General features: G+C 36.0%; 1 long non-coding RNA gene and 1 other non-coding gene across 2 annotated transcripts; one reads left to right on the top strand and one right to left on the bottom strand.

The window, feature by feature from the left end:
• The first annotated feature begins 27,814 nt into the window (after positions 1–27,814).
• LOC143865157 (small nucleolar RNA R71) lies at positions 27,815–27,921 on the top strand. Its single transcript, XR_013241591.1, has one exon. It is a non-coding gene; the product is annotated as a small nucleolar RNA R71 (small nucleolar RNA).
• A 1,430-nt stretch (positions 27,922–29,351) lies between these two features.
• LOC143865154 (uncharacterized) lies at positions 29,352–61,280 on the bottom strand. The gene is made up of 2 exons (XR_013241590.1): positions 60,739–61,280; positions 29,352–29,907 (listed from the first exon to the last, which is right to left on the bottom strand). It is a non-coding gene; the product is annotated as an uncharacterized LOC143865154 (long non-coding RNA).
• Positions 61,281–72,089: the final 10,809 nt, after the last annotated feature.

Below are 72,089 nucleotides of genomic sequence, written 5' to 3'. Positions count from 1 at the left end.
TTTTGAAAAAATACGGGACTATAAGGCCTTACACCATATAAAATCTCCACTATATAAACCACTCTTTACCCATCGTGCATATCTTATTTTCTGAGGGAGACGCTTTCGTTTCAACGTCACAGAACCTCCAAAGGTAAGACATCCTCAAATTCTAGGGTTTTGAGTTCGATTTCTCTTCTGAAAATTAGGGTTTCTACCGATCTTGTGTTGAATAGTGAGAATCTACGGTTTGGTTTGAAACTTTTTCTTGTTAAAATTTTAATTTCTGCATTGTTTTAGCCTATAGTTCGAGACCCTTCTTTCCAAGTTTTTTGTGTTATTTTTCTGTTCCTGCACTCAAATTGACTTCAACTTATAGTCTTGATGTTGTTTTCTGAGATTTTAATTATATTTCTTCTTATGATTTTGTTGTTTCTGCATATAACTATGAGAATCTAGGGTTTGGTTTTGAACTTTTTCTTGTTAAAATTTTAATTTCTGCATTGTTTTAGCCTATAGTTCGAGATCCTTCCTTCCAAGTTTTTTTTGTTATTTTTCTTGACCAGGACTGAAATTTATTTCTACTTGTAGTCTTGATGTTATTTCAACTTGCATTGTTTCTTCCTAAAGAATGAGGAAAGAAGAGGGAAGTGGGTACTACCATATCCAAGTAGGTCCCTCTACGGATTGGCTTGGGCTAACGCTTTCATTGCCAACTAGCCTAAGCATGAATTAAGCATCAAAAGTACGCATTTGCATTCTACATGGTAGCTGAAAATTTGTATTTAAAATTACACTATCAAAATGGCAAAACTAATAAAAGTGATACACATCAAAGTTGTAGGGGACACATCAGGAAACATTTGATTAGTTATGTACTTCGGCCAGTTCTTGCCAAATATGGCCGGAAAACGGCCATCTTTGGGCTTATTTCAGAATTCATTTATGCAGTTTTACTTTTTGAAAGTTTTGATTTGGTTTTGCAAAACAGGGGATCAAAAATACATTTTCAAGAAAAGGTGTTCAAGTACAAGTTTTAGTGAATCGATCAAATAAACTTTTCTCTGTTGATAATTTCACTTAGATCTATCCGGAAGTAGTCGGAAAACGGCCATTTCCGATCAAATTCAAATCTGAAAATGTACTGCTTTTGGATGACATCTTAAAAGTCACATAACTTTTTCATTTTTCATCGTTACGAGGTCCGTAAGATACCAAATCGAAGATCTCAAAAAATTCTACAACTTCCCTGTGTATCACTTTCACTCGATCTGACCAGATTTTAGTAAAAAATTAAAATTAAAATCCGGACAGCAAGTAATTCAACACAATTTCATGACATTTCACATCAAAATTTCATTCAAACACAAGATCTATATGAATTTAACACAAATATATGATAATACATGCTGATTAGGCTTAGATCTAACCATGTTAGTTTTAGTTTTGAAGATCTTTATGGAATTTTCACAAAAACACACCTAGATTCACCATTTTGTACCGAATTTTGAGCTGAAATCTTAAAACGGCCATAACTTCTTCGTTTCCTGGTCAATTTTGGGCATTTATATGCCAAATCGAAGATCTCAACGAGTACTACACCTTCCCATATGAAATTCTCACTAATTCTAACTGAAAAGTTACTAAAAATGGTAAAAGCGAGGCTGGACAGCACTTTATTTTGCCCTTTTTACATCAAAATTCAATAAGAACTCAAAATGTGAGGTGAATTGCTTTAGATCTTAAATTGAGACATGTTTTTAAACATATTTTGGTAGATTTTAGCCATATGTTGCTAGATCTAACCATTTTTAAGCATTTTCCACTTAAATTTCTCATTTTAGGCTAAATTTTCAAAGAAAACTCAAAATCTACTAACCTTGTGCTCTTCTCTTGGATCTCTTCTTAAAAGCTTATTTCTCTCTCTATATCTCCTTATTTCTCTCTTTTGATCTCCTTTCTTTCTCTATAACTCCTTTCTCTCTCTAGGTCTCATTTCTTTCTCTAGATCTTCTTATTTCTCTCTCTAGATCTCCTTCTTTCTCTCTCTACATCTCCTTCTCTCTCTAGAATCTTCTCTCTCTCTAGAAAGCTTTCTCTCTCTAGAAAGCTCCATCTCTCACTCTCTCTAAAATTAGATTAAGAAACCTAATCTTTTTCAAATGAGAGCCCAAATGCTCTATTTATAGAGTTTTTCCTTAATTTTTGTCCCCCATTAGTTTATAAGACAACCACTTTTAAATTTTTTTGCTTTGGTTTAAGTAGCAAAACGGTGGCAATTTGGAAAAATTTTAATGAAAAATTAACTAAAAGAAACTTTTCGCCCCTTAAGTTACCTTGGACAACCCTCCTATTCATGTATGTCTTCTATTTTAACTAAATGAGGGGTATTTTCAAATAAAACTCTTCATTAACGACATTACAGGGATAATGCACCCTCCTTTCCGCTCTAGTGTAAAAACTGGCTGGCTTACAGGATATTTCACTCCCCATTTGCACTACAATTCTAATTCGGCTCGTCTTATTAGGCAAATCTCATCTGATTTAGAAGAAATTTTGCAGGGAGCTAGCTGGGACCATGGTAGACATCCTTCAGTAAGTTGAGATCTCCACTAGATAAAGAGTTCGGTCAAAAATGGGGTGTCTACAGTACCCAACATGCACCAATCTCGCATGCCATAAATCCGCAGTCTCGTTCTTTCGGGTTCTCTGTCCATATGCTTCCTGAGCCGACATCACGTAAACAGTATACTCTTTTCCCCTCCATAAGAGGAGTGCCCGATACAGATATAAAGTTCCTCTTCATGTCTGGAACATGGTAGACATCCTTCAATAAGTTGAGCTCTCCACTAGATAGGGAAACATTACCTGTGTGGGTAATAAGCAATTTCATATCATTCGCTGTTACCGCCATCCGACTGTCTTTGTATTCTGTCTTTATCATAAACTTTTGCTCATCACCAGTCATGTGATTCGAACATCCCGAATTAACTATCCAATTAGAGCTGGCAATTCCACCCGTTAAAATAGGGATCCGCCCAGCCCCAAACGGGGCGAGGATTCCCTAACTTGGAGCGGGGACGGGACTTGGACGAGAACTTGAAAAATTCCCCGAAGCGAGGATGGGGATGGAGATGGACCCGGCCCGCCCCGTTTTAATATTCAAGCCATTATTAATGTCCTCTTATTTTTGTATTGTTTTAGTGTTTTTTAAGGTAAAAGTAAATATTTTTTTATGCTAGTAATATTGGCACTACCATATTTTGGTAAGTGCACAAACACAACTTGTCTTTTTTTTTTTTTGGGTGTTCAAAAGCTTTTTTAAGGTGAGGATGTTTGTGTGAGGCGGGGATGGGGCAGGGATGGGGATTATGTATTCCCCGCGGAGTGGGGACGGGGATTCGCCAACATCCCCGAAGCGGGGATGTGGAATGGTCCTTCCCTCGCGGGCGGAGACGGGGAATGCAACATCTAGCCCCGCCTGGCCCCGCCCCGTTGCCAGCCCTATATCCAATCTCTGGAATAGTCTATTCTGCGACCTTTGTTTGTGTCCACCGAACTAGCGACATCTACGAGTTCTGTAGTCGTAAGAGCAACTTCACACACTTCAGTTTGCACTTCTGCGATGGAGAGAAGAGAACACGTACCACTCCTCGTCGCTATCAACCTTTTGGAGATCTTCAGTTGTTACAGAATTACCTTCTTCATTCTTCTTTGGTGCACGGCAATCTCTGGCAAAGTGGCCCGGCTTACTATAACTGTAGCACTTCCATCTTTGTACCTTGTTCCAAGGCTGTTTCTCAGAACCACGACTGCTTGAGTTTCCCCTTCGATCAGAATTTTCTTCCCTTTGAGTTGATATGGCCTTTGGCTTACCTTTCTGATTCTTCAAATTCTGAAACTTTCTTCCTCGCCCAACAAAGAGAACCTCCTCGTTCTCCTTTATCATAGATCCAACCATCTGCTTAGCTAGGCTCTCTTGGTTTGCCAAGAGACTCTCCAATTCCACTAGGAAAGTTGATGCTCTAAAACCAACCACAACCAGACTCCTATTTTAGCTATAATTTTAAACAACCAAATAAGATTGCAACGTAACTCTAAAGCAAATAAGGAATCCTATGTTGACTAGTACATAAGTCCTAAAAGTGTGTGCTCTAATACCACTTGTAGAAAACTAAGGATCGAAGGCAACTAGGTTTTGATCTACTTATTAATCAGAAAGAATTTAAGCAAGAAGCAATACCCACAAAAATACCAAAGGACAAATCACAGATCAGAAGAGAGATATGGAGAGAGAGAGAGAGAGCAAGAGAGAAAGTTTACTATGAATATATTATTTCAAAAATCGAAACCATACACCACTTCTTCACTCACTATTCACGTTTTTGCAATTTTCTCCTCTCTGACGTGCAACCTATTCACCTCCAACTCAAACTTACATTAACTCTTCTCTGTGCTTTTATAAACAAATAAAAGACATCCTATTCAAACTCTAACTATAGAAACAATTCTAAACGGACTTGGACTATATTGAAACTAAGCCATTAGAATCTAAATCTAAATTTCAAAAAAAAAAGAAAAAAAGAGTCCTAATCTAATAACAACTCCAACCACAATCAGAAATACTTGATTAAACTACAACTCTTATTCAACTAAACCTCCTAATTTAATTAGTATTCACCAATGTGGGCCCGCACCATGCCACGCCAAGCCGCCCACGTCGGGCCGCGCCTTCCAGTCTCCTTGCCCTCCTTTACAATATGTAGAGAGTCGGTGATGACTGTCAACACCCTTCAGTCTCTCATTCCTCTTTGAAATAATGTAGATTTGTCTCAGATCCAAATCTAAACATTAAAAATTGAGGCCGATCTATCTACAAGCCCACATCCAAATCCGAGATTTATATGGCGTGAGCCCTTATAGTCGAGTATTTTTTCAAAAAGTACTGGAAGGCTTACACCATAGGATGATCGAAACCGTGCATTTGATGGGCCAGTCAGTAAATACGTTTGGCAAAAACATTCATTTGCATAGGATGATCCTAGCCCTCTGTTCTATAGAGGACTGCATATTATAGAAATCTCTATAGATCAGACGGTTGGGATCGTCCTATAAAAATGATTTTTCGGGCACAACCTATTCAGGGATGTCAATGGGTTCAGACAGTCCGATGGACTATCCGAATCTGAAGTTTAATGGACTGGAGCTAGACACACTCTTAGGATCCATGGACATAATTTGGATTCTGATCATAGGATCCTAAAATATTACTAATCGCATCCAGACAACTAATATAGTCCCTTATTTTTCAAAAAGTTAGGATGATCCAAACCATCCATAAGATGGTGTAAACCCTTATAGTCCCTTCTTTTTCAAACAGTACTGTCCAGACATTATAGGATGATCCAAACCGTCCATAAGATGGAACACAACGTGAATAAGTTGTTCAGGTGTTCCTCGGAAATCAATTCCAGAGGATGATCCTAGCCCTCCGATCTTTAGTGGTTTCCATAATATGCAGTTCCTCTATCGATCGGAGGTTGGGATCATCCTATGGAAATGATTTTTGGATTTTCAACTATTTACACCGTGTTCCATCTTATGAACGGTTTGGATCATCCTAATCCGTACAATATATTTTGAAAAAATACCGGACAATACGACCTTACAACATATAATTTCTCCACTAAATAAACCACTCTTTACCCATCGTGCGTATCTTATTTTCCGAGGGAGGCGGTTTCGTTTCAAAGTCCCAAAACCTCCAAAGGTAAGACATCCTCAAATTCTAAGGTTTTAAGTTTGATTTCTCTTCTGAAAATTCGGGTCTTTACCAATCTTGGTTTGAAACTTTTTCTTGTTAAAATTTTAATTTCTGCATTGTTTTAGCATACAGTTCGAAATCCTTCATTCCAAGTTTTTTTTGTTATTTTTCTGTTCCAGCACTGAAATTTATTTCAACTTCTAGCCTTGATGTTGTTTTTTGAGATTTTAATTATATTTCCTCCTGTGATTTTGTTATTTCTGCATTGAACTATGAGAATCTAGGATTTTTTCCGATCATGAGTGGAGTAATGAGAATCTAGGGTTTGGTTTGGAACTTTTTCTTTTTAAAATTTTAATTTCTGCATTGTTTTAGCCTATAGTTCGAGATCATTTCTTCCAAGTTTTTTTTGTTATTTTTCTGTTCCTGCACTGAAATTTATTTCAACTTGTAGTCTTGATGTAGTTTTCTGAGATTTTAATTATATTTCTTCCTGTGATTTTGTTGTTTCTGTATGGAACTATGAGAATCGTGGGTTTTTACCGATCTTGTGTTGAATAATGAGAATCTAGGATTTGGTTTGGGACTTTTTTTTGTTAAAATTTTAATTTCTACATTATTTTAGCCTATAGTTCGAGATCCTTCCTTTTATGTTTTTTTTGGTTATTTTTCTGTACCTGCACTGAAATTTATTTCAACTTGTATTCTTGATGTTGTTTTCTGAGATTTTAATTATATTTCTTCCTGTGATTTTATTGTTTCTGTATGGAACTATGAGAATCTAGGGGGTTTACTGATCTGGTGTCGAATAATGAGAATCTAGGGTTTTGTTTGAAAATTTTTCTTGTTAAAATTTTAATTTCTGCACTGTTTTAGCCTATAGTTCGAGATCTTTCTTTCCATGTTTTTTTTGTTATTTTTCTGCACCTGTACTGAAATTTTTTTCAACTTGTAGTCTTGATGTTGTTTTCTGAGATTTTAATTATATTTCTTCTGTGATTTTATTGTTTCTGTATGGAACTATGAGAATCTAGGGTTTTTACTGATCTTGTGTTTAATGTTGAGAATCTATAGTTTGGTTTGGAACTTTTTCTTGTTAAAAATTTAATTAATACATTGTTTTAGCCTATAGTTCGAAATTCTCCCTTCTAAATTTTTTTATTATTTTTCTGTTCCTGCGCTGAAATTTATTTCAACTTGTAGTCTTGATGTTGTTTTCTGAGATTTTAATTATATTTCTTCCTGTGATTTTGTTGTTTCTGTATGGAAATATGAGAATATAAGGTTTTTACCGATCTTGTGTTGAATAATAAGAATTTAGGGCTTGGTTTGGAACTTTTTCTTATTAAAATTTTAATTTCTGCATTGTTTTTGCCCATAGTTCGAGATCCTTCATTCCATGTATTTTTTGTTATTTTTCTGTTCCTGCACTGAAATTGATTTCAACTTGTAGTCTTGATGTTGTTTTCTGTGATTTTAATTATATTTCTTCTTGTGATTTTTTTGTTTCTGTATGGAAATACTAGAATCTACCATTTTTACCGATCTTGTCTTGAATAACAAGAATCTATGGTTTGGTTCCGAGTTTTTCTTGTTAAAATTTTAATTTCTGTATTGTTTTAGCCAATAGTTTGAGATCCTTCCTTCGAAGTTTTTTTGTTATTTTTCTGTACCTGCATTGAAATTTATTTCAACTTGTAGTCTTGATGTTGTTTTCTGAGATGCTAATTATATTTCTCCCTGTGATTTTGTTGTTTCTATATGGAACTATGAGAATCTAGGGTTTTTGCAGATCTTGTGTTCAATGTTGAGAATCTAGGGTTTGGTTTGGAACTTTTTCTTGTTAAAATTTTAATTTCTACGTTGTTTTAGCCTATAGTTCAAGATCTTTCCTTGCAAGTTTTTTTTGTTATTTTTTTGTTCATGCACTGAAATTAATTTCAACTTGTAGTCTTGATGTTGTTTTCTGAGTTTTTAATTATATTTCTTCCTGTGATTTTGTTGTTTCTGTATGAAACTATGAGAATCTAGGGTTTTTACCGATCTTGTGTTGAATAATGAGAATCTAGGGTTTGGTTTGGAACTGTTTCTTGTTAAAATTTTAATTTCTGCATTGTTTTAGCTTATAGTTCGAGATCCTTCCTTCCAAGGTTTTTTTATTATTTTTCTGTTCGTGCACTGCAATTTATTTCAATTTGTAGACTTGATGTTGATTTCTGAGATTTTAATTATATTTCTTCCTGTGATTTTGTTGTTTCTGTATGACACTATGAGTATCTAGGGTTTTTACCGATCTTGTGTTGAATAATGAGAATCTAGGGTTTGGTTTTGAACTTTTACTTGTTAAAATTTTAATTTCTGCATTGTTCTAGCCTATAGTTCGAGATCCTTACTTCTATGTTTTTTTGTTATTTTTCTGTTGCTGCACTGAAATTTATTTCAACTTATAGTCTTGATGTTGTTTTCTGAGATTTTAATTATATATCTTCTAGTGATTTTGTTGTTTCTGTATGGAACTGTGAGAATTTAGGATTTTTACCGATCTTGTGTTGAATAATGAGAATTTAGGGTTTGGTTTTGAACTTTTTCTTGTTAAAATTTTAATTTTGCTTTGTTTTAGCCTATAGTTCGAGATTTTTCCTTCCAAGTTTTTTTTGTTATTTTTCTGTTCCTGAACTGAAATTTATTTCAACTTGTAGTTTTGATGTTGTTTTCTGAGATTTTAATTTTATTTCTTCCAGTGATTTTGTTGTTTCTGTATGGAACTATGAGAATCTATGTCTTTTACCGATCTTGTGTTGAATAAATAGATTCTAGGGTTTGGTTTGGAACTTTTTCTAGTTATGTACTTCGGCCAGTTCTCGCAAGATGTCCCCAGAAAACGGCCATCTTTGGGCTGATTTCAGAATTCATTTGTGCAGTTTTACTTTTCAAAAGTTTTGATTTGGTTTTGCAAAACAGGGGATCAAAAATACATTTTCAAGAAAAAGTGTTCAACTACAAAATTTTAGTGAATCGATCAAATAAACTTTTCTCTGTTGATAATTTTGCCTAGATCTCGCCGGAAGTGGCCGGAAAACGGCTATTTCCGATCAAATTCAAATCTGAAAATGTAGTGCTTTTGCGTGACATCTTAAAAGTTGTATAACTTTTTCATTTTTCATCGTTACGAGGCCCGTAAGGTTCACTTTCGCTAGATCTCAGAAAACTCTACAACTTTCGCGTCTATCACTTTCGCTAGATCTGACCATATTTTAGTAAAAAATTAAAAATAAAATCCGGACATCAAGTAATTCAACACGATTTCATGACATTTCACATCAAAATTTTATTCAAAAAAAAGATCTATGTGAATTTAACACAAATATATGATAATGCATGTTGATTAGGCTTAGATCGAACCATGTTAGTTTCAGTTTTGAAGATCTTTATGGAATTTTCACAAAAGCACACCTAGATTCACCATTTTGCACCGAATTTTGAGCTGAAATCTTAAAACGGCAATAACTTCTTCGTTTCTTGGCCAATTTTGGGCATTTATACGCCAAATCAAAGATCTCAACGAGTACTACACCTTCACATTTGAAATTTCGACTAAGTCCAACTGAAAATTGATGAAAAATGATAAAAATGAGGCTTGACAGCACTTTATTTTGCCATTTTTACATCAAAATTCAACTAGAACTCAAAATTTGAGGTGAATTACTTTAGATCTTAAATTTAGACATGTTTTTAAACATATTTTGGTAGATTTTAGCCCTAGGTTGCTAGATCTAACCATTTTAAGCATTTTCCACTTACATTTCTCATTTTAGGCTAAATTTTCAAAGAAAACTCGAAATCTACTAACCTTGTGCTCTTCTCTTGGATCTATCCTTGAAAGCTTATTTCTCTTTCTATATCTCCCTCTTTCTCTCTGTTGATCTCCTTTCTTTCTCTCTCTATGTCTCATTTCGTTCTCTAGATCGTTTTCTTTCTCTCTCCAGATCTCCTTCTTTCTCTCTCTAGATCTCCTTCTCTCTCTAGAAAGCTCTCTCTCTAGAATCTTCTCTCTCTCTAGAAATCTTTCTCTCTTTAGAATCTTCTTTCTCTCTAGAAAGCTCCATCTCTCCCTCTCTCTAAAATTACATTAAGAACCCTAATCATTTTCAAATGAGAGCCCAAATGCTCTATTTATAAAGTTTTTCCTTAATTTTTTATGTCAATTAGTTTATAGGACAACCTCTTTTCAAAAATTTTGCTTTGGTTTTGGTTGCAAAAGGGTGGCAATTTGAAAAAAGTAACTAAAAGAAATTTTCGTTCCGTAAGTTACCTTGGACAACCCCCCTATTCAGGTATATCTTCTAATTTAACTAAATGAGGGGTATTTTCAAATAAAACTCTTCATGGGCGACATTACAGGGATAATGCACCCTCCTTTCTGCTCTAGTGTAAAAACTGGCTGGCTTACAAGATATTTCACTCCCCATTTGCACTACAATTCTAATTCGGCTCGTCTTATTAGGCAAATCTCATCCGATTTTGACAAACTTTTGCAAGGAGCTAGCTGGGACCATAAGCTATCCTAGGGTTAAATTTGGGACCCTAGATCACTTATTTGATGGGATTTTGCTCAAACAAAAGGATAAATAGTTCGGTCAAAATGGGGTGTCTACAGTACCCAACATGCGCCAATCTCGCATGCCATAAATCTGCAGAGTAGTTCTTTCGGGTTCTCTGTCCATATGCTTCCTGAGCCGACATCATGAAAACAGAGTTTACTCTTTTCCCCTCCATAAGAGGAGTGCCCGATACAGATATCAAGTTCCTCTTCATGTCTGGAACATGGTAGACATCCTTCAATAAGTTGAGCTCTCCACAATTTCATATCATTCACTGTTACCACCATCCGACTGCCTTTGTATTCGGTCTTTACCATAAAATTTTGCTCATCACCAGTCATGTGATTCGAACATCCCGAATCAACTATCCAATTAGGACTGGCAATTTCACCCGTTAAAACAAGGATCCGCCCCGCCCCGAACGGGGCGGGGATTCCCCAACTTGGAGCGGTGACGGGACGGGGACGGGGACGGGGACGGGGCCTTGAAAAATTCCTCGAAGCGGGGATGGGGATGGAGATGGACCCGCCCCGCCCCATTTTAATATGCAAGCCATTATTAATATCCTCTTATTTTAGTATTGTTTTAGTGTTTTTTAAGTTAACAGTAAATATTTTTTTATGCTAGTGATATTGGCACTACCATATTTTGGTAAGTGCACTAACACTGCTTGTCTTTTTCTTTGTTTGGGTGTTAAAAAGCTATTTTGAGGTGAGGATGTTTGTGTGAGGCGGGGATAGGGATTAGGTATTCCCCGAGGAGCGGGGAAGGGGATTCGCCGCCATCCCCGAAGCGGGGACATGGAATGGTCCTTCCGGCGGGCGCGGGGACGGGGAATGCAACATCTGGCCCCGCCCCGCCCCATTGCCAGCCATATATTCAATCTCTAGAATAGTCTATTCTGCCACCTTTGTTTGTGTCCATCGAACTAGCGACATCTACGACTTCTGTAGTCGTAAGAGCAACTTCACACACTTCAGTTTGCTCTTCTGCGATGGAGAAAAGAGAACACGTACCACTCCTCGTCGCTATCTGTGGGACCCGATCCCGCGAGAGAGGTGGGGCGCGAGCCGCCACGCACTCTCTTGGTCTCTCGTACCTATGGGATTGGCGTGTGCTCTTTTAGTATTGATTTTAATTCATCTTTTATGTGAACTTGGGATCACTAAGGCAATCCGAATTCCACACAAATGAGACTGACAGAGTCGCCACCTAGATGTGGGATCTAGGACCCATAATCAACCAGAAATCTAGACTCGCTACCTGGTTACAAGAATGGAAGGTATGGGGAGTTATCCACCACATGCACCATTCCTGTCCGATAATCGGTCTTCAATTCCAAAAGTTAACTCTCTTAAATTTATTTTAAATGGCTCATTCAACTCTTTGTTAATGTGCGAACTAAGTGACATGCATCCTAAAATCTAATTTCAATATGAATTCTAAATGTGTATCTTGATTTCTTAATTCGTTTGAATTCAATCTAAGTGCAAGTTCTCCTAAGATTCTAATTTCATGGAAAATCCTAAGTGATTTAATTAAGAATTTACAAGAAAATTAATATACAAAACCCCACAATTTGTTGTGGAGCCGACTCACGGTTGGTATGCCATCAGACATCCAAGCTGCCTACGTACCCAAGCCTCACTGGGATCAGAGTCGACGTAGTTCGGTGCACCTAAGCTAAGCTACTTATGCCTAACTCAACTAAGACACCGACCTAGACGGGATTGACTGTTTCAACAGTTTTAAGAGAAGTTATTTAATTCAAGTTGAGGATTTTATTATCCTAGGATTTCATCTAAGATGCTATATGATTTTTATCTAAATGCAAGTTGTTCCTTAGACTAATGCAGGTTAGCCTACATCCTAGTTTACTAGGCTTGTCCTAGGAAAATTTTGGGTGACTAGTGTAACTAAACCTATGGCACGGTTGCTATCCATAGCAAACGTTCGTGATGAGGCTGGACTCCTAACTCTAGGACTCCCTAAAACCTAGGACACGACCTGACACCAGTGTTCCTAAATTGGGCTCTAATGGTTCTTACGACGGAAACCATAATCCAATGGTTCCGAAAGACTGGAGACAAATCGATTCAAGTTCTTGAAGTTAATTAATTTCAGATTTCAAGGATTTTCGATTTCTAGATATTTAAGGAATACCAAAGGTTCTATGGTTCACCAATTTCGGCCTAGAATAGCATCCACGGAAGGGAATCGTGCGCTCTTTCCTTGTGCAATTTAATACTTAGGTTATAGCACCTTATTGCCTGTCATATCTCAGGATTTCCGTGGACAGTAACCTCGGAGCCAATAACATGCTATAGCTTAAATATTCAAATTGTCAAAGATCGGTTGGAATTGGGATACGATTATGGATGCACTGGCCATTTTACCAGAAAAATCTAAGGATCCTAAGATTTCTGTTTCAATGGATTAAGAAATTAATATGTGACAAAAATTCAAGGTTCTTTAGAAATATTATGATGATTTTTAATTAATTTCGAATTTTCAATGGATTTTATCAATTTTAAACCATATGAGTGATTTTACAAGTGAAATTATTGCAAACGAATTAGAAATGAATTGAAAATTCTACAGCAATAAGATATGATGGGATGTAGCTTACTGGGAGATTTTTGCAGATTTTACATTAAGCTCATATTTAATTTTGATTTAACAATTAAGTGACAAGATTGTAAAAATAACACAGAAACTACTAGAAATAGAAATCTAAATTCATTGAAATTTCTACAGTAGTAAGATGTAAGTAAACAGAGCATGTTGTGAGAGTTTCATGAATGTTTGAGACCATTTACTATCAATTTCTGATTTTTCAATTTTAAGACCAGATTATGAACTTACACTACAACCCTTAGAAAAAAATTCTAAATCACTTGAAAATTTTACAATAGCCAGAAATCTGGAAACTAAGACTACTTTCAAAATTTAGAGAATTTTAATCGTGATCTGTTGTCAGCAAAAAGTCTCACAAAATATGATAAGTTTCAAAGAAAGCATCAAATAATATACCAAAAAGAATCCAAAAATTCTTAAAAATTCATGGTAGAATGTATCAGTACCATATTATTTTCCCACAAAATTTCATTAATTGTGGAATCTATTTAGTATATATTTTATTTTTCTTCGTCAAAAAGATGTTTTTGAAGAATTTTCTATTTTTAAAACACGATTTTCGAGAAAATTACAACTCTTGAAAACGTCCTTTAATCTTGTTCTGATGTGATGAACATAGGAAAATTTAAAATTCCAAAAAATAAGTCATCCTAAGATAGCTATTTTTTTCGAATTTTGTAATTTCTCAGCCATTATTTTAAATAAAATTCCACTCTTCACTCAAATTTTTGAAATCCTTTGATTCAATGTCCGATCCGATCCGATGGTTATCTTAGTCTATTTAAACAGATCATTGTATTAAATTTCGAGATGAATTGGAATTGAAACACTCATGTAGATCATAATTTTAAGCACACACATTTAATATTGAATTAAATTCATTTAAATGCTTAAAATCATGCAAAAATATAAAAAAAATATCAAATAATCCTGGAAAAATCTGAGAATAGTGCACCTACCTGCGATGGAGATCCTCGCCGAATCCGAGAGCTTGATAATCCGAGGATGTCCACTGACGAGTACTCCAATGTCTTTTCTTTCTTTTTCTTTCCTTTTTTCTTTCTTTTTCTCACTTGAGATCACGGGTGGCATTATCATCTTGAGCTGGAGCTGACCATGGTTAATGTCTGTTCCCAATCATTCTCTACTAGTTCGTATCTCCGTCTATGGTTTGATGTTCATTTGCTTAAGAGGCTCTGTTACTCTGAAATCAACACCTGCCTTGTCAAAAGTTTTCCTCACATGCTCACACATCACCATTAAGTCCTGGAGTGCATCCTTCAATACATCCTTAGCAGAATCACCACTAGTCTGAACTCCTATGTTAACTCGGTTATCTGATGGATGAGGAATGCTGTAACCTCAGAATACTACTCTTGGGTCTTTATTCAAGATGAATCTGACGGAATTTGCAAGGGTGTGATCCTCATCAGCAAAGGAAAATGTTGACGAGCTTGGGATTTGTGAGGGAACCGTGTTCCATTGAAGAAAATATTCCTTCAACGAGAATGCTGGTGAAGCTCCTTCTTAGAGAGAGAGAGAGAGGAAGAAGAAAAACAGAGTATCGGTGAAAAACCAATACTCTGTTTTTTTTCTTTTGTTTTTTCTTTTTTTTTTAAAAGAGGCTGCTGTTGAGCCACCGTAACAGCCGAGAGAGAGGGAGTGAAGACACAGATGGTGGGGAGATGGAGTAAGCAGAGAGGGGTTGGAAGATGAAAAACAGAGGGATAGAGAGGGAGAGCAAGGAGACAGAGGGATAGAGAGAGAGAGAGAGAGGGCGTCGGCGACATGCAGGGCATGCACCAGATACCCAGGCTACTAAGCAGTGTCCGACTAATCTTTAATTTGCATATGTCATAGACATTCATGCATATGAGTTCAAACTTTACCTTTGATTGCGTGCAATGCTTTGATTTATTAAGCTTTCTAATTGACCCATGTATGGAGTTTTCAGTCAGTTGCTCTCAAGCCAGTTGGCTTTAAGGAACTAGGCATAAAAAACCCTTCAGACTTAATAGCTCAAGTCAAAAAGGCTACAAATCAAAACTATAATCAAGAAGCAATCTTTCTAAAAATCATTCTTTCTTTCTTCTGTTTCAACCTTTCTTTCCTTTTTATCCATACCATATAAAAAGCAAGTTTCTATTTCTATTTCTTATTCAAATCCTTTTAAAAAGAAAGATTCCAAAAGAAAACAAAACTAAGAAAGGAAAGTATTCTTTCTAATTTTTCAAATTTCAAAATTAAAATATCCACTAACTTTCTTTCTTAAAATAGGAAAACAACTTTCTTTTTAAGAATACCAAGTTCTTTCTAATTTGAAAAATTACCAAAAACAAAAGGAAAAGAAAATTTCTAACTTTAACAATAGAAAAGATTAGAAAAGAAAGTTTCCAAAAGCTACCCCCCCATACTTGATTTATGCATTGTCCTCAATGCGTTAAAAATAGAAAGAAAAATATGAGGACTAAAAATAGAAAGGAGGGTACATACCGTATTTGTTTAAGCATGATTCGAATAGGAAGGTTCATGGAGCTCCATGACCTCTTCCATATCCGGCTTTGACAACTCAATAAACGGCTTTAATCTTTGACCATTAACTTTAAAAATCTCACCACTGCGTGGATTAAGAACCTCGACCGCACCATGGGAGAAAATTTTATTAACCACATATGGTCCATCCCAACGAGATCTTAACTTACCTGGAAAGATATGCAATCTTGAATTGTAGAGAAGCACTTTTTTGCCCTCTTGAAATGATTTTCTCAAAATATGTTTGTCATGAAAAGCTTTTGTCTTCTCTTTATAGATCTTTGCATTCTCGTACGCTTCATTGCGCAACTCCTCCAATTCAGAAAGTTGTAATCGCCTTTGAACACCTGCAGAAGACAAATCAAAGTTTAGTTTCTTAATAGCCCAAAAAGCTTTATGTTCCAATTCAACCGGGAGGTGACAAGCTTTGCCACACACAAGGCGGTAAGGAGACTGACCAAGATCAGTCTTGAATGCCGTCCTATGAGCCCACAAGGCATCCACTAGCCTAAGGGACCAATCTTTGCGGTTTGGATGCACTGTCTTCTCTAAAATTTGCTTAATTTGCCTATTTGAAACCTCCACTTGGCCGCTCGTTTGAGGATGATAAGGGGTAGCCAACTTATGAGTAATACCATATTTCTTCATAAGGGCTTCAAAAGGTCTATTACAAAAGTGTTTACCCCTATCACTAATGATCGCACGAGGAGTACCGAAGCGCGATAGGATGTTTTCTTTTAAAAACTTGACCACTACCTTGTGGTCATTGGTTTTGCAAGCAATTGCTTCAATCCACTTTGAAACCTAATCTACTGCAAGAAAAATATACAAATTCCCAAATGAATTTGGAAACGGGCCCATAAAATCGATACCCCACACATCGAAGATTTCTACCACTAAGATCGGGTTGAGGGACATCATATTTCGCTTAGTAACTCTTCCTAAGGATTGACATGACCTACAAGCTTTACAAAAATCAAAAGAATCCCGAAAAAGACTAGGCCAATAGAAACCACATTGTAAAACTTTGTGTGCGGTTTTCTTTGCACTAAAATGGCCACCACAGGCTTGATCATGGCAAAAAGATAGAATCGATTGGTGCTCATGATTAGGCACACATCGTCGGACAATCTGATCCGAACAAGTTTTGAATAAATAGGGATCATCCCAAAAGAAATACTTTACCTGTGAGTGAAACCGGTATTTGTCTTGGTTGGACCAATGATCCGGTGTAGCACCTGTAACCAAGTAATTCACAATATCCGCATACCATGGCTCACTAGAAATAGCAAACAATTGCTCATCAGGGAAGTTTTCATTAATTGGACCTTCGTCATTCTTTGCATTAGGAAGTCTAGACAAGTGATCGGCAACCAAGTTTTCCGTACCCTTTTTATCTCTAATCTCCAAATCAAACTCTTGAAGAAGTAAAACCCACCTAATGAGGCGAGCTTTACCATCCTTCTTTCCAACAAGATACTTGATTGCCGAATGGTCGGTATAAATTATGACATGCGATCCAATCAAGTAGGACCTAAATTTTTCTAATGCAAACACAACCGCTAGAAATTCTTTTTCCGTAGTGGTGTAGTTGAGTTGTGCATCATTGAGAGTCCTACTTGCATAATAGATGACATGCGGTAATTTATTGAATCTTTGGCCCAAAACGGCTCCTATGGCAAAGTCAGAAGCATCACACATAATTTCAAACGGTTCGGCCCAATTTGGTGCCTGAATGATGGGAGCCGTAGTTAACTCCTTTTTTAAACACTCAAAAGAATCGAAGCATTCTTTGGAAAACTCAAAATTTTGATCTTTTGCTAACAAGTTGGTTAGAGGCCTAGCATTTTTAGAAAAATCTTTTATAAAACGCCGGTAAAAGCCCGCATGGCCTAAAAATGATCGAATATCCTTCACACTTTTGGGCGGTGGAAGATGGACAATGAGATCCACCTTGGCTCTATCAACCTTAATTCCCTCTTTAGAAATCACATGTCCTAGAACGATGCCCTCTTTTACCATAAAATGACACTTTTCCCAATTGAGGACAAGGTTATTTTCTCTACTCCTTTCTAAGACCAATTTTAAGTGATGTAAATATTCTGCATAGGTGGAGCCATGAATAGAAAAATCATCCATAAAAACCTCTAAGAAGGTCTCCACCATGTCAGAAAAGATACTCATCATGCATCTTTGGAAAGTTGCCGGTGCATTGCATAACCCAAAAGGCATGCGTCTATAAGCAAACGTTCCAAAGGGGCATGTGAATGTCGTTTTCTCTTGATCTTCAGGAGCTATGGGAATTTGGTTATAACCGGAATATCCATCAAGAAAGCAATAATACTCACGACCCGCTAACCTTTCTAACATTTGATCAATAAAAGGCAAAGGAAAGTGATCCTTCCAAGTAGCGGCATTAAGCTTTCCGTAGTCAATACAAACCCGCCACCTCGTTTGAATATGAGTAGGAATGAGTTCATTGGTGGCGGATTGTATAACTGTGACTCCCGACTTCTTAAGCACTACTTGAGCGGGACTCACCCATTGACTATCCGATATGGGATATATGATCCCGTTATCTAACCATTTTAAAATTTCTTTTTTGATAGCTTCCTTCATCACAGGATTAGCCCTTCTTTGAGGTTCCCTTGAAGGTTTGAAACCCTCAATGAGGTTGATGTGGTGTTGCACAATCGAAGGGCTAATTTCTTTGATGTCGGCCATTGTCCACCCTATGGCTTCCTTGTTATCTTTTAACAATTTAATGAGTTCCTCCTCTTGAGTGGAGGTTAGATCCGCAGCAATTATTACAGGCAAAGTACAATTATCACCAAGAAAAGCATAACGTAAAGAAGAAGGGAGTGGCTTCAAGTCTAGCTGTGGGGCCTCTTCAATGGAAGGCTTTGGAAGCGATGTGGCTAATGGTCCCATGGGCTCTACGTCTTGAATAGCAAAAGTTTTGGAAAAGAAATCATATCCTTCATCATCTCCTAGTGCATCCAAGCATTCTTGAAAACCTGCATCAAAATTGATGTCAAAATTAGTCATAACATCTTCAGGAAAGGCATGCAACATATTAATATCTTCATGAAAATTGGGTTGCTTACCTAAGCGAAACACATTGAAATCTACTGAAGTATTACCAAAGGAGAGTTTCATTAGGCCATTTCTACAGTTAATGAGAGCATTGCTAGTAGCAAGGAAAGGCCTCCCAAGAATGATAGGGATTTGATCCTTGATATTAGCAACAGGTTCCGTATCTAATACGATAAAATCGACGGGAAAAAGAAAATCTCCTACTTTAATTAAAACATCCTCAACCATCCCTTTAGGTGTTGTAAGCCCAAGGGTTCCCCATGGGTTCAGTCAATCACCTTGTTTTGATGATTAACAAATACAAATTGATTAGTCGTTTATGGACTGATCAGTTGCCTTGAGTGTTGTGTCTTAGACAGGAACTTGACATGCTTGACATGTCATATCGCCATTACACAATGCAACACAACACATGCTTGAGGATCAACATGCAAAGGAGCTTGAACACATTGGTGGCATCATCCTTGGAAGATGTTAAAGCAAGGAGCTCAAGTGAAGATCCCACAAGCAATCCAAGAACCACATTGAAGATCAAATGAAGATTGGCTCAAGAGTTCATTCAAGAGAGTGTTCAAAAGGGTAGTATGTATCACCTTTCTCTCTTGTGTTTTCTCTTGATCAAGGCACATCTTAAAACCCCTAAAATATGTTTTTCAAAGAGACTAACACACCCTTTAAGGACTTAAATGGATAAGTGAATGGCCATGGTGGTGTACCAACATGTTGGGACCCATATGGCATTCAACACAAGAAAGAACAAAACAAAGTTCCGAAGCAACAACCTGGACCAGCAACTAAATCCTATCAAAACTTATTTAAAACATTTTCAAATATTTTTGAAAATATTTTTAACAGATAGCTCTCATTTTTCTCATATCCGTAGAGTATAAGAACATCGAAATCTGACGAGAAATGAGGGAGATATGATTTTTTCAAATGAAACACTGTTTGCTGGAAATCCAGGCTCGGAACGCCGAGAATTATTCTCGGAGCTCCGAGCTCGGAACTCCGAGACCATTCTCGGAGCTCCGAGAAATGGTCCAGGTTCTAAAAATAAAGGCTCTGTTTGGATTCTCGGAACTCCGAGAATTTTGCTCGGAACTCCGAGAATTTGCTCGGAACTCCGAGAACACTATGAATTCAAAAAAATATAGCCGTTGTTGTCCAACGGCTAGTTGAATTTTTGACCCAGTTTTGACTGTTTTGCCCCCCAAACGGTCACATGGAGTTGGGACACCATATATACCCATCTAATGGGTCTAAAACATGAGAGGAACATTGTCCAACTTCAACAAACCATAGAAAATCATTTGTGAACTATTTTTGGTTAAATTCTCTCACCAACCAAACTCTTTGTGCCTTGATTTGAGAAAATCTTTTGAGATTGGTTTAGGCTTAAACTTGTTTATTCTTGAGAGCATCTTTGGAGCTTCAACTTGCATTGTAGCCTACATAGAGGCAAAGCTTTTATCTTCTTCTTTATTCTATCGGTGGCAAGGGCATCCGTGTTTAATTCCCTTGGGAGAAAGCGCTTAGAACTCGGCGGAGAAGGAGAGTCATTGTAAAGGTGGAAGGGCATCCTTATCTAATTCCCTTGGAGTGTAAAAGCCTCGGAGCTGGGCGTCGTGGAGGTCTCAATAGTGGAAATCCTCAAGTGCGACCTTGAGTAGAGTGGAGTAGGCCGTTTGCCGAACCACTATAAATCTTTGTGTCACTTGTGTTGGTATTTCTCTATCTTTCTCTCCCTCTCACTTTCTTATTTATTTGTGCTTGCATTCTTACATATTTGAAATTGAGTGAGTAGTTAGCATTTTGGTTTTGATTGAATATTGATACCTTGCTAACTAGGCTATAAATCACCTAATTAAGTTTGCTAATCAACAAGGGTTTTTGAACTTATATTAATTTGTAATATTGTTTAAGTTCAACTATTTCAAACTTAATTAAACAAGGGATAAGTCTTGGGTGAAATTTTAGTAAAAGTTTTCAAAAGGTAAAAGTTTTATAAACATCCTATTCACCCCCCCTCTAGGTTGCCAAACCAAGTCACTACTTGGATTTCAATTGGTATCAGAGCTTGGGCTCTTGATTAAGACCCTAACCGGTTAAGAGTTGAACGATCTAGTTTTTTTGGCAACTTAAAAGATGGGATCTAGACTACCTATTTTGGATGGTTCGGATTATGGATCATGGTTGATCCATATGAAGACATACTTAAAAGGTCTAGATAAAGATATGGTAAAGATAATTGAAAATGGATTTATTTTAAATGCTAAATCTAAAGGATTAAATGAATATAATAAAAAATTATCTTTATTAAATACGAAAGCCCTAATTGCAACATGTTGTGCATTACCACCACACATTTATGAGAAGGTATCCTCATGTACTAATGCTAAAGAGATTTTAAACAAACTTGAAAAATCTTGTCAAAGTGAAATCCTATGCTTAAGTGGAATAATTGAGAAATCTAATGAAAATGCTTTGGAAAATATTGATTTCACATTTGAAGAACTACATTGTGCTTTTCAAGATTTGAATAAGAAACTTGAGGATCAACTAACTAAGAATTCAAACTTGAAAAATAATTTAGCTAGTATTCACAAGGAGTTTAGGTCACTAGAAATAGACCATGCACATCTTAGTGAAGAGAATGAAATGTTTGAAAATAATTTTATCGAACTAAGTGAAACCATTAAATCACTAAGAGAAGAAAATGAACTCCTTAAAGAAGAAGAAGATAAAATCAAGAATTCCTCATCTCTTGAAACAAATAACTTCAAAATGGAAATCAATGATTTGAAAATCAAGAATGAGAAACTTCAGTTGGAAAATTACAAACTACAAGAAAGTGTAAAACATAATTGCCATCATGACCATTCTTGTAGATCATCATGTTCATCCCGTCCATCTACCTACTCATATATGTCTTGTGATTTTTGTGGTAGATTTGGACATTACAAATCTAAATGTATGTTTAGATTTATAAAAAGCAGTAAGTTTGTTTGGGTTAAAAAGGACTTATCACCTAGAGCAAACTTGCTTGGAACCAAGATGGTTTGGGTTCCAAAATCCCCTACTTGAATCACATCATATGATTAGTAGATTTAGGGGTAATGAGCTTAAAATGAAATATCTTTTGATAGATTTGTTTGTGTAGATACCATGTACTTATTCTTGTTTGATTCTCATGTATCTATACGTTCTACTCTAAGTGCACACACTATGATTTAGATCTTATTGCACTTAGTATTCATCCACATTCATGCCACTATAGAATTTAATGTGAAAACCATAATTTGATCCTAATAGAATATACAACCACATCACTTGCCCATGTGTTCAAATTAAATCTACAAGTATATCCTTAGCATTTGAACCCATATTGGTAGTTGCTAGTAATTACATTAAATGATCACATCTTTCTAGCAAAACCAAAGGAAACCCATAGGTTTAAGACTTGAACCTAAATGGTTTTAAAATCCTTGGTCTTTTCCCAAAATTCATAAAAGGATATAATTTGTAAGGAAGTTGAAAATATGCCTAGATTCAATGTATCACTTGAAATGAAAATATCATAGGAATCTAGAATCATATTTGGGCATTTACTCACTTGAGTAAAATTAAAATTCATTAAGGTGGTTGTATACATTAGATTGTGATGGGAATATGTGCCTCCCACACATTTTTGGTTTTCAAGAGGGCTTATGCACCTTGTGCCTAATGCCTTGTCATTTTACATGTGGTTGTGGATGTAGATGTAATGTTTGGACCATGCACATTATGTGTTATGCCCTTTGTGTCCAAACATGGTAGATTATCCATGGAAACCTTGATGATCATATCTTTCTCATAAGGTATACTCTCACCTTCGTGAATCATGGATGTCTCTCTAAGACATGGTATTTTATTGACCATTCTCACTATGTCTTAGTCCTATAGAATTGAACTCAAATTGGTATATATATATATATATTCTATAGTTATCACCCCTTGTTTGATAATATCTACACGTATGAGATGTTAAACCATTAATCTTAAAAGTCACTCAATTGGTGCCCTTAGCCTTCTTAGATTCTAAGAGGGAGATGGTACATTCACCTTAATTAAAATATCTAATAAATTGGCCTTGTGCCAACATCTCAAACATGAATAGGTATACATTTATATGTGATCTCCCTAGCTAGTTATGTATGTTACATACTTAAGGAAGTAAAGCGTGAATTTGAAAATATGATATCACATTTAGGGGGAGCATGAGCCAAAGATTGAAAATCTTTTGTGCTATGCATGTTTATCATGATGAGCTAAACTATGTCTATCATTTTATCATGATAAACCGACACTTGGAGAGTAAGTGTCATTGTAGCCCAAGGGTTGAGTTTAACTTGGTATCTTTTAGAAAATATATCCAAAAACCTTTGGAGTCTATGCAAGGACATCCCTTTGGATTCATGCATTGCATGATTCATTTTCAAAGGGGGAGCTTAAAGGTCAAGATTTGTCCTAAGTAGCTTATCATATGATACTCAATGTATATATCATTTGGATTATGATAAGTACACCCATTAGGAGCCATGATTGCTCCATATGTGGTTAGTTCGGGCTTGTCTTATGCTCCTAAATTGGTATCATCTAGCATGTGACTGTTTTAAGACAAAAAGCCCATAGCCTAGGACTTAAAGTCATATCTTTTAGGCTTTTAGACTTATCTTGGATGATCTAGATTGGTATCATCTATTCCAAGAATAAGTTTTGATGGCCAAGCATTCAATTGTCATATCTTTGGCCTATTGTGTAATGTCATACCTTGTTTTTATATAAGGCAAATGACAAATACAAAGGGGAGAGATTACCTTTGCTATATTCATGTTTAAAATGACTATAATGACTTGCTTATATAGTTCATTTTTTCATTCCCCCACCTATACGTGCTTATATGTTCATACTTTAACAAAAAAAAAAAAAACAAAAAAAAAAGGCTTAAATGTTCATCTTTTTGAATTTTGTGCTCAATCTTGAATATCTTTCTTGTTTCCCATTCATAGGAGAAAATTATACTTTGTAATCTTAATCTCTATGAATTTGATTGCTTATCATGTGTACTTTCACTTGAAAATTTGTATTTTCATGATAAGTTTCACTGTCATGCCATATATCCTAATAGTTAGCCATATTAGGATCAAATGTCCATTTCTATGCATGACAATTTAAGAATATATTTTTAACTTGAAATATATATATTCTTGCTTATCATGATGAGTCTATACTTACACATCACCTCATGATAAGATTCTAACAAGAATTTTAAAAACAAAAGGGGGCTTATTATGCTAAGTCTAAAACTTGCTTAATTTCTTTCATGATAAGTAAAATATAAGCTTTAACTTTCTAATCTATTACTATATTATGGGTCATAGGGTAGATTTATATTGGAATTATATATATACTAAGATATACCCTAAAAAGTTGTGCTAAATTTGGAATGTCTCTTTGTTTTTCCAACATAGGCTTGATTTGTTTTGTGTCATTCATTTCCTATGTTGATTATCTCTTATCATGCCATATATACATTAATTTAATTGGTAAATCATGACAAGAAACTAGGGGGAGCATCATATTCTCATTGTATATCTTGATGCTTTATGTATTGTGCTTAAGTGCTTAATTCTTCCTTTTTGCTTATGCCAAAAGGGGGAGAATTTGTATAATTGATTAGATCTATTATCATATGCATTCTTGTATTATACCTTGTTGAATATATCTCATGCATATGTTGAGGGGGAGTAGTCATGATTAAATTGTCCATCTAATCCTCATAAGAGGTTCCTCCCACCTATCTAATCAATTTGGTTTGTCATCATCAAAAAGGGGGAGATTGTAAGCCCAAGGGTTCCCCATGGGTTCAGTCAATCACCTTGTTTTGATGATTAACAAATACAAATTGATTAGTCGTTTATGGACTGATCAGTTGCCTTGAGTGTTGTGTCTTAGACAGGAACTTGACATGCTTGACATGTCATATCGCCATTACACAATGCAACACAACACATGCTTGAGGATCAACATGCAAAGGAGCTTGAACACATTGGTGGCATCATCCTTGGAAGATGTTAAAGCAAGGAGCTCAAGTGAAGATCCCACAAGCAATCCAAGAACCACATTGAAGATCAAATGAAGATTGGCTCAAGAGTTCATTCAAGAGAGTGTTCAAAAGGGTAGTATGTATCACCTTTCTCTCTTGTGTTTTCTCTTGATCAAGGCACATCTTAAAACCCCTAAAATATGTTTTTCAAAGAGACTAACACACCCTTTAAGGACTTAAATGGATAAGTGAATGGCCATGGTGGTGTACCAACATGTTGGGACCCATATGGCATTCAACACAAGAAAGAACAAAACAAAGTTCCGAAGCAACAACCTGGACCAGCAACTAAATCCTATCAAAACTTATTTAAAACATTTTCAAATATTTTTGAAAATATTTTTAACAGATAGCTCTCATTTTTCTCATATCCGTAGAGTATAAGAACATCGAAATCTGACGAGAAATGAGGGAGATATGATTTTTTCAAATGAAACACTGTTTGCTGGAAATCCAGGCTCGGAACGCCGAGAATTATTCTCGGAGCTCCGAGCTCGGAACTCCGAGACCATTCTCGGAGCTCCGAGAAATGGTCCAGGTTCTAAAAATAAAGGCTCTGTTTGGATTCTCGGAACTCCGAGAATTTTGCTCGGAACTCCGAGAATTTGCTCGGAACTCCGAGAACACTATGAATTCAAAAAAATATAGCCGTTGTTGTCCAACGGCTAGTTGAATTTTTGACCCAGTTTTGACTGTTTTGCCCCCCAAACGGTCACATGGAGTTGGGACACCATATATACCCATCTAATGGGTCTAAAACATGAGAGGAACATTGTCCAACTTCAACAAACCATAGAAAATCATTTGTGAACTATTTTTGGTTAAATTCTCTCACCAACCAAACTCTTTGTGCCTTGATTTGAGAAAATCTTTTGAGATTGGTTTAGGCTTAAACTTGTTTATTCTTGAGAGCATCTTTGGAGCTTCAACTTGCATTGTAGCCTACATAGAGGCAAAGCTTTTATCTTCTTCTTTATTCTATCGGTGGCAAGGGCATCCGTGTTTAATTCCCTTGGGAGAAAGCGCTTAGAACTCGGCGGAGAAGGAGAGTCATTGTAAAGGTGGAAGGGCATCCTTATCTAATTCCCTTGGAGTGTAAAATCCTCGGAGCCGGGCGTCGTGGAGGTCTCAATAGTGGAAATCCTCAAGTGCGACCTTGAGTAGAGTGGAGTAGGCCGTTTGCCGAACCACTATAAATCTTTGTGTCACTTGTGTTGGTATTTCTCTATCTTTCTCTCCCTCTCACTTTCTTATTTATTTGTGCTTGCATTCTTACATATTTGAAATTGAGTGAGTAGTTAGCATTTTGGTTTTGATTGAATATTGATACCTTGCTAACTAGGCTATAAATCACCTAATTAAGTTTGCTAATCAACAAGGGTTTTTGAACTTATATTAATTTGTAATATTGTTTAAGTTCAACTATTTCAAACTTAATTAAACAAGGGATAAGTCTTGGGTGAAATTTTAGTAAAAGTTTTCAAAAGGTAAAAGTTTTATAAACATCCTATTCACCCCCCCTCTAGGTTGCCAAACCAAGTCACTACTTGGATTTCAGGTGTCTTTATGGATCTATCCGCCAATTGGAGAGTGACGGTGGTTGGTTTGAGGTCTCCTAGTCCTAATTGCATATATACAGAGAATGGCAAGAGGTTCACACTAGCACCCAAATCTAAAAGAGCATGCTCAATTTTAGTGTTACCAATAGTGCAAGAAATAGTGGGACATCCCGGATCCTTGTGCTTAGCCACCATCTGTTGAGATAAAATGGAACTTATATTTGCGGCCAAGAAAGCCTTCTTGGGTACATTAGTTGTGCGCTTTTGTGTGCACAAATCTTTCAACACTTTGGCATAAGTAGGGACTTGGGAAATCGCATCTAATAAAGGAATGTTAATTTGCACTTGCTTAAACACATTTAATATTTTATCCATGGCATCCACCTTTTTATTATTAGCAAGTCTCCTTGGAAAAGGAGCTTTAGGCACATACTCCTTTGCAGGTGGAGAAACTGCCTGCTCTTCACTTACCTGTTTGGGTTCCGCAATCGACCCTGTTGGAGGGGAGTCTTTTCTTACCTCTTTGGATGTATCTTGTGGATCTATAGAAGGTTTAGATCTGACCTCCTCCTTGTGGTAATCTTTACCACTCCTTAAAGCATATACGGCATTACATTCATTGGAGGGCTCTTGCGGCGGCAGAATTGGTTAAATGACATTCAACTGATTCGGCGGTACCTGTTGATTCACATTCATATTCACGTTCCTTGGATTAGGAATGGGTTGACTTGGCATCTTCCCCTTTTCCCTTTCATGCAACGCCATGGCAAGTTGGGAGATTTGCTTCTCCATGTTGTGTTGGCTTGTCATGAAAGTGCTAGTGAGAAGTTCTATGCTTTTTTCTAAGGAAGCTATGCGTGCCGACTCTCCTTGTTTTTAAAAACCCGGCGGTTGCTGATTTGAAACATTATTAATCATGGGGTTTTGAAAAGTAGGAGGGGAAGGCCGAACAAAAGTGGGAGGGAAGGTGGGCCTAGGTTGGCCGAATTGGCCTTGGCCTTGGAAATTAGATGGTCCACCTTGACTCCATGAAAAGTTCGGATGATTTCTCCATCCCGAATTATAAGTGCTAGAATAAGGATTATTAGAATACAAAGCACTTACATTCTCATTAGAATTACCAAATTTAGCAAGAGTTGGGCACTCTTCCATAACATGGTCCGTGGCTTGACACCAACTACACATAGGAACACTATGTGCAATTTGATTGACTTGTGAAGGTCCTTTGACAACTATGGCTTCTAGCCTTTTGATTAGGCTATCAAGATGGGCCTCTTTTGCCACGGCACCCTCTATTAGAAATCCCTTACTTGAAGTGGCTCTCTCACCATCTTGAGTGGATTCCCACTCTCTTGTTTTTTCTGCCAAATCAAGTAAGAAGTTCCATGCCGCGGCCTCATCCGTGAAAGATGTAAAACCGTTAGGACACATGGATTCAAGAAGTTGCTTTGTTTGGTAATCTATGCCCTCATAAACAATTTGGCATAAGTGCCACAAATCAATTCCATGGTGAGGACACTCTTGGAGTAGGTCTTTCAACCTCTCCATAAACTTAGAAAATGACTCTAATGACTTTTGTTTGAATTGTAAAATATCGTTCCTAAGCTTATTAGTTTTATGTAATGAAAAAAACTTTTTTAGGAAAGCGACGGCGAACTCCTCCCAAGTGGTGATGGAGTTCGTTGGTAAGCCATAGAGCCACTTTTTGGCTCCATCCTTGAGTGAAAACGTAATAAACCGCAACTTTACCGCATCATCGGTAAGTTGTTGCAACTTAATCAAAGCACATACATCTTCAAACTCACGCAAAAATAAATAAGCATCCTCCGAAGGGAGGCCATGAAAACGAGGAAGCAAAGAAATAAATTGCGATTTTAGCTCAAAATTATTGCCCTGCGCAACCGGCAATCTAATGCAAGAAGGTTGCGCGGTTCGGGCCGGATAGAAGCGATCTCGCAAACTCTTGGGCGGCTCTTGTTCTTCCGCCATGACTACTTGATTTGGATTTGGTGCGATGTCTTCCGCCGTCTCTAGCCGGTTTGCTCTTTCTAGTCGATTGGCCGAGTTCCGCACCCAACCTTCACTCATAAACACAGGAAAACCAAGTAAGAGAGATGGATAGCCAAGAAACCAAAAAAATATAACTAAACTAAAAACAACTACTAATCTAACACTTCGAATAATTAAGATTCTAATGCAACTCTCTTCCCCGGCAGCGGCGCCAAAAACTTGATAGAAATATTAAATAACCGCAAGTGCACGGATCGTGTAAATACGGGTCGAACTCAAGGAAGAGAAATCTAGTTGTCAATCCTATTCTTGTACCGATTAGAATACTAACTATGATATAATGTTGCTTGGAATGGACTCAGGATTTCCGTGGACTTAGACCTCGGAGTCAACACTATATATAAGTGTATATTCTATTCAATCTAAGAATCAAATTTAACTAAGATCTTTTTGATTTAAAATCCTAATTTAGGCAAAGTGTACCAAATTTTAATGATCTCTATTAACTACTTATCTAATTTAATTAGAAAACTAAATTCTAAAGGCTTAAGTAAATTGGAAAATTGCAAAAGTAATTTGGAATAGTGTAAAGTCCTTAATTCAATATAAAAGAGTACTTAGGGTTAGAATCCACCATGGGTTCGGATAAAATTGATTAATTAAAACAACTCTTGAATTGGGTTGAAAATTCGATTAACTAGTCAATAAGGAATAAGATCAAAGGGATGTCATTCCTTATAAGTAATTAATCAAATCCACTCTCCAATTTACATTGATTATATAGAACTTTATATTTGTTAATCAACAATCATTCATACGAAAGGGGAAAGCCAATGGCATGAATGATTGGGATTTTCCAAACACAAAATCCTACACAATTTTTCAATTGAGTAGATTGATTTAATTATAAATATTTCTCCTTCCCCATGGCTTCAACTAAACCCTAACTAATTAGGATTTAGTTGTTCATGGAAAAGTGAAGAAAAACAAAAATAAAGGAGATAGAAAAGAGAAGAGATGCCATATAATTACTTAAAAGGAAAACTAAAAGAAAAATAAACTCTCCACTAGTTTAAATTAAACAAAAAAATACATCACTTTGGAACTAGAAAATATAACAAAATACAAAAAGAACTTATTCTTTTTCTCCTCCAATCTTTGGTTGAATCTTCCTCTTTCAAGCCTTAATGTCACCTTGAGTTTGAATGGTGGATGATTGATCCTTGGTTGAGAGTAGAAAAGAAAAAGAGCATGAAAGAGAACAAGAAAACCTAAGAGAGAGAGAGAGAGAGAGCTTGAGGATGGTGGAGAATTGTATAGAGGATGGAGAGAGAGGAGGAGCCATCTTTGTTATTCTTCACACATATATGGAGGGAATCTCTTTCTATTTACAAGCCCCAAGGAAGTTCACAAAAATAACTTGGCATCTTTGAAATTTTAGCAACTTCCACCTTGTGTGTATAATTTCAGCAACTTTGCACCTTGTCTTGGTAATTTGAGCCATTTTTGTTGACTTTTTCCTCTTCTCTTACGTAGAAATGGGTGGGATTTTAGCAACTTTCTCTCCTTCATGGTGGGCCCCACCTATATTAAATGTGCAAACAAGTAAGACAAGTTAGTAAGTGGGTCCCATTTGCATTATATAATATATAAGACATGCTATTTTTGAATTCAAAACCGTGGGATGCTATTTTGAAACTTCAAGTGGGTCCCACAAATGCATGTATAACAATTAGGAACGTAATATTTCTTTCAAAACAATTCCAAACGTGTGATTCGCTTGCCATCAACATCCCTCAATTTGTTTCTTGGAAATGGAAGCTTTCCATTTAATATTAGCCATAACAGCCTGCGCATTCTTCATATCATTCTCTTTGTTGCCATCATGAATATACATGCTAAAAAAAACGTATTTGGTGGGTCACACACCATAGCCGAACTCCACTTTACATAAAGGTCTTTTAAATTTCCAAGAAATACACACAGTGTGTGAACCCCACATACGACCCAACACTTGCCCAAATACGACTTGACTGTTAAAAGAAACAAGTGATATTAAGCGGTGGGCCCCAATTGTGTTGGGCGAACTTCAATGGAATAAAACATTCGATTTCTTTATGGTGGTCTCTACTTCAAGTTGGGACAAATTCCTTTAAAACTTTAACATGGCAGAGCCCACTACTTGTTGCAACTTTCCCATGTACGTGCATATTTTTCCTCTTGCCCACCCAATCCATGCAAAATTGTAACAGACCTTGTAAGTGCATGGGTATGGGAATAATCCAAACCATCTATTTGAATGGGCCATAATATAGATTAACTTGCACCACCTAATAATTTCCTTTAGAGTCATCCAAACCTTCCATTTTATACGCTTCATATTAAAGCCTTGATGCCCATATTACTATTGATCTAAGCCGTCCAATCAATTAAACACGCTCCCTCCTCTAAATTGCCTTCATAGATCAATCCGAGCCATCCGAATGGTGGGCCAAATTGAAAATTCGGATTTTCTCGGAAATGGATTGTTTTTCCTTGATTTTTCTTCTTCTTAGCATATTTTCCTCGGAATTCCCAATTCTAACCCTGAAACACAGAAATAACAAAAAATACTTTAGTAGCACCGCTTTAATTATGAAAATATGCATGTTTCCTATACTACCATTCACACATAAATGTGTTCATCACTAATATAATGCAAGACCCTAGATGAAACCCTAGAATTGGAATGTAATAAAAAATCTCGATGCGGCGCCCTTCACAAACGGGCAATTAGAGAATGAGATATCATTTCCAAATGGATATTCGGAGGGAAATGAGACATCACATTTATATGATGCTTCAAGAGGATAGGAGACCATAGTTGTCTAGACTCGACGAGAATGAAATACCGTATTTATACGGAGCTCAAGGAAAAGAGTCATCACATTCATATGATGCCCAAAGATAACTCAGAGATAATGGAACTTCATATTTATACGAATGCCAAGGAAAATGAGACACCATATTCATATGATACTCAAAGATAACTCAGAGATAATGGAATATCGTATTTATACGAGTCCCAAGGAAATGAGACATCATATTCGTATGATGTTCAAAGAGAAAAGACCACTTTCAAATGGACTCAGGGAGAATGAAATGACATATTTATACGGATTTCCAGAAAACGAGACACCATATTCATATGATGCTTAAAGATAACTCAGGGACAATGGAATATCGTATTTATACGAATTCCAAGGAATGAGACATCACATTTATGTGATGTTCAAAGAGAAAAGACCATTTTCAAATGGACTCAGGGAGAATGAAATGACGTATTTATACGGATTTCAAGGAAATGAGACACCATATTCATATGATGCTCAAAGATAACTCAGGGACAATGGAATATCGTATTTATACGAATTCCAAGGAATGAGACATCACATTTATATGATGTTCAAAGAGAAAAGACCATTTCCAAATGGACTCAGGGAGAATGAAATGACGTATTTATACGGATTTCAAGGAAATGAGACACCATATTCATATGATGCTCGAAGATAACTCAGGGACAATGGAATATCGTATTTATATGAATTCCAAGGAATGAGACATCACATTTATATGATGTTCAAAGAGAAAATACCATTTTCAAATGGACTCAGAGAGAATGAAATGACGTATTTATACGGATTTCCAGAAAATGAGACACCATATTCATATGATGCTCGAAGATAACTCAGGGACAATGAAATATCGTATTTATACGAATTCCAAGGAATGAGACATCACATTTATATGATGTTCAAAGAGAAAAGACCATTTTCAAATGGACTCAGAGAGAATGAAATGACGTATTTATACGGATTTCAAGGAAATGAGACACCGTTCACAAACGGGTTCAAGGAGAAGACGAGACCATTCACAAATGGACTCGAGAAATGAGGCATCGTTCACAAACGGGCTCAAAGAAACAAGATAGCTTTAATTGATGAATTCAACAACGAAGAATTTAGAGATTTTTCATGAACTTGAATTTGGCGTAGGATTGGATTTTTTGAATTTTTGATTTTTGAGAAATGAGGTACCGTCCACAAACGGGCTCAAGGAGGACATGAGACCATTTAAAAATGGACTCGAGAAAAAGAGACACCGTTCACAAACGGGTTCAAGGAGAAGACGAGACCATTCACAAATGGACTCGAGAAAAGAGGCATTGTTCACAAACGGGCTCAAAGAAACAAGATAGCTTTGATTGATGAATTCAACAACGAAGAATTTAGAGATTTTTCATGAACTTGAATTTGACGTAGGATTGGATTTGAGGAATTTTTGATTTTTTTGCACTTAATGAAATCGGGGATATTATAGATCGTGCTCGACAAAGATATTGGAAACTAGGACTTTGACGAATGATGAAACGGCAAACCTTAAGAACGAAGAACCATTACTAACAAGAATGGATTAGGAACACTTTTATGAAACTTCAACAAGATTTTTCTCAAAGAGACTGCTGGTCTTGTCTTATGGGGATTTTGATAACTGAAACCTTGAACAAGATACTTCAAATTGGTAATCTAGAACAACGGCTCTCTTGGATATTAACATGAAAAAGTGGGATTTGCCTCTTGACAGGTGTTTAGATAAATATTTCTTGACCATGATAGTATTTAACTAACTGGAAGGAGATTCTGAATTTTAATGGTTCATCTTTCTGAGAAATTGGCTCAACCACCATTGCATCTGAGGCTCTTCCAAGCTTAAGGTGCCTTCCTGGGGTATGATTTTTTTACGGAAGCTGGGCTTTCTGATGTTTCTACTTCTGAATTCTTCTGAGCTGATCTTCTTTGAAATGTAGCTGCTTGACTAGATTACCGAGCTCTTTCATACGATCGCAGGGAGCTGCCGAGGCCGGGCCTCCTTCACCAAGACAGTTGCATCATTTGGACATAAGAACGACGATTGACTCTTTCTAAAGAGAGAACTTAGATAACAGGCACTACTCAAAGGATTGAGCAGCTCTGAAGGAGTTAACATAGAATGACAAAGATTGACTAACTACACTGACAGACACAGTAAAGCTTCTGACTTAGTTAACGTTTTATTTGGTAAGTCTATCTTTTCAAGGAATGTTTTTTTCAATTGGTAAACACTGGACTTTTTTCCTTAAAGCAGTAATGCCTCAAGGATTTAATTACAACTCCTAGGATTGCTTAGCTCCAATGCCCCCAGTTTTGAGGATGTCACTTGAATTTGCTTGAACTTCAGTTGATCTTCAGTCTTGATGCCGGCTGTAGCCTTCTTATAATGGTTCTCTTACCGTGACCAAGTCACCTCTTCGGGTTTTTTAAGTTGGCGGACCGTGCTAGCCTTAACTTTTGCCTGAACCACCTTTCTAGGTTTTCGATCCAGCAGGCTATCCCCTTAGCTTTTGCCTAAGCCGCCCTTTCGGGTTTCAACTTAGCAGGGGAATGATCTTAAATTTTGCCTAGACCGCCCTTTTAGGTTTTCAGCCTAGCAGATCTTCAAACTCCGTTCTTTTTTTCTTTTTCTTTTTTTCACTTTTTGTGTTTCGGGACCTATATCATTAATTCTGGACACCGGAAGGGCTTTCTAGCTAGGATAGGGCTTTTCAAAGAATGGCTTAAGGTTCAACGAAAATTTTGACCGAACCTGTGAACAGGTTGCCTACGTATCCCAGGGTAGGAATCAGGTTGTGCGTAGTTCAGGGCGAATGTCCCTAGTTTGAAGATAAGTTGTTTGAAGGTTAATGGATTTTTCTATTTTCTTTTCTTTCTGGAATAATTGATTTCTCTTCTTTTGGAACTTGTCCCTCTTTTTTTTCTGAAATGATTGAATTTCTTTTTCTTTTTTTTTGAATCGACCGAACTCGGTTTAACTGAGCTGCCTACGTACCCCAAGGTAGGGATCAGGTCTCGCGTAGTTCGGGGCGGATGCCCCTAGTTTGATGGGTTTTCAAGAAAATTTCATTCAGGCTCAAAGGGTTTGCAAACCGGTATTCTTTTGACGTTGGGTTCTGATTTTGGGATTTATTCGGCCAAAGGAGGCCCTCCGATGTTCAGATTGGGAATCGATCTAGGTTACTAGAGTCCCACTGGTACTGATTATTTATTTTTATTTTTTTCTCTTCTTTTTTTTTCTTTTTTTTTGAAGTTTGATGGCATTTCCAGGTAAGAGATAATGGATCTTCTTCTTTTAAGATTCTAATATGTGCTTTCGATTTTCATAGAGCGAAGCTTGTTCTTTGACATCTTCCATCTATGGATTTGTAACTCTTGATATCTGATCATCACTTTTCAATGCTTGCTCTTGAACATTCTTATCTTGAATTTGTTGGCTTCATGCTATGAATTTGAGAACCAAGGTCATTGATTGGAAATATGAAAGTTGTTTCCACTCTATGCCCCTTGTATAGCATATGTCTCTCACTTTCTTCATTCTCTTGAGCTTTCTATCTATGTCTTGCCCCTGGTATCGGTTGTAGCTTTTCTAGACAATCTTCTTATTCTCGAAATAAGTTTATCAATTCTTCACACTCTTCAGAGGGTAATATACTTTTAATCGGCATTCGCTGAATCAAAGTTTCAGTGCCAATGTTTACCACTTCAATTTCATCTTTGAAAGGCTGGGATTGGCGCTCCTCCTCTTGTTCAAGTAATTGCTGTGACTCAAGTGAAGTTTCATCAATTTTGTCCTTATTTGAGGAGGGAGTCTTATTTTAAGATCAGAAGCATGCTTAAGAAACGGACACAAGTGAACTATTGGAACTGAAATTTTATTTAAAGATAAAGCTATTACATCTGACGACCTATCCTGAACATGCTCAGGATTCACAACTCTCAATAAAAAGAAAAGCAAAAGATAACTTGCCTGGACTAGGCATTGACCTTGGACTGTAAGACCGGACTCAACAATTGTACTGACCAGGATGACTGACTCAACATAGTAAATGACTAAAACTTTAACTGCTGCAACTGTCTGGTGTTGAAGGCTCGGCGAAGGCTGGTTCGTTCTGAATCATCATCATGGCTGATACTTTCAATTTTGGATTCTTCCTGTTCTACTGCAGCTAGACCTGAGCTTCTCAAACTTCGATGCGTCTAAGCTTTATCTGGCGATTGTGTGGCATGGTTCCACACAACATTTGGCGTTTGCTGGAATGATAGCTTGTGCTCATCAATCAACTTCTGGATCACATGCCTCAGAGTTATACACTGATCGGTATTATGCCCCGATCCTCGATGAAAATCGCAGTGCTCTTCCGCCTTCCATGTCCTGGGGAGCGGATTAGGAGGATCCCTAGTGCGAGGTAAGTAGACATCGCCTGAAGCCAACCCTTGTTGGAATATAACAGATGGTGGAAGCGGGAGGGGGGCGAATTGCCTACCTGGCTTTTGCTGAGGTATAGGTCTTGGTTGATCATATTCGATTACCATAGGCTCCTGTGACCAGTTAATCCCATTTTCCCTTTCCCTAAACCCTTTCAGGATACCAGATCGTGGGATAGGCAAATCAGTGAATTCTCTTTTAGGAGTTTCAGATGGTGGCTCTTGGTCATAATCAAGAATTAAGGGCCCAACAGAATACTGCTGGTGCTGAGAGACAGAGTTTATGGTAACAACATCTTGGACTTTGGTATTTTGGTCAGCAAAATGTTCAGAACCTTGGGACTGACAATACCAAGTTTGCATTTGTTGCTTCATCTGATGAACTTCTTCTGTTAGCGCAGCCATTTGTCTAGAGAGATTCACAATTAGTTCTTCTGAACCCATAACCATGGAGAGGCTCGGATTTTTGCCCTTAGAAACAACAGTGGTTGGACCAAATTTCTCAGTAAGTTGAGTTTTGATGAATTGATTTTCTTCCTTCAATTCCTTCATTTGTTGGACGAGCTGGGCCAGGGTTTCTGTGACATGAAAGAGTTGGAAATTTTCCATAGAATCTGCCATAGGTAGGAAAAAGTGGATAGAGAGACTTTCAACACCAATGAGGAGTTAGATTTTCTCACTTAATCCAGAATAAGTTCAAACCCAAGAAATTTTTCAAGATTCTCAGTGATGACCAATCCTGACATAGAAACAATAAACACGAGATGTAAGCTTGACATTCAGGGAATTTTTCTTTTCTATGATTGACATGATAATTATGATACGACTAGTTAAGGAATGGGAGGTAAAATGATGGTTCCTCAAAACAAATAAACACAGCAATGATGACATGATAGCACGTGGCGAATGCCCCTAGCTAAAGGATTATGAGAGTGAACTCTGAAGGACTTCGTAAAATAAACTTGAAAAAGGTAGCTCCTAGAGGAGGAAGAGACCAAGGGTACAAGTATGATTAGATCATCAAGATTGCACAATTAAATGATTGTAACACAATTCTTACCAATTGAGAAAGGGAATGAAGACATGATCGAATCACACAAGAGGCGAATGATAGACACATGATCAAAAGATGAGATTGCATAGGATTACTTTCAACGGGTAGATCAAGAATAACTAATCCTATGAGATCTTAGGAAATGATGGGATTTATATCCTAACCCCAAAGGAAAAGTTTCTAACATTTGTACATTTTAACAGTGTTACCTGAAGGCATCAAACCCTAGTCCTAATCTAGCGGAGTGGAGAGAGGATCTCGACTCATGACTTTGTTTGTGTACCTAAGGACCGATCGTAGCCATTGGAAGATGGACCACGGCCTAATCTAGACACAAATGGGTAGGATATCCTAAACTAGGCTCACACACGTGATGCACATGTGTTCGTATACTACATGCATGTGTGGGTTAATCTAGGGGTAAGGCCAAGAGTTCCCTTACGGCGAATCCATGTTCGATATACTGTACCAGTGTCCGGCGTATCAGTACGTGAACAAGAGATTCGTTTACGTACCATAAAGGTACTGGGCTAAGAGTGGAATGCTTCTCTAGCACAGAGGCATCAGGTGATGAAATCCCAGTCAACCATGCTAGATAACATTCCGGATTCCTAAAATAGGATGTGTGTGCATGTGAGATGCAAGGGTTTAGATGCAAGCGATGAAAGTGTGTGCAATAAGTTCGCGCAATCTATGGTGCCTTCAGGTTTTGTTAAATTAAATTTGAGTAAAATGTGATGAGAAAATAAAACAAGACAAACTAATCTAACAAGTATAGAGTTTTTATGAGCCAGTTAAATTAAATTCAAATGAATTATCTTTTGAAATTTTAATGAAGTTAGGTGATCCCCAGCAGAGTCGCCAAACTGTGGGACCCGATCCCGCGAGAGGGGTGGGACGCGAGCCGCCACGCACTCTCTTGGTCTCTCGTACCCACGCGATTGGCGTGTGCTCTTTTAGTATTGAGTTTAATTCATCTTTTATGTGAACTTGGGATCACTAAGGCAATCCGAATTCCACACAAAAGAGACTGACAGAGTCGCCACCTAGATGTGGGATCTAAGACCCATAATCAACCAGAAATCTAGACTCGCTACCTGGTTACAAGAATGGAAGGTATGGGGAGTTATCCACCACATGCACCATTCCTGTCCAATAATCGGTCTTCAATTCCAAAAGTTAACTCTCTTAAATTTAGTTTAAATGGCTCATTCAACTCTTTGTTAATGTGCGAACTAAGTGACATGCATCCTAAAATCTAATTTCAATAAGAATCCTAAATGTGTATCTTGATTTCTTAATTCGTTTGAATTAATCTAAGTGCAAGTTCTCCTAAGATTCTAATTTCATGGAAAATCCTAAGTGATTTAATTAAGAATTTACAAGAAAATTAATATACAAACCTCACAATTTGTTGTGGAGCCGACTCGTGGTTGGTATGCCATCAGACATCCAAGCTGCCTACGTACCCAAGCCTCACTGGGATCAGAGTCGACGTAGTTCGGTGCACCTAAGCTAAGCTACTTATGCCTAACTCAACTAAGACACCGACCTAGACGGGATTGACTGTTTCAACAGTTTTAAGAGAAGTTATTTAATTCAAGTTGAGGATTTTATTATCCTAGGATTTCATCTAAGATGTTATATGATTCTTATCTAAATGCAAGTTGTTCCTTAGACTAATGCAGGTTAGCCTACATCCTAGTTTACTAGGCTTGTCCTAGGAAAATTTTGGGTGACTAGTGTAACTAAATCTATGGCACGGTTGCTATCCATAGCAAACGTTCGTGATAAGGCTGGACTCCTAACTCTAGGACTCCCTAAAACCTAGGACACGACCTGACACCAGTGTTCCTAAATTGGGCTCTAATGGTTCTTACGACGGAAACCATAATCCAATGGTTCCGAAAGACTGGAGACAAATCGATTCAAGTTCTTGAAGTTAATTAATTTCAAATTTTAAGGATTTTCGGTTTCTGGATATTTAAGGAATACCAAAGGTTCTATGGTTCACCAATTTCGGCCTAGAATAGCATCCACGGAAGGGAATCGTACGCTCTTTCCTTGTGCAATTTAATACTTAGGTTATAGCACCTTATTGCCTGTCATATCTCAGGATTTGCGTGGACAGTAACCTCGGAGCCAATAACATGCTATAGCTTAAATATTCAAATTGTCAAAGATCGGTTGCAATTGGGATACGATTGTGGATGCACTGGCCATTTTACTAGAAAAATCTAAGGATCCTAAGATTTCTATTTCAATGGATTAAGGAATTAATATGTGACAAAAATTCAAGGTTCTTTAGAAATATTATGATGATTTTTAATTAATTTCGAATTTTCAATGGATTTTATCAATTTTAAACCATATGAGTGATTTTACAAGTGAAATTATTGCAAACAAATTAGAAATGAATTGAAAATTCTACAGCAATAAGATATGATGGGATGTAGCTTACTGGAAGATTTTTACAGAATTTTACGTTAAGCTCATATTTAATTTTGATTTAACAATTAAGTGACAAGATTGTAAAAATAACACAGAAACTACTAGAAATAGAAATCTAAATTTATTGAAATTTCTACAGTAGTAAGATATAAGTAAACATAGCATGCTGTGAGAGTTTCATGAATTTTGGAGACCATGTACTATCAATTTCCGATTTTTCAATTTTAAGACCAGATTATGAACTTACACTACAACCCTTAGGAAACAAATTCTAAACAAATTTTAATCGTGATCTGTTGTCAGCAAAAAGTCTCACAAAATATGATAAGTTTCAAAGAAAGCATCAAATAATATACCAAAAAGAATCCAAAAATTCTTAAACATTCATGGTAGAATGTATCAGTACCATATTATTTTCCCACAAAATTTCATTAATTTTAGAATCTATTTAGTATATATTTTATTTTTCTTCGTCAAAAAGATGTTTTTGAAGAGTTTTCTATTTTTAAAACACGATTTTCGAGAAAATTACAACTCCGGAAAACGTCCTTTAATCTTGTTCTGATGTGATGAACATAGGAAAATTTAAAATTCCAAAAAATAGGTCATCCTAAGATAGCTATTTTTTTCGAATTTTGTAATTTCTCAGCCATTATTTTAAATAAAATTCCACTCTTCACTCAAATTTTTGAAATCCTTTGATTCAATGTCCGATCCGATCCGATGGTTATCTTAGTCTATTTAAACAGATCATTGTATTAAATTTCGAGACGAATTGGAATTGTAACACTCATGTAAATCATAATTTTAAGCACACACATTTAATATTGAATTAAATTCATTTAAATGCTTAAAATCATGCAAAAATATAAAAAAATATCAAATAATCCTGGAAAAATCTGAGAATAGTGCACCTACCTGCGATGGAGATCCTCGCCGAATCCGAGAGCTTGATAATCCGAGGATGTCCACTGACGCGTACTCCAATGTCTTTTCTTTCTTTTTCTTTCCTTTTTTCTTTATTTTTCTCACTTGAGATCACGGGTGGCATTATCATCTTGAGCTGGAGCTGACCATGGTTAATGTCTGTTCCCAATCATTCTCTACTAGTTCGTATCTCCGTCTATGGTTTGATGTTCATTTGCTTAACAGGCTCTGTTACTCTGAAATCAACACCTGCCTTGTCAAAAGTTTTCCTCACATGCTCACACATCACCATTAAGTCCTGGAGTGCATCCTTCAATACATCCTTAGCAGAGTCACCAGTAGTCTGAACTCTTATGTTAACTCGGTTATCAGATGGATGAGGAATGCTGTAACCTCAGAATACTACTCTTGGGTCCTTATTCAAGATGAATCTGACGGAATTTGCAAGGGTGTGATCCTCATCAGCAAAGGAAAATGTTGACGAGCTTGGGATTTGTGAGGGAACCGTGTTCCATTGAAGAAAATATTCCTTCAACGAGAATGCTGGTGAAGCTCCTTCTTAGAGAGAGAGAGAGAGAGAGAGAGAGAGGAAGAAGAAAAACAGAGTATCGGTGAAAAACCGATACTCTGTTTTTTTTCTTTTGTTTTGTTTTGTTTTTTTTAAAAGAGGCTGCTGTTGAGCCACCGTAACAGCCGAGAGAGAGGGAGTAAAGACACATATGGTGGGGAGATGGAGTAAGCTGAGAGGGGTTGGAAGATGAAAAACAGAGGGATAGAGAGGGAGAGCAAGGAGACAGAGGGATAGAGAGAGAGAGAGAGGGCGTCGGCGGTGAGGTAGAATACGTAAACACGATGCTCTGTTTTTTTTATAGTTTTTCCTTTTCTTTTCTTTGTTATAACAGAGGTATAGTTTAGGAAGGTATAGAGGGATAAGAGAGGAAACAGAGAGAGAGAGAGGGAACATGGGAGATAAACAGAGGGTATGGAGAGCGCTATTGGAGATAAAAAACAGAGGGTCATCAAAAACAGAGAAAGCTCTTCCTTTTTTATTTTGCAGAGAAAGAAAACCTCCTTTAATGGGGAATCAGAGACATCCTCAAAGCCATCAGAATCTTTCTGAAAATAAACCGACCTCCCTTCTTTTTCTGTGAAAGTTTCCTTCTCCAACCCTTTCTTTCCTTCCCACATCTTTTGTGTTACTAAAACCTATCTTCTATCAAAAGAAAATCCGATCCTTCTTTCTAGAAAGGGAGAGGATATTTCCCAAAAATATTCAAGGACCGAAAGTAAATTTACACCATGCTATTCTTAAAAAAGTTTCCTTTTTAAAATAATAACAATATGGAATCCTCAAGCATTGCCGAATTTATTTATTAGGATTGGAAAATTACCAAATCTTGCGATCATACATATCATGCATGTAATTAAGGGTACGGTGGGCCCTACTATAAATCCGTAGGACGTGATGCATCAAAAGGTGGGCCCTACACATGACCGAATTCCCCATTGTGATTAAAATTTGCTCTTGCATAAAATAATATGCCCCACTCCATAGGATGATCCGAAATACCTAATTAATGGGTCACAACATGAATGGTCATACCCCACAAATAAGCCATTGGATGATCCAATCTGCCCAATTAGTGGGCGGCAAATGCGAATGGATTAGGCCCACAAATCATTTTTCATGGGATGACTTGAGCCATTCAATTAATGGACCTCAATATAAATTCGTTGTGCTTCTTGAATCGTTTTCAAGGGTTATCTGAATAGCTCAAAACTCATTTTTCATTAAAACAATATGCGGGCCCCCTGCTTGATCCAAATCTCAACAAAAATGCTCAATGCGGGCCCACCCACGGGTCCAAATTCTCTCTTATTTAGGTTTTTGTAAATAACCCTCCTCAAAACTTGGCGAAAAAATGCGAAACATGACGGAAATGATTGGAAAGATCAAGAAAGCATAAGGGACGGACACAGGAATGGAAAACACTGAAAAAGACCAATAGCAAGAACACTAACTTCTTTGTTGATTAAAGCAGAGCAAAATGGGGTGTCTACACTATCAACCTTTTGGAGATCTTCAATTGTTGCAGAATTACCTTCTTCATTCTTCTTTGGTGCACGGCAATCTCTGGCAAAGTGGCCCGACTTACTATAACTGTAGCACTTCCATCTTTGTACCTTGTTCCCATGCTGTTTCTCATAACCACGACTGCTTGAGTCACCCCCTTGATCAGAATTTACTTCCCTTTGATCTGATCTAGCCTTTTGGCTTTCCTTTCTGATTCTTCGAATTCTGAAACTTTCTTCCTCGCCCAACGAAGAGAACCTCCTCGTTCTCCTTTATCGTAGATCCAACCATCTTCTTAGCTAGGCTCTCTTGGTTTGCCAAGAGACTCTCCAATTCCACTAGGAAAGTTGATGCTCTAAAACCAACCACAAACAGACTCCTATTTTAGCTATAATTTTAAACAACCAAATAAGATTGCAACGTAACTCTAAGGCAAATAAGGAATCCTATGTTGACTAGTACATAAGTCCTAAAAGTGTGGGCTCTGATACCACTTGTAGAAAACCAAGGATCAAAGGCAAATAGCTTTTGATCTACTTATTAAACAGAAAGAATTTAAGCATGAAGCAATACCCACAAAAGACCAAAGGACAAATCACAGTTCAGAAGAGAGAGAGATGGAGAGAGAGAGAGCTAGTGGGAAAGTTTACTATGAATATATTATTTCAAAAATTAAAACCATACACCACTTCTTCACTCACTATTCACGTTTTTGCAGTTTTCTCCTCTCTGACGTGCAACCTATTCACCTCCAACTCAAACTTATGTTAACTCTTCTCTGTGCTTTTATAAACAAATAAAAGACGTCCTCTTCAAACTCTAACTATAGAAACAATTCTAAACGGACTTGGACTATATTGAAACTAAGCCATTAGAATCCTAATCTAAATTTCAAAAAAGAAAAGAAAAAAAGAGTCCTAATCTAATAACAACTCTAACCACAAACTGAAATACCGGATTAAACTACAACTCTTATTCAACTAAACCTCCTAGTTTAATTAGGATTCACCCATGTGGGCCCGGACCATGCCAAGGCAAGCCGCCCACGTCGCGCCGCGCCTTCCTGTCCCAGTCCCCTCCTTCACAATATATAGAGAGTCGGTGATGACTGTCAACATCCTTCAGTCTCTCATTTCTCTTTGAAATAAAGTAGATTTGTCTTAGATCCAAATCTAAACATTAAAAATTGAGGCCAATCTATCTACAAGCCCACATCCAAATCCGAGATTTATATGGTGTGAGCCCTTACAGTCGAGTATTTTTTCAAAAAGTACTGTAAGGCTTACACCATAGGATGATCCAAACCGTGCATTTGATGGGCCACTTAGTAAATAGGTTATGCAAAAACATTCATTTGCATAGGATGATCCTAGACCTCTGTTCTATAAAGGACTGCATATTATAGAAATATCTATAGATCAGACGGATGGGATCATCCTATAAAAATGATTTTTTTGGCACAACCTATTCAGGGATGTCAATGGATCCAGACAGTATGGACTATCCGAATCTGAAGTTTAATGGACTGGAGCTAGACACACTCCTAGGATCCATGGACATAATTTGGATTCTGATCAAAGGATCCTAAAATATTACTAATCGCATCCAGACAACTAATATAGTCCCTTATTTTTCAAAAAGTTAGGATGATCCAAACCAGCCATAAGATGGTGTAAACCCTTATAGTCCCTTATTTTTCAAAGAGTAATGGCCAAACATCGTAGGATGATCCAAACCGTCCATAACATGGAACACAACGTGAATAAGTAGTTCAGGTGTTCCCCGGAAATCAATTCCATAGGATGATCCTAGCCCTCCGATCTGTGGAGGTTTCCATAATATGCAGTTCATCTTATGGACGGTTTGGATCATCCTGATCTGTACAATACATTTTGAAAAAATACGTGACTATAAAGCCTTACACCATATAAAATCTCCACTATATAAACCACTCTTTACCCGTGCATCTTATTTTTCGAGGGAGACGGTTTCGTTTCAAGGTCACAGAACCTCCAATGGTAAGACATCCTCAAATTCTAGGGTTTTGAGCTCGATTTCACTTCTGAAAATTAGGGTTTTTACGGACCTTGTGTTGAATAATGAGAATCTAGGGTTTGGTTTGGAACATTTTCTTGTTAAAATTTTAATTTCTGCATTGTTTTAGCCTATAGTTCGAGATCCTTCCTTCCAAGTTTTGTTTGTTATTTTTCTGTTCTTGCACTGAAATTGATTTCAACTTGTAGTCCTGATGTTGTTTTCTGAGATTTTAATTATATTTCTTCCTATGATTTTGTTGTTTCTGTATGAAACTATGAGAATCTAGGGTTTTTATCGATCTTGTGTTGAATAATGAGAATCTAGGGTTTGGTTTAGAACTTTTTCTTGTTAAAATTTTAATTTCTGCATTGTTTTAGCTTATAGTTCGAGTCCCTTCCTTCCGACTATAGGGTTTGGTTTCTAACTTTTTCTTGTTAAAATTTTAATTTCTGCTTTGTTTTAGCCTATAATTCGAGATCCTTCCTTCCAAGTTTTTTTGTTATTTTTCTGTACCTGCACTGAAATTTATTTCAACTTGTAGTCTTGATGTTGTTTTCTGAGATTTTAATTATATTTCTTCCTGTGATTTTGTTGTTTCTATATGGAACTATGAGAATCTTCCGTTTTTACCGATCTTGTGTTGAATAATAAGAATTTAGGATTTGGTTTGAAGTTTTTTCTTGTTAAAATTGTAATTTCTGCATTGTTTTAGCCTATAGTTCGAGATCCTTCCATCCAAGTTTTATTTTTTATTTTTTTGTTCCTGCACTGAAATTTATTTCAACTTGTAGTCTTGAGGTTGTTTTCTTTTATTTTAATTATATTTCTTTTAGTGATTTTGTTGTTTCTGTATGAAACTATCAGAATCTAGGGTTTTTACCGATATTGTGTTGACTAATGAGAATCTAGGGTTTGGTTTGGAACTTTTTCTTGTTAAAATTTTAATTTCTGCATTGTTTTAGCCTATAGTTCGAAATCTTTCCTTCAAAGTTATTTTTGTTATTTTTCTGTCCCTGCACTGAAATTGATTTCAACTTGAAGTATTGATGTTGTTTTCTGAGAGTTTAATATATATTTCTTCCTGTGATTTTGTTGTTTCTGTATGGAGCTGTGAGAATCTAAGGTTTTTACCAATTTTGTGTTGATTAAGGAGAATCTAAGGGTTGGTTTGAAACTTTTTGTTGTTAAAATTTTAATTTTTACATTGTTTTAGCCTATAGTTTGAGATCCTTCCTTTCAAGTTTTTCTTGTTATTTCTCTGTTACTGCAGTGAAATTGATTTCAACTTGTAGTCTTGATGTTGTTTTCAGAGATTTTAATTATATTTCTTCCTGTGATTTTGTTGTTTCAGCATGGAGCAATGGGAATCTAGGGTGTTTACCGATTTTGTGTTGAATAATGAGAATCTAGGATTTTGTTTGGAACTTTTTCTTATTAAAATTTTAATTTCTGCATTGTTTTAGCCTATAGTTCGAGATCCTTCCTTCAAAGTTTTTTTTGTTATTTTTCTGTTCCTGCACTAAAATTGATTTCAACTTGTACTCTTGATGTTGTTTTCGGAGATTTTAATATATATTTATTCCTGAGATTTTGTTGTTTCTTGATGGAACTATGAGAATATAGGGTTTTTACCGATCTTGTCTTGAGTAATGAGAATCTAGGGTTTGGTTTGGAACTTTTTCTTATTAAAATTTTAATTTCTGCATTATTTTAGCCTATAGTTCGAGATCCTTCCTTCTAAGTTTTTTTTGTTATTTTTCTGTTACTGCATTGAAATTCATTTCAACTTGTAGTCTTGATGTTGTTTTCAGATATTTTAATTATATTTCTTTTTGTGATTTTGTTGTTTCTGTATGTAACTATGAGAATCTAGGGTTTTTACCGATCTTGTGTTGAATAATGAGAATCTAGGGTTTGGTTTAGAACTTTTTCTTGTTAAAATTTTAATTTCTGCATTGTTTTAGCTTATAGTTCGAGTCCCTTCCTTCCAACTCTAGGGTTGTGTTTGGAATTTTTCTTGATAAAATTTTAATTTCTGCAATGTTTTGGCCTGTAGTTCAAGATCCTTCATTCCAAGTTTTTTTTGTTAATTTTTTGTTCCTACACTGAAATTTATTTCAACTTGTAGTCTTGATATTGTTTTCTGAGATTTTAATTATATTTCTTCCTGTGATTTTGTTGTTTTTGTATGTAACTATGAGAATCTAGGATTTTTACCGATCTTGTATTGAATAATGAGAATCTAAGGTTTGGTTTGGAACTTTTTCTTCTTAGAATTTTAATTTCTTCATTGATTTAGCTTATAGTTCGAGATCCTTCCTACCATGTTTTTTTTGTATTTTCTGTATCTGCACTGAAATTTATTTCAACTTGTAGTCTTAATGTTGTTTTCTGAGATTTTAATTATATTTATTCCTGTGATTTTATTGTTTCTGTAAGGAAATTTACCGATCTTGTGTTGTATAATGAGAATCTAAGGTTTGGTTTGAAACTTTTTCTTTTTAAAATTTTAATTTCTGAATTGTTTTAGCCTATAGTTCGAGATCCTTCCTTCAATATTTTTTTGTTATTTTTTTGTTCCTCCACTGAAGTTTATTTCAACTTGTAGTCTTGATGTTGTTTTCTGAGATGTTAATTATATTTCTTCCTCTGATTTTGTGTTCCTAAATGGAACTATGAGAATCTTTGGTTTTTACCGATCTTGTGTTCAGTAATGAGAATTTAGGATTTTGTTTGGAACTTTTTGTTTCTTAAAATTTTAATTTCTGCATTTTTTTAGCCTATAGTTCGAGATCCTTCATTCAAAGTTTTTTTTGTAGTTTTTGTACCTGCACTGAAATTTATTTCAACTTGTAGTCTTGATGTTGTTTTCTGAGATATTAATTATATTTTTTCCTGTGATTTTGTTGTTTCTGTATGGAACTTTACCGATCTTGTGTTGTATAATGAGAATCTAAGGTTTGGTTTGAAACTTTTCTTGTTAAAATTTTAATTTCTGCATTGTTTTACCATATAGTTCGAAATCCTTCCTTACAAGTTTTTTTGTTATTTTTCAGTTCCCGCACTGAAATTTATTTCAACTTGTAGTCTTGATGTTGTTTTCTGAGATGTTAATTATATTTCTTCCTATGATTTTTGTTTCTGTATGTAACTATGAGAATCAAGGGTTTGGTTTGGAACTTTTTCTTGTTAAAATTTTAATTTCTGCTTTGTTTTAGCTTATAGTTCGAGATCCTTCCTTCCATGTTTTTTTTGTATTTTCTTTTCCTGCATTGAAATTTATTTCAACTTGTAGTCTTGACGTTGTTTTCTGAGATTTTAATTATATTTTTTCCTCTGATTTTGTTGTTTCTGTATGTAACTTTACCGATCTTGTGTTGTATAATGAGAATCTAAGGTTTGGTTTGGAACTTTTTCTTGTTAAAATTGTAATTTATACATTGTTTTAGCCTATAGGTTGAGATCCTCCTTCGAAGTTTTTTTGGTTATTTTTATGTTCCTTCGCTGAAAATTATTTCAACTTGTAGTTCTGATGTTGTTTTCTGAGATTTTAATTATATTTCTTCTTGTAATTTTTGTTTTTTTGTATGGAACTATGAGAATTTATGATTTTTACCGATCTTGTATTGAATAATGAGAATCTGGGGTTTGGTTTTGAACTTTTTCTTGTTAAAATTTTAATTTCTGCATTGTTTTAGCTTATAGTTCAAGATCTTTCCTTCTAAGTTTTTTTGGTTATTTTTCTGTTCTTACACTGAAATTTATTTCAACTTGTATTCTTGATTTTGTTTTCTGAGATTTTAATTAAACTTCTTCCAGTGATTTTGTTGTTTCTGTATAGAGTTATGGGAATCTAGGATTTTTACCGATCTTGTGTTGAATATTGAGAATCTAGGGTATGGTTTAGAACTTTTTCTTATTAAAATTTTAATTTCTGCATTCTTTTAGCCTGTAGTTCGATATCCTTTCTTCAAAGTTTTTTTGGTTATTTTTCTGTTCCTACACTGAAATTGATTTCAACTTGTTGTCTTGATGTTGTTTTCTGAGATTTTAATGTATATTTTTTCTTGTGATTTTGTTGTTTCTGTATGAAGCTATGGGATTCTAGGGTTTTTACTGATTTTGTGTTGAATAATGAGAATCTAGGGTTTGGTTTGAAACTTTTTCTTGGTAAAATTTTAATTTCTGCATTGTTTTAGCCTATTGTTCGAGATCCTTCCTCCAAAGTTTTTTTTGTTATTTTTCTGTTCCGGTACTGAAATTTATTTCAACTTTTACTCTTGATGTTGTTTTTTCTGAGATTTTAATTATATTTCTTCCTGTGATTTTGTTGTTTCCTTATGGAACTACGGAATATAGGGTTTTTACCAATCTTGTGTTGAATAATGAGAATCTAGGGTTTAATTTGGAATTTTTTCTTGTTAAAATTTTAATTTCTGCATTGTTTTAGCCTATAGTTTGAGATCCTTCCTTCTAAGTATTTTTTTTTTTTTTTGTTACTGCACTGAAATTTATTTCAACTTGTAGTCTTGTTGTTGTTTTCTGATATTTTAATTATATTTCTTCCAGTGATTTTTTTGTTTATGTATGTAATTATGAGAATCTAGGGTTTTTACCAATCTTGTGTTGACTAATTAAAATCTAGGGTTTGGTTTGGAACTTTTTCTTGATAAAATTTTAATTTCTGCATTGTTTTGGTCTATAGTTCAAGATCCTTACATCCAAGTTTTCTTTGTTATTTTTCTATTCCTTCACTGAAATTTATTTCAACTTGTAGTCTTGATGTTGTTTTCTGAGATTTTAATTATATTTCTTCGTGTGATTTTGTTGTTTTTGTGTGGAACTATGAGAATCTAGGATTTTTACCGATCTTGTGTTGAATAATGAGAATCTAGAGTTTGGTTTTGAACTTTTTCTTGTTAAAATTTTAATTTCTTCATTGTTTTAGCCTAGAGTTCGAGATGCTTCCTTCCAAGTTTTTTTTGTATTTTCTGTACCTGCACTGAAATTTATTTCAACTTGTAGTCTTGATGTTGTTTTCTAAGATTTTTATTATATTTCTTCCTGTGGTTTTGTTGTTTCTGTATGGGACTTTACCAATCTTGTGTTGTGTAATGAGAATCTATGGTTTGGTTTGGAACTTTTTCTTGTTAAAATTTTAATTTTTGCATTGTTTTAGGCTATAGTTCGAGAACCTTCTTTCGAAGTTTTTTTGTTATTTTTCTATTCCGGCACTGAAATTAATTTCAACTTGTAGTTTTGATGTTGTTTTCTGATATTTTTATTATATTTCTTCCTGTGATTTTGTTTTTTCTATATGAAATTATGAGAATCTTGGGTTTTTATCGATCTTGTTTTGAATAATGAAAATCTAGGGTTTGGTTTGGAACTTTTTCTTGTTAAAATTTTAATTTCTGCATTGTTTTAGCGTATAGTTCGAGATCCTTCTTTCTTTGATTTTTTGTCATTTTTCTGTTGCTTCACTGAAATTTATTTCAACTTGCAGTCTTGATGTTGTTTTCCGAGATTTTAATTATATTTCTTCCTGTGATTTTATTGTTTCTGTATGGAGTAATGGGAATATAGGGTTTTTACCGATCTTGTGTTGATAATGAGAATCTAGGGTTTGGTTTAGAACTTTTTCTTGTTAAAATTTTAATTTCTGCATTGGTTTAGCCTATAGTTCGAGATCTTTCCTTCGAAGTTTTTTTTGTTATTTTTCTGTTCATACACTGAAATTGATTTCAACTTTTAGTCTTGAAGTTGTTTTCTGTGATTTTAATATATATTTCTTCCTGTGATTTTGTTGTTTCTGTATGGTGCTATGGGATTTTAGGGTTTTTACTGATTTTGTGTTCAATAATGAGAATCTAGGGTTTGGTTTGAAACTTTTTCTTGGTAAAATTTTAATTTCTCCATTGTTTTAGCCTATAGTTCGAGATCCTTCGTTCCAAGTTTTTTTTTTTTTTTTTCTGTTCCCGCACTGAAATTTATTTCAACGTAGTCTTGATGTTGTTTTCTGAGATTTTAATTATATTTATTCCTGTGATTTTGTTGTTTTTTTTTTGGAATTATGGGAATATAAGGTTTTTACCGAACTTGTGTCGAATAATGAGAATATAGGGTTTAATTTGGACCTTTTTCTTGTTAAAATTTTAATTTTTGCATTGTTTTAGCCTATAGTTCGAGATCCTTCCCTCTAAGTTTTTTTTTGTTATTTTTCCTGCAGTGAAATTGATTTCAACTTGTAGTCTTGATGTTGTTTTCTGAGATTTTAATTATATTTCTTCCTGTGATTTTGTTATTTCTGTATGAAACTATGAGAAGCTAGGGTTTTTACCGATCTCGTGTTGATTAATGAGAATCTAGGGGTTAGCTTGAAACTTTTTGTTGTTAAAATTTTAATTTATGCATTGTTTTAGCCTATAGTTCGAGATCCTTCCTTTCAAGTTTTTTTTTTTTTTTTTCTGTTCCTGCACTGAAATTTATTTCAACTTGCAGTCTTGATGTTATTTTCTGAGATTTTAATTATATTTCTTCCAGTGATTTTGTTGTTTCTGTTTGAAGCTATGGGATTCTAGGGTTTTTACCCATCCTGTGTTGAATAATGAGAATCTAGGGTTTGGTTTGAACTTTTTCTTCTTAAAATTTTAATTTCAACATTGTTTTGGCCTGTTGTTCGGAATCCTTCATTCCAAGTTTTTTTTGTTATTTTTCTTTTACTGCACTGAAATTTATTTCAACTTGTAGTCTTGATGTTTTTTCTGACATTTTAATTATATTTCTTCTAGTGATTTTGTTGTTTCTGTATTGGGCAATGGGAATCTAGGGTTTTTACCGATTTTGTGTTGAATAATGAGAATCTAGGGTTTGGTTTGGAACTTTTTCATATTAAAATTTTAATTTCTGCATTGTTTTAGCTTATAGTTCGAGATCCTTCCTTCCAAGTTTTTTTGTTATTTTTCTGTCCCTGCACTAAAATTTATTTCAACTTGTAGTGTTAATGTTGTTTTCTGAGATTTTAATATATATATTTTCGAGAGATTTTGTTGTTTATTTAGGGAACTATGAGAATATAGGGTTTTTATCGATCTTGTGTTGAATAATGAGAATCTAGTGTCTGTTTTGGAACTTTTTCATATTAAAATTATAATTTCTGCATTGTTTTAGCCTATAGTTCGAGATCCTTCCTTCTAAGTTTTTTTTGTTATTTTTCTACTACTGCACTGAAATTTATTTCAAGTTGTAGTCTTGAAGATGTTTTCTGATATTTTAATTATATTTCTTGCAGTGATTTTGTTGTTTTTGTATGTAACTATGAGAATCTAGGGTTTTTACCGATCTTGTGTTGACTAATGAGAATCTAAGGTTCTGTTTAAAACTTTTTCTTAATAAAATTTTAATTTCTGCCTTTTTTTGGCCTTTAGTTCCAAATCCTTCCTTTCAAATTTTTTTTTGTTAGTTTTCTATTGCTGCACTGAAATTTATTTCAACTTGTAGTCTTGATGTTGTTTTCTGAGATTTTAATTATATTTCTTCCTGTGATTTTGTTGTTTTTGTATGTAACTTTGACAATCTAGGGTTTTTACCGATCTTGTATTGAGTAATGAGAATCTAGGGTTTGGTTTGGAACTTTTTCTTGTTAAAATTTTAATTTATACATTGTTTTAGCTTGTAGTTCGAGATCCTTCCTACCATATTTTTTTTGTATTTTCTGTACCTGCACTGAAATTTATTTCAACTTGTAATCTTGATGTTGTTTTCTGATATATTAATTATATTTCTTCCTGTGATTTTGTTGTTTCTGTATTGAACTTTACCGATCTTGTGTTGTCTAATGAGAATTTAAGGTTTGGTTTGGAACTTTTTCTTATTAAAATTTTAATTTCTGAATTATTTTAGCCTATAGTTCGAGATCCTTCTTTGAAAGTTTTTTTTGTTATTTTTCTGTTCCTTTACTGAAATTTATTTTAACTTGTAGTCCTGATATTGTTTTCTGAGATTTTGATTATATTTCTTCGTATGATTTTGTTGTTTCTGTATGTAGCTATGAGAATCTAGGATTTTTACCGATCTTGTGTTGAGTAATGAGAATCTAGGGTTTGGTTTGGAACCTTTTTTTGTTAAAATTTTAATTTCTGCATTGTTTTAGCTTATAGTTCAAGATCCTTCTTTCCAAGTTTTTTTATATTTTTGTACCTGCACTGAAATTTATTTCAACTTGTAGTTTTGATGTAGTTTTCTGAGATTTTAATTATATTTCTTCCTGTGATTTTGTTGTTTCTGTATGGGACTTTACCGATCTTGTGTTGTAAAATGAGAATCTAAGGTTTGGTTTGAAAATTTTTGTTGTTAAAATTTTAATTTCTGCATTGTTTTAGCGTATAGTTCGAGATCCTTCCTTCCAAGTTTTTTTGTTATTTTTCTGTTTTCTGCACTGAATTTTATTTCTACTTGTAGTCTTGATGTTGTTTTCTGAGATGTTAATTATATTTCTTCCTATGATTTTGTTGTTTGTATATGTAACTATGAGAACCAAGGGTTTTTATAGATCTTGTGTTGAATAATGAGAATCTAGGATTTGGTTTGGAACTTTTTTTTATTAAAATTTTAATTTCTGCTTTGTTTTAGCTTATAGTTCGAGATCCTTCCTTCCATGTTTATTTTGTATTTTCTGTACCTGCACTGAAATTTATTTCAACTTGTATTCTTGATGTTGTTTTCTGAGATTTTAATTATATTTCTTCCTCTGATTTGTTGTTTCTGTATGGAACTTTACCGATCTTGTGTTGTATAATGAGAATCTAAGGCTTGGTTTGGAACTTTTTTTTGTTAAAATTTTAATTTCTACATTGTTTTAGCCTATAGTTCGAGATCCTCCTTCTAAGTTTTTTTTGTTATTTTTCTATTCATTCATTGAAATTTATTTCAACTTGTAGTTTTGATATTGTTTTCTGAGATTTTAATTATATTTCTTCTTGTGATTTCGTTGTTTTTGTATGGAACTATGAGAATGTAGGGTTTTTACCGATCTTGTGTTAAATAATGAGAATCTAGAGTTTGGTTTGGAACTTTTTCTTGTTAAAATTTTAATTTCTGCATTGTTTTAGCCTATAGTTCAAGATCCTTCATTCCAAAAAAAATTTGTATTTTCTGTACCTGCACTGAAATTTATTTCAACTTGTAGTCTTGATGTTGTTTTCTGAGATTTTAATTATATTTCTTCCTGTGATTTTGTTGTTTCTCTATGGAACTTTACCGATCTTGTGTTGTATAATGAGAATCTAAGGTTTGGTTTGGAACTTTTTCTTGTTAAAATTTTAATTTCTGCATTGTTTTAGATTATAGTTCGAGAACCTTCCTTCCAAGTTTTTTTGTTATTTTTGTATTCCTGCACTGAAATTGATTTCAACTTGTAGCCTTGATTATATTTCTTCCTGTGATTTTCTTGTTTCTGTATGAAACTATGAGAATCTTGGGTTTTTACCGATCTTGTTTTGAATAATGAGAATCTGGGGTTTGGTTTGGAACTTTTTGTTGTTAAAATTTTAATTTCTGCATTGTTTTAGCCTATAGTTCGAGATCCTTCTTCTTTTTTTTGTCATTTTTCCCGTTCCTTCATTGAAATTTATTTCAACTTGCTGTCTTGATGTTGTTTTCTGAGATTTTAATTATATTTCTTCCTGTGATTTTGTTTTTCTGTATGGAACTATGAGAATCTAGGGCTTTTACCGATCTTGTGTTTATTGTTGAGAATCTAGGGTTTGGTTTGGAACTTTTTCCTGTTAAAATTTTCATTTATACATTGTTTTAGCCTATAGTTCGAGATCCTTCCTTACAAGTTTTTTTGTTATTTTTTTGTTCTTGCACTGAAATTGATTTCAAGTTGTAGTCTTGATGTTGTTTTCTGAGATGTTAATGATATTTCTTCCTGTGATTTTATTTTTTTCTATATGGAGCTATGAGAATCTAGGGTTTTTACCGATATTTTGTTGAATAATGATAATCTAGTGTTTGGTTTTGAACTGTTTCTTGTTAAAATTTTAATTTATACATTGTTTTAGCTTATAGTTCGAGATCCTTCCTTCAACGTTTTTTTGTTATTTTCCTGTTCCTACACTGAAATTTAATTCAACTTGGTGTCTTTATGTTGTTTTATGAGATTTTAATTAAAGATCTTCCTGTGATTTTATTGTTAATGTATGGAAATATGAGAATATAGGGTTTTTACGGAGCTTGTGTTGAATAATGAGATTTTAGGGTTTGGTTTGGAACTTTTTCTTATTAAAATTTTAATTTCTGCATTGTTTTAGCCTATAGTTCGAGATCCTTCCTTCCAAGTTTTTTTTGTTATTTTTCTGTTCATGCACTGAAATTTATTTCAACTTCTAGTCTTGATTTTGTTTTCTGAGATTTTAATTATATTTCTTCCTGTGATTTTTTTTGTTTCTGTAAGGAACTATGAAAATCTAGGGTTTTTACCTATCTTGTGTTGAATAATGAGAATCTAGGGTTTGGTTTTTGAACTTTTTCTTGTTAAATTTTTAAATTTTGCATTGTTTTAGCTTATAGTTCGAGAACCTTCCATCCATGTTTTTTGTTATTTTTCTCTTCCTCCACTGAAATTGAATTCAACTTGTTGTCATGATGTTGTTTTCTAAGATTTTAATTATATTTCTTCCTGTGATTTTGTTGTTTCTGTATGAAACTATGAGAATCTTGGGTTTTTACCGATCTTGTTTTGAATAATGAGAATCTAGGGATTGGTTTGGAACTTTTTCTTGTTAAAATTTTAATTTCTGCATTGTTTTAGTCTATAGTTCGAGATCTTTCATTCTTTGTTTCTTTTGTCATTTTTCTGTTCCTTCACTGAAATTTATTTCAACTTGCTATCTTAATGTTGTTTTCTGAGATTTTAATTATATTTCTTCCTGTAATTTTATTTTTCTGTATGGAACTATGAGAATCTAGGGTTTTTACCGATCTTGTGTTGAATAATGAGAATCTAGGGTTTTGTTCGGAACTTTTTCTTGTTAAAATTTTAATTTCTGCATTGTTTTAGCCCATAGCTCGAGATCCTTCATTCCAAGTTTTTTTTATTATTTTTCTGTTGGTACACTGAAATTTATTTCAACTTGTTGTCGGGATGTTATTTTCTAAGATTTTAATTATATTTCTTCTTGTGATTTCATTATTTCTGTATAGACCTATGAGAATTTAGGGTTTTTACCGATCTTTTGCTGAATAATGAGAATCTAGGGTTCGGTTTGGAACTTTTTCTTGTTAAAATTTTAATTTTTGCATTGTTTTAGCCTATTGTTCGAGTCCTTCCTTCCATGTTTTTTTTTTCTATACTTGCACTGAAATTTATTTCAAGTTGTTGTCTGGATTTTGTTTTCTGAGATTTTAATTATATTTCTTCTTGTGATTTTGCTGTTTCTGTATGGAACTATGAGAATCTAGGGTTTTTACCGATCTTGTGTTGAATAATGAGAATCTAGGGTTTGGTTTGGAACTTTTAGTTATTAAAATTTTAATTTCTGCATTGTTTTAGCATATAGTTCGAGATCCTTCCTTCGAAGTTTTTTTTGTTTATTTTTCTGTTCTTACACCGAAATTGATTTCGACTTGTAGTCTTGATGTTGTTTTCTGTGATTTTAATTATATTTCTTCCTGTGATTTTGTTGTTTCTGTATAGAACTATGAGAATCTTGGGTTTTTACCGATCTTGTGTTAAATAATGTGAATCTAGGGTGTGGTTTGGAACTTTTTCTTGTTAAAAGTTTAATTTCAACATTGTTTTAGCATATAGTTCGAGATGCTTCCTTTCAAGATTTTTTTCTTGTTTTTCTGTTCTTTTACTGAAATTTATTTCAACTTTTAGTTTTGATGTTATTTTCTGTGATTTTAATTATATTTCTTCTTGTGATTTTGTTGTTTTTGTATGGAACTATGAGAATCTAGGGTTTTTATCGATCTTGTATCGAATAATGAGAATCTAGGGTTTGGTTTGGAACTTTTTCTTCTTTAAATTTTAATTTTTGTGTTGTTTTAGCCTATAGTCCTACTCCCGAAGGGGGTGGGGACATCCTACATCATCAAAAAAAAAAAATTGTCCGAGATCCTTCTTTTCAAGTTTTTTTTGTTATTTTTCTGTACCTGCCCTAAAATTTATTTCAACTTGTAGTCTTGATATTATTTTCTGAGATTTTAATTATATTTCTTCCCGTGATTTTATTATTTCTGTATGGAACTATGAGAATATAGGGTTTTTACTAAAAGTTTAATGAAAAATTAACTAAAAGTAACTTTTCACCCCTTAAGTTACCTTGGACAACCCCCTATTCATGAATATCTTCTTTTTAACTAAATGAGGGGTATTTTCAAATAAAACTCTTCATGGGCGACATTACAGGGATAATGCACCCTCTTTTTTCCTCTAATGTAAAAACTGGCTGGCTTACAGGATATTTCACTCCCCATTTGCACTACAATTCTAATTCGGCTCGTCTTATTAGGCAAATCTCATCCGATTTTGACAAAATTTTGCAGGGAGCTAGCTGGGACCATAAGATACCCTAAGGTTAAATTTGGGACCCTAGATCACTGATTTGATGGGATTTTGCTCAAACAAAAGGATAAAGAGTTCGGTCAAAATGGGGTGTCTACAGTACCCAACATACGCCAATCTCACATGCCATAATTCTGCATTCTCGTTCTTTCGGGTTCTCTGTCCATATGCATCCTTAGCCGACATCATGTAAACAGAGTCTACTCCTTTCCCCTCCATAAGAGGAGTGCCTGATACAGATATCAAGTTCCTCTTCATGTCTGGAACATGGTAGACATCCTTCAATAAGTTGAGCTCTCCACTAGATTGGGAAACATTACTTGTGTGGGTAATAAGCAATTTCATATCATTCGCTGTTACCACCATCTGACTGCCTTTGTATTCGGTCTTTATCATAAACTTTTGCTCATCACCAGTCATGTGATTAGAACATCCCGAATCAACTATCCAATTAGGGCTGGCAATTTCACCCGTTAAAACGAGGATCCGCCCCCGCCCCGAACGGGGCGGGGACGGGGCCTTTTAAAATTCCCCGAAGCGGGGATGGGGATGGAGATGGACCCGCCCCGCCCCGCCCCGTTTTAATACGCAAGCCATTATTAATATCCTCTTACTTTAGTATTGATTTAGTGTTTTTTAAGTTAACAGTAAATATTTGTTTATGCTAGTGATATAGGCACTACCATAACACAGCTTGTCTTTTTCTTTTATTGGGTGTTAAAAAGCTTTTTTGAGGTGATGATATTTGTGTGAGGGGGATGGGGATTAGGTATTCCCCGTGGAGCGGGGACAAGGATTCGCCGCCATCCCCAAAGCGGGGACGGGGAATGCAACGTCTGGCCCCGCCCCGCCCCGTTGCCAGCCATATATCCAATCTCTAGAATAGTCTATTCTGCCACCTTTGTCTGTGTCCACCGAACTAGCGACATCTACAACTTCTGTAGTCGTAAGAGCAACTTCACACACTTCAGTTTGCTCTTCTGCGATGGAGAGAAGAGAACATGTACCACTCCTCGTCGCTATCAACCTTTTGGAGATCTCAGTTGTTGCAGAATTACCTTCTTCATTCTTCTTTGGTGCACGGCAATCTCTGGCAAAGCGGCCCGGCTTACTATAACTGTAGCACTTCCGTCATTGTACCTTGTTCCCAGGCTGTCTCTCATAGTCACGACTGCTTGAGTCTCCCCCTTGATCAGAATTTCCTTCTGTGGGACCCGATCCCGCGAGAGGGGGGTGGGGCGCGAGCCGCCACGCTCTCTTTTGGTCTCTCGTACCCACGCGATTGGCGTGTGCATTTTAATTATTGATTTTAATTCATCTTTTATGTGAACTTGGGATCACTAAGGCAATCCGAATTCCACCCAAAAGAGACTGACAGAGTCGCCACCTAGATGTGAGATCTAGGACTCGTAATTAACCAGAAATCTAGACTCGCTACCTGGTTGCAAGAATGGAAGGTATGGGGAGTTATCCACCACATGCACCATTCCTGCCCGATAATCGATCTTCGATTCCAAAAGCTAACTCTTTTAAATTTATTTTAAATGGCTCATTCAACTCTATGTTAATGTGCGAACTATGTGACATGCATCCTATGATCTAATTTCAATGTGAATCCTAAATGTGTATCTTGATTTCTTAATTTGTCTGGATTCAATCTAAGTGAAAGTTCTCCTAAAATTCTAATTTCATGGAAAGTCCTAAGTGATTTAATTAAGCATTTACTAGAAAATTAATATACAAAACACCACAATTTGTTGTGGTGCCGACTCGCGGTTGGTATGCCATCAGACATCCAAGCTGCCCTACGTACCCAAGCCTCACTGGGATCAGAGTCGACGTAGTTCGGTGCACCTAAGCTAAGCTATATATGCCTAACTCAACTAAGACACCGATCTAGACGGATTTTACTGTTTCAACAGTTTTAAGAGGAGTTATTTAATTCAAGTTGAGGATTTTATTATCCTAGGATTTCATCTAAGATGCTATATGATTCTTATCTAAATGCAAGTTGTTCCTTAGACTAATACAGGTTAGCCTACATCCTAGGTAACTAGGCTTGTCCTACGGGAAAAAGGGATAAGTAGTGTAACTTGATCTATGACTCAATTGCTAATAATAGCAATCGGTCGTGATGAGGCTGAACTCCCTAACTCTAGGACTCCCTAAAACCTAGGACACGACATGATGTAAGTGTTCCTAAGGGGGCCCTAAAGGTTCCTAAAGAAATTTTGAATCCACAGGCTCTTAGGAATCTCGAATTCTTTTGGGTTTGTAGAAACTTTTAGAATTTTCTTGAAGCTTTTAATTATCTTGAGGCCTTTGGTGTGTGTGGTGTCTTTTAAGTTGTTTGATTAGAAGTTTTTAGTCTCACTTGTGACTTTTAGTGGTCTTTTGGTTAATGACTTTTAACAGATTTAAATCGGTAATTTTAATGGGTGAATTTTGGGTTTGTGGCTTTTAGGTTGGGCGTATTTTAGATTAGTGTCTATTGATTTTTGTTTGGAAAACGACGTTAACACAACCATGTTTTGACAATTCCACAAATTCGACAAAACATTGACCATTAAAAGATTTAACAAACGCAGCCCACTAAAACTGTCATAACTCCTTAACCGCTTGGCCAAATTGAAAGCACGAACATGCGTTTGAAAGATCATTTATAGGGCTACAACTTTGTAGTTCAGCATTGTTTGTGAATTTGTGATTTAGAGGTTCTAAATCAGGTCACAAGACAGGCAGTCAGCACTATAGCGGGAATGATATTGGCACTACCACCTTTTTTTTCTTATCATTTTTTTGTTTTTTGTTTTTATGAGTAATGGGCTGTTAATATCAAAAGAGAGTGGGGCTGATATTAATTCCCTTAAAAATGGTAGTGCAATCATTAAAATATAGCTCTTGCTGTTCTCATTTCATATGGAAAGAAACATGGTAGTGCAGTTATCATTTCCAAAAGAATATGGCTGTGTCACTATCGAAATCAAGGATGTGCTGATATTGTTTTCATCTGTTCATTCTTTTCAACTAAAAAAAATCTTTTACTTTTGGAAGTACTATAACCACCACCCTTCATGTTGATTGAGCCAAACCCTTTTAGCATGAAAAGAGTAATCATGATTGCACTAAAGGGGCTGCCCAAGGGAAGAAAGAGGCTGAATATATTACTTCTTTTTTTTTTTATACTCAACTACTCATTTCATGTTTCTCCTCTGTATTTGTTTCTTTTCTATTACCAAGGGTTTGAGTATGTATTTTAGAAAAGCTAGAGCATGTATTTGGAAAGGGGTTTGAGCATGTATTTGAACGAATGAGTTCTGGATCATTGAAATGAGTAGGTTCGTGTGAATAATAAGCTTGTAGATCTGGGCGTGGAGATGATGGGCATCAAGCTAATCATGGGTTTAGCATGGGGCAATGAGGACATGGGCATGGAATCAATGGTTTGAAGCTGAACGAAGTGGGTATGGGTTTATAAGATTTGGTATTGAATTTGGGTTTTATTTTGAAGATGAAATTGAGGTGGGTTTTGATCAGTGAGTTATGCTGCAAAAGGGGGTTTTGGGTTGCAAAATTTAATTGGGTTTGTGGGTTGGAAAATTAGGTTCTTGGGCTTTTTGGGATGGGAATTTTGTGGCTGCAAAATTGGATTTTTTTTAGGCTTAAGTTATTGGGTTGTATTTTATTTTTTATTTATTTATTTAAAAAATTGGTTTTGCCCAAAGAGTTCGGAAAATCCTTGGAGCTTTGAATTCAAAATCCCTAAAAGGAACCTAAATTTCTAGTTAATAGTCATAATTACATTCAAAATATAAAATTATTGAGAATAAAAACTATAACTAGAACATGCTCAAATTCTTCAATTAGAATATGTAATTATACAATTAGAACATGGAAGCTTATTCTAGAATATAATTTCGATCATGCAAATTAGATCATAAATATAAAAAAAAAATGAACCTACTTGTGATAAAGTGCTGAACCACACCTGGAAGAGAAGAGAGATTCGATCAGGGGATTTATACACCAAAAGAATGAGAAAGTGTGTTCAACTCCGCCAATCGGGAGAGCGCGTGTACGACTCCACCAGAAGAGATGAGAGACGGTAAAAGGGGCTCCACCGAATTGAACCAAAATGGTAAAGAAGTTTTAGGCAAAGGAGTTAAGGGTGGCTAGCTTGGATAGAGAGGTAGTTGATTAGGTAATGAGATACAAGGACTGAAGAGGGTCGCCCATTAATTGGTAGGGAGAAAAGGCTAATAAGGGGATGGAGATGAGAGACAGAGAGAATGGCTGGTAATGGGATCCGTCCGTGTTCTCCCTCCCCTCTCTTTTTATCTAAAATCCCTCTTATAAACGTTGAATCCAAAAAATATCTCCAGAGACTACACAATTGCCTCCTCCTTTGAATTGAGTACTTCCCCCTTCAAAATCGATCCCCTCTCTTCAGAAAATGAATAATATAAGAAAGATAAAAACATGTTTCTAAACAAAATGGATGCCACCTTGGGTTGCCAAAGAGAGAATGCCAAGTGACAGGGGCTGCCTTTTTAAAAATAATGGAGAGCGAAAAGATGCTGTTTGCTTGCCATTTTTCATCGAGAAAGAGTGCAAGCTAGCCTTTTTCTTTTTACCATCGGCAGAGGGTGATGGCTTGCCTTATTAAATACTAAGCAAGAGTGATCTGGGTATGTTTCCTAAATGGAGCGTATCCCACATCTACAGCCAAACCACAAATTAGGATGACTTGTTGATTGCTATCCAAAAATATCACCAATCACACATCACCACAATCGGCCATACCACTCCCTTCTAAAAGGATATCACATGCTAACTGGCCATTGATGATATTAGAAAGTCTAGATTTTTCTCCTTTCACCTTATGCCTGTTTTAGCAATACAAGATGCATTCTTCCACATCCGGGCAAAGAATGACAATTAATTACGTGCTAGTTGTTTACGAAATCACATGGTTACTTGCACGTGTGGCACTCTTAACCCTTTCAGCTTCAGCTTTCACAAATAAGTGGGCCTATATGTAAATTGGCTATGACCACCTTCAATTACTCGCATAGGCTGATCTGCACCATTCAATTTGATAGGCTACACATAAATGTGTTGTGCCCCAAAATCATTTCCATTGGATGATCTAAACTGTCAATTTGATGGGATCCATTTAATGATCTTGACCGTTGATTGTTGGATTACAGTATGAATAGGATTGCGCCCCCTTGAACTATTCCCAAAGACTGATCTGAACCGTTCACTTTGACAGGCCATGGCGTGGACAACTTGTATCCTCCAAGTATCAGCCCCATAGGATGATCCAAACCATTAATTTATAAAGTTGTGCCTCAAAAATCATTTCCAAGGATTATCCAAATAATTTCATTTGATAATCACAACAAAATTTGGTTGCTAACACGACCTCCCTGAGATCTTGACCGCTCCTTTGATGGGCATCCTTATGCATTGGATCGAAGTAGGCTCAAAACTCATTTTTCATTAAAACCATATGCGGCCCCCCTGGTTGGTCCAAATTTAAGCAAATATTCAATGTGGGCCCACTGACGGGTCCAAGTTCTCCCTTGCTCGGATTCTCGTGAATAACCTTTCTCAACACTTAGCGGGATAATGCGAAACACGGCAGAAATAATCGACAAGATCGAAAAAATATAAGAAACGCGGACACGGGAATGAAAAACACTTGAAAAACCGACAGCGGAACACTAACTTCTTTGTTGATTAAAGCGGAGCAAAATGGGGGTGTCTACACCTTCCCTTTGATCTGATCTGGCCTTTGGCTTAACTTTCTGATTCTTGATTTTCTGAAACTTTCTTCCTCGCCCAACGAAGAGAACCTCCTCGTTCTCCTTTGTCATAGATCCAACCATCTGCTTAGCTAGGCTCTCTTGGTTTGCCAAGAGACTCTCCAATTCCACTAGGAAAGTTGATGCTCTAAAACCAACCACAACCAGACTCCTATTTTAGCTATAATTTTAAACAACCAAATAAGATTGCAACGTAACTCTAAAGCAAATAAGGAATCCTATGTTGACTAGTACATAAGTCCTAAAAGTGTGTGCTCTGATACTACTTGTAGAAAACCAAGGATCAAAGGCAAATAGCTTTTGATTTACTTATTAAACAGAAAGAATTTAAGAAAGAAGCAATACCCACAAAAGACCAAAGGACAAATCACAGATCAGAAAAGAGAGATAGAGAGAGAGAGAGAGAGAGAGAGAGAGAGAGCAAGAGGTAAAGTTTACTATGAATATATTATTTCAAAAATTGAAACCATACACCACTTCTTCACTCACTATTCACGTTTTTGCAATTTTCTCCTCTCTGACGTGCAACCTATTCACCTCCAACTCAAACTTACGTTAACTCTTCTCTGTACCTTTATAAACAAATAAAAGACATCCTCTTCAAACTCTAACTAAAGAAACAATTCTAAACGGACTTGGACTATATTGAAACTAAGCCATTAGAATCCTAATCTAAATTTCAAAAAAGAAAAGAAAAAAAGAGTCCTAATCTAATAACAACTCTAACCACAAACTGAAATACCGGATTAAACTACAACTCTTATTCAACTAAACCTCATAGTTTAATTAGGATTCACCCATGTGGGCGCGCACCATGCCACGCCAAGCCACCCACGTCGCGTCGCGCCTTCCTGTCCTTGTCCCCTCCTTCACAATATGTAGAAAGTCAGTGATGACTGTCAACACCCTTCAGTCTCTCATTCCTCTTTGAAATAATCTAGATTTGTCTCAGATTCAAATCTAAACATTAAAAATTGAGGCCAATCTATCTACAAGCCCACATCCAAATCCCATATTTATATGGTGTGAGCCCTTATAGTCGAGTATTTTTTCAAAAAGTACTGTAAGGCTTACACCATAGGATGATCCAAACCGTGCATTTGATGGGCCACTCAGTAAATAGGTTGTGCAAAAACATTCATTTGCATAGGATGATCCTAGACCTCTCTTCTATAAAGGACTGCATATTATAGAAATCTCTATAGATCAGACGGTTGGGATCATCATATAAAAATGATTTTTGGGGCACAACCTATTCAGGGATGTCAATGCATCTAGACAGTCTGATGGACTATCCGAATCTGAAGTTTAATGGACTAGAGCTAGACACACTCCTAGGACCGTGGACATAATTTGGATTCTCATCAAAGGATCCTAAAATATTACTGATCGCATCCAGACAACTAATATAGTCCCTTATTTTTCAAAAAGTTAGGATGATCCAAACCATCCATAAGATGGTGTAAACCCTTATAGTCCCTTATTTTTCAAAGAGTACTGGCCAGACATCATAGGATGATCCAAACCGTCCATAAGATGGAACACAACGTGAATAAGTTGTTCAGGTGTTCCCCGAAAATCAATTCCAGAGGATGATCCTAGCCCTCCGATCTGTAGAGGTTTCCATAATATGCAGTTCCTCTATCGATCGGAGGTTGGGATTAGCCTATGGGAATGATTTTTAGGTTTTAAACTATTTACACCGTGTTCAATCTTATGGACGGTTTGGACCATCCTGATCCTTACAATACATTTTGAAAAAATACGGGACTATAAGGCCGTACACCATATAAAATCTCCACTATATAAACCACTCTTTACCCGTGCATATCTTATTTTTCGAGGGAGACGGTTTCGTTTCAACGTCACAGAACCTCCAAAGGTAAGACATCTTCAAATTCTAGGGTTTTGAGCTCGATTTGACTTCTGAAAATTAGGGTTTTTACCGATCTTTAGGGGTGTAAATGGATATTCGAAAATTCGATTACCGTCCGCATCCGAATTTGTTTAAAGCGAATATTATCCGGATCCGTTTCAAGCGGATATTATCCGAATCTGTTTATGAGATATCCGGCTCTTAGCGGATGCGAATCTGGTAAATGGTATATCCGATCCGTTTAACATCCGAATCCGAGAAGTAAATTCTTTTTATTTATTATTAATAATATCATTAATATTTATTTTTAGTAATGACACACTATCTTTTGTTTCTAAAAGAAAAGTAAATTTTCTTTTTAGAAAAAAACAAAAACAAAACCCAATTCTTTTGAAATTCCAAGGGTGGTCCCTAGGGCTGGCAATTTCACCCGAAAAAGAGGGAATCCGCCCCGCCCCGCCCCGTTTGGGGCAGGGATTCCTCGATTTGATAGGGGAAGGGGAAGGGGATGTAGTTGTCCCCTCCCCGCCCCGCCCCGCTCGCCCCGTTAATCAATGCCAATTTTTGGTATATTTTTAAGTGATTTTTTTTAGAAAAACTACTAGAAACTCTGTGGATCGGCTACAAGATTCCCCCAAACATAAACTTAGCTTGTCTTTTCCTTTTAATTAGCTTCTGAGAGCATTTTGAGAACTATAATAACCTTTTGACAGATGTTGAAATAATAAAGACAAGCTGAGTGTATGCCATTATCAAAAAATCGTAGTGCCAACATCGGTGGCGAAAATAAAATAATAAATTGCATTTTTATTTTGGTTAGGGACTTAGGGTTTCCTTAATTCCTTCCCACGAAAGAAACATTGCTCAGGTAAGGGACACAGTTCACTTTTTGCATTTTGGTGATTCCCAAGCCTCTGAACATTGCTCAGGCATCTATTTGGGTTTATAACGCCTATTGGTGCGACTGCTGCGAGGGCACTCAAGAGTCAAGTCAGTACTTCAAGGGATTTTGCTATCTTGTGAAGAGTAAGAAATATATCTCCTTCATCTACAAGTATGTTAGTTTATAACATTTTTATATATTGAAATTGCATCAAGTTGATTAGGGACACCCATCATCAGTGTATCAATGGCTAAAGAGGGGGTGATGTTGGAGTGGGGCGGGGCGGGGCGGGGATTTTGTCCCCGAAGGATGCGGGGAGGGGAAGGGGAAGGGGATTAGATATTCCCCGCGGGGAGGGGAGGGGGATTCCCCACGATCCCCGCAGAGGGGAGGGGAAGGGGAGGGGGGAAATTCCCCGCAAAGGGGAAGGGGTAGGGGACCCCAACATCCGGCCCCGACCCGCCCCGTTGCCAGCCCTAGTGGTCCCGAGTACGGCAAGGGTGGTCCCGAGTACGGCAACTATGAGGAGGTAAAAATTAGGTTCCTAACAAGTTTTAATTCTTTTGAAAACTCAAACCTAATTTTGGAGATTAAGAGATCAACAATGATAATTAAGCTCACAAGTTAAATCTTAAGTGCAGTGCAAGTAAAGAGCAAGAGTTTAAGAGAGAATGCACCCGAGATTTAAAGTGGCTCGGTCCTCCAACGCGAGGCCTACTCCACTCCACCAACCAAACCCGTTGATAGCTTCACTATATGATCTTCTTAACTTCCGCGAAGATCAATGCCGATTACCATTCCGATCACCTTTAACCTTGGTGGCAATCTTCACCACGGAGAGTGGGCTCCGCTTCTCCGAACACTCGCCCAATACAAGTTTCTTGAATAAGAAAGAAGGAAACAAAAAAATCCCTCACAAGGGTTTACAACTTTTGAAGAAGATGTACAAATTAGACAAGCAAACACATTAGTGATATAACCTTGGTGGCAATCTTGTCTTAACACCATTATGATCTACAACTTAGACAAGCAAAAACATTAGTGATATAAAATCACTTGTGTATTGGAATCATCAAAATAAGATGGGAATGCCAAGGTGGGAACCATTGGGCTTACACTATTCTTGGATAAAATATTAGCAGAAAAAGTTGGTAAATTGATTGAATATCAATAAAGTTTTTATTTAATGACAATATTAGGTATTATTATTTGAATATATGAGATGTGCTTGTGATATTGATACATATTTGTCCTTGGGCAGCAAAGTAGGAATGCCATGCTCAGAGATTCACAGATCTCAGGAAGCAAGGAGATATGGAATTCCGGTTCTTTGCAGACCTTAAAGGTTCATAGTTGGGGACAAGATTGGACATCTTCTCCTATATACAACTAACACCAATCTAGCCTACATGCACGTGTCATGGAATGGCTTATCTCAGTCACTCGAGTAGTTGACCCTAAGCTAGAAGAGTGGGTACGACGATGGGATCGCGCACTGAACAGGATCACATTAGATTAGCCTGTGGACATGAGATAGTAAGGCTATTCTACCAGACAGGACCCTTTACATGTCCTTTGACCTGAGGGATCATATTACTCTGTGGGCACGTCTTTCTTTCTTGGTCTATTTAACAGTGGTTCCACTAGGGATCACTTAAGGGTAGTACTGGAATGTTTGACAAACCTTCGAGATTAATAAGCATACCCGACATGGGATTCTCCACCCAAATTATTGGGGATCATCAATAGATTTTGTCAAGAGAAGTAGACCTATGATATTACCTGGCCAGGTGGATTTGATAAAAGGTTTATCAAAGGTTTTACAAATGCATTTGGAGGTCAAAACTATGTGACTAAACTGTATACCAAGAGTGGGCCGGGGGTAAACAAAGTCCACCCTCCGTAGGACCCAACTCGGTAGATGAGGAATGGAGAAGGGACTTGCACATTTTAGATGTGGTTTGGGGTAAGATGGTTTAACAGTAATCTTCGGAGTTACGTCTCGATAGAAGCCACTGACACAATGCGATTGTAGCGTTGACTACAGAGCAAGATCGCAGTGGGGCCCGCTTATTCGGTTCTGCAGGATCTACCGTTGAACTCCTGCAACAATCCCACTCACTACGCGTTTGACCCATATGTATCTATTGGATACGGGTCCCGCATTTATAGAGTTGCACACACGAACTAGGTTCGTGACATTTGAAAGGGAAAGATATACACATGAAAATGATGTGTATATAATAAAGTATTTAATATAAATACTTGGATTGGTTAAATTTTAACTAAGGACATAAAGGGAATTATATATTGAGGCTTTATTGAATAAAGTAATAGAATGGACTTTTGTGTAAATAAAATATTGTGATGTGTTGGGTGGGCCCCATCCATAAACGTCCAACCATCTTTGGGATTTTTATTACATAAAAGGAATGTTGAAAATCTGATGCTTTGCATGGATCTGATAATGAAAAAGGATTGTTCATATAAGCACATGCATGGTAAGAAAGGGAGAGAAGGATATATTATTTAAATGGAAAGTATATACATATGCATGTGTATGTGCATGGATAGATAAAGGCAAGTTTTTAATATTAGAAGTTTGTCTTTTATGGCGACATGCCATATTCCTTTTCTTGGAATTCAAGCCATGCAACAATCCAACGGTTTTAAAAGAGTTTCCAAAAAGGTAATGATTACTTATTCTTTGTGTATCTAATGTTAGTAGTTTACTAATTATTCCACATTTTTATGGAAACAAAGCTAGGGTTATTTGGTAATAAAAATTCACTATATAAAGAGGTGTCTGACGAATTTTTTGAACCACCGAAGTTGCTAGAATTACTTTGAGAAAATAATTCCAAGCACAATTCGTCCATTGCTTCTCTCTTTTCTTATTGTTCTAAAACTACAATTTCAAGGTAATTTTTGCATTCAATAAAGCTCCAACAAAAGACAATTGATTCCATCTCTTAACAACTGATTTAGAGCAGTAAATCAAAGAGAACAATCGTTGTTCTCATTCCCTTGTGCGAAAGGATCCCACCGGATCAACTTGCGGCGTTCGCAGCGATTAGATTGCGCGCGGCGATTCGAGGAATAGATCAAGCAAACGATGAATTCCGCAATCACAAATAAGGTATTTAATATTATCTTTGTATTTCTTTTATCATCATGAGATCATCTAGTCCCTAGGAATCCTGGATAAAGGGAAAAATCTTCAGAAAATTTTTGTTCTAAGCGATTTTCTTTTCCGCTGCACTTAGGGATTTTGCCTGAGGGTTACGACCTTTCTAAGAAAAAGAACCCAAACAGTTTCACATTTGGTCATGTCATGCATATCGACTAATTCAAGACCCATTTGCATGCATAATTCTACAGTATATGGTGAAAAAAAAAACAAATCTAATATCTTTTTATCATTAACAGGAAAATCGAAAGAGTAAACAAAATTGGACCAAGGGACGAAATACCAAAATTGAATTAACAACTCCAAACCCAAAGATGAGAAATACTGGTTCTTTATCGAAATTTATTGCTTTCTTTGAACATAGCGAAGTAGCACTTCTGATCGACTATACTGTCTATATCATTAGGAAATTCTGTATCATGACAGAACTAAGCCACGTGTTCCATCATTTCTCTGTTTCCTCTCTTCATTGACTTTCATTGCCAGAACGTATGCATATATGGTCTGATTTTGGTGCAGGTAGTGACTGAAATACAACTATACAATTGAAATTCTATCATAGAAAATTTAAAATAGTACTAGAGGTTCAAAAGTTTTTGATTGGCCAAGCAGTATACTAGAAGTAATCGCAGAGAACTCTGAGTTCCTCTCTCAAGACCCATTTGGGTAACAATCTCTTTCTTTTTATCTTTGTATCTCAAATCCTGATTTAAGAAAACATACTAGAACAAGTTGAATATTGATGGTTTTTATTTTTCCTTTTTATCCTTATTTTTGCCAATGAAGCTTAGACTTTCAGTCAAGAACAAAAAACTGATTAAGTCTCAGAAAGTTCTCTCACTTCAACACCCAAAGTTTATCGAAATAATATGCAATTGTCTAAAGGGCATCTATGTGCCATTATCAATGCAAAAATGTAGCAGCCATATTGTAGAAAAATGCATAAAATCACTGTGGATTGGATTCGTGATTAATGATCTTGTGAAAAGTGAGAAACTAGAACAAGTTGCCCGCGACCAATATGGAAACTATGTCATCCAGAATGCAATAAAAGAAGCAAAGGTGAAATGCGTTCTTCCACACTACCTCCATCTTACTATGATATTTGATTCTGAGTAAAAATTGAGAGAAGTATTCATTATGTTAGCTAAAACTCATATGAATTTGCTGATTCTGCAAACAGGGAATGGAACTTCATGCTCTGATAACTGCCATCAGACCATTTTCCGAAAGGCTCAAATCCCATCCATATGGAAGGAATATATTCCAGCTCATTAATAATATTTGAGGTTGATGAAGAGCTTGTTGAATCATCTTAACTCCAACAGTACTTAACTTTTTCATTGACAATAACTACAGATTGTTTGAATCATGTAGTCATTTAGGTAATGTTTTCCTGTTTCAAATTGTTTGGCAAATAACTGCATCAATTGTTAATATGAAGACTCCTGTAGTATTTAGGATTGTTTTGTAAATACCATTGTTAATGCACTCATTTAGGCATAGACATCCATGTTCATCTGTTGCCAAATCCAGCCAATGCTTCACAGTGACTTTAAATATGAACTGTTAAAAGATGATACAAGTTATGATATGAAACAAAAAGCCTTACAAGTTATGCTATGAAACAAAAAGCCCATAGATGACTAACAGGGAAATTTTACTTTAATGGATGGATGCAATCTGAGTTCATAGGAAGAGCTTTGAAAAAGAACTCTCGCAACTGAGTTCACTAGTAAAATTCAACTCGGAGATTTCCTAGTGAGAGAAACTCTCCTCTTCGAGGAGATCATCTTCTTCCTCCGGCTTCTGCCGGCGGGAGGCCAGGGGCCCAAGCCCTTCTCGTCCCTTCCCACCTGGGAAGCAAGTCTTCTTTCGGAAGTCTGTAAAAGAAGCTGGCATGGATTAGTTCTTCCTCTTCCCCGGTTCCTTGTCCCTGGTTTTAGTTATTTTTAGATAGTTCCATTGTTTGTTTGTATCAAAGCTCTGGTTCAAGAATTGGCAGCAATGGAGGATCAAATAAACGATCAATTTCAGAACTCTCCTGCTTCTGTTTTGCAACCTGAACCAGAACCAAGCCTCTTTCATCATGTTAATTCCCTTAGTGAAAACTCTCTTTCTTCGGGGATCTCGGATGAGGAAATAGGAGGAGCTTTTGCAGGGCTAAAAAACTGGTCCCCAGGTCTAGCGCCAGCATCAGATTCCCTTATGCAAGTTCCAAATGATGGGCTCCTACCTGATATCCCTGATGAAGAGCAGAATCCTTTAGAGTCCGAGATGGGCATCTCTAAGGGAATCTCAGATTCAGAACCTGAAAATCTCTCCTTTCTCCACCTGGTCAAATTCAAAATTGACTCCTTGTCTTCCCCAAATAGAACTCTACAGAGGCTTCGTATCCAAATTTGTAATGGCGAACTGGATAACATTCAAGCTTCTGTTCATGAAAAAATGGATTTTCTTAAAGCAGTTGATAGGGAGATCAAACTGAGCTCTCCCTTATCCAAAAAGAAGAAAAGCCACAAAAAGTCCAAGAAACTTGCAAAGTCCCATGTCAAGCGTCACATAGAAGACGAAGAAGATATTTTCTCATCCTTTGAAGATCGTCTGAAGCAGCTAATGAGAACTACCTCTACAAGAAGTGAAAGCCTGCCTTCAGATGATGAACTGACCAGTCCAGTGCAAAAAACCACCATCCTGAATTAGCAAACCACCTTCTTGAATTTCGAAAACCACTTCCCTGGTTTGGCTAATTCCACTGCTACTCCCCGCCATAAGGACAGTCCTAAATGGGTGAAAGACCAAATGCTATCTTCTCTTGTGTGTAAATCTCCCCAAAGATTAGACCTTGGACCAGCAGGTTCTGCAGCCTATCCTCTGACGAGCAGCTCATCCCAGCTTGCATTACTTGAGCAAGTTAACAAAGGTACTACTCCCAATCAGAAAAACCTGCAAAAGTCTGATAATGAGAAAGAAAATCAGCAAATGCTGGCAGCTAAGGGATCTTCAACTGTCAGGAATAGCAGCAATGATGGTAGTCTTCTTGAAACGGAGTCCAAGGATATTTCAAATTCTCCTTCTCATAGAGATGGTAGCTCCTCAAAAAACGTGGACTGCTATGGGTTAGCAAAAGTTGACCGTTCTATAGCTGGCACATCTATTGTATTTCTCAGCCCTGATACTGATCCCAAAAATTCAGCATTAAAATCAAATACTGCTGCTGGATGGTCAAATCCAATTACTGTTTTGACTAATAATGAGCCTGTATCTGCTGTGCAAAAGAGCTTATCTTCTTCTTGGAATGAGGAGAATTCAGCTGCAAGTGGGCCTTTTGAAATTCAAATTTCCCGCCCATCCCCAATTCAAAACAATGTAAAAAAAAACATCAGTAGCTTAGTTATAGATTCTGGTTTTTTGCAGCCAGGAATCTCAGAACCTTTGTACACCAACACTAAGGATATACCTCAAAGCTCCCTTCTTTCTCTCTGCCTTTGCATCCCCCCCATGGAAATTCTTACCCAAAAGGTCACCCCAAGAG

Source organism: Tasmannia lanceolata, unplaced genomic scaffold (assembly GCF_043159265.1).
Source record: "Tasmannia lanceolata isolate RefF3 unplaced genomic scaffold, GAP_Taslan_0.1 ptg000063l, whole genome shotgun sequence".
In the NCBI taxonomy this organism is placed as follows: Eukaryota; Viridiplantae; Streptophyta; class Magnoliopsida; order Canellales; family Winteraceae; genus Tasmannia; species Tasmannia lanceolata.
This window is presented reverse-complemented; position numbering and strand designations above follow the sequence as displayed.